The sequence below is a fragment of the Lolium perenne genome, chromosome 4, assembly GCF_019359855.2.
Source record: "Lolium perenne isolate Kyuss_39 chromosome 4, Kyuss_2.0, whole genome shotgun sequence".
Taxonomy (NCBI): Eukaryota; Viridiplantae; Streptophyta; class Magnoliopsida; order Poales; family Poaceae; genus Lolium; species Lolium perenne.
The window spans coordinates 321,371,721-321,442,990 of NC_067247.2; the positions used below are offsets into that span (position 1 = coordinate 321,371,721).

The window sequence follows — 71,270 nt, forward strand, 5'->3', positions numbered from 1 at the left end:
ATTACCATCCACTACAAGAAAAGGTACAATTCTGAATACCTCCGCTACACTTGATTCACCATCTGTGATTGATAAACTTGTTTCACCGCCGCATGCTTCACATGCGGGTACTTCTGCTGAATCTGAAAACTCTCATAATATTGATAATATTTCTGCTGTGCTTGATGATAGTGGTTCATTGGGATCTTTTCTAGACGCTACGATTACTAGGTCTAGACAAATTGAAAATACTGAAACTCCTAATGCTACTACACCTGTTAATTCACCTGAACTTGATTATTTTAGTGATGATCCTGATGAAGATTATGTGGAGCTTAATGATGATTTTATTGAAAAATGCAATGCTACTACTGATGCAAGAAAAATTAAAAAGTTGCTTGCAGAACATGCTGTTAGATATAAACTGTCTCCTGATCCTAAGTTTGCCACATCTCCCATAAACATTAAGGATAAAGATTATGATTTTTCTCTTGATCTATCTCATATAGCTATTGTTGAGAAAACACCCTTTTGTGGTACTGAAAAAGAAAGTGCTGTTGAACACATGACTGAGTTATCTACTCTGAGTAGTTTGTTTTCTGATGATGTCAAGATGCGTACTTACTTTGTTGCTAAAATCTTTCCATTCTCATTAAAGGATGACGCTAAAACTTGGTATAATAATTTGCCACCTAATTCTATTAAAAGTCCGAAAGAATTGCTTGATGTTTTCTTCCGCAAATACTTTCCTGCTAGTGCTCAACATATTGCTTTGCAGAGAATTTATAATTTTGACCAGGGAGATGAAGAGAAATTGCCTGAGGCTTGGGCGAGATTTTGCTCTCTTATTAGAGCTCGGCCTGATCATGATTTGGAAAAGCATGATTTACTTGATATATTTTATAGCGGACTAACCATTGAGTCTAGGGCATACCTGGATAGTTGTGCTGGTTGTGTTTTCAGGAAAAGAACTCCAGACGACGCTGAAGAATTATTGGCTAAAATAAGCCGGAATCATGATGATTGGACTACGCCTGAACCAACTCCAACGCCAATATTGAAGAAGAGGGGTTTAATTAAATTGAATGATGAAGATATGAGGGAAGCCAAGAAGTCTCTCAAGGAGAAAGGTATTAAATCTGAAGATGTGAAGAATCTTCCTCCTATAGAAGATGTATGTGAGATAATTCCCCCTTCATCCATGATTGAGGTAAACTCCCTTCAACGCTTTACTAGGGAAGATATTCCGTATTCGAAGCCTCCTGCACAATGCTTAGATGAGTTTGATAATTATATTGTTAAACAAGAAAATTTTAATATGAGAGTAGAGAATCATTTAATGGAAAATTCTCGAGCTATTAGTGAATTGCATGATATTGTAGAGAGAACCTCTAATGATGTTAAGATGCTTGTTAAACATTTTCATATGATTCAAACTCAAATTGATCAACTTACTAAAGTGCAAAATGACTTGTTAGGGAATAATTCTAAAGAGAAACATGCTTATGAAGTAACAACTAGAGGTGGTGTCTCTACCCAGGATCCTCTATATCCTGAAGGGCATCCCAAAAGAATTGAACAAGATTCTCAACACATTGAACCCAGTGCTCATTCTAAGAAGAAAAAGAAGAAGAAGCATAAAAATGTTGTAGAATCCTCTGAACCTGCTAATGATCCTAATAGTATTTCTATTTCTGATGCTGAAACTGAAAGTGGTAATGAACATGATAAAGATAATGATAAGAATGATACTCCTGATAAAGAAGAGGTTGAAGAAGAACCTGAAAAGCATGCTAAAAATAAAAAGTATACTAAAGAAGATTTTATTGCTGAGAAACATGGTAATGAAAGAGAACCTTGGGTGCAAAAGCAAATGCCTTTTCCTGCTAAGAAACTAAAATCAAAGGAAGAAGAACACTATAATAAATTTTGTGATTGGATGAAACCTTTATTCTTGCAAATCCCTTTGGTGATGCTATTAAATTGCCTCCTTATTCAAAGTATATGAAAGATATTGTTACTAACAAAAGGAAAATCCCCAATGAGGAAATTTCCACTATGCTTGCTAATTACTCTTTCAATGGCAAAATTCCAAAGAAGTTGGGCGACCCAGGTATACCTACTATTCCTTGTTCTATTAAGAATAATTATGTTAAAACTGCTCTATGTGACTTGGGAGCCGGTGTTAGTGTTATGCCTTTTTCTCTTTATAAGAGACTTTACTTAGATAAGTTGATACCTACTGATATATCTTTGCAAATGGCTGATAAATCTACTGCTATTCCTGTTGGTATATGTGAGAATGTTCCTGTTCAAGTTACTACTAATTGCTTGATATTAACTGATTTTGTTGTGTTGGAAATGCCTGAAGATGATAATATGTCTATTATTCTTGGGAGACCTTTTCTTAACACCGCAGGGGCTGTTATTGATTGCAATAAAGGAAAGGTTACTTTCAATGTTGATGATAGGGAGCATACCGTTTATTTTCCCAAGAGGATTGAGAAAGCCTGTGGAGTTAATACTATTTCTAATGTGAGAACTATCAAAGTGGGAACTATTGATTGTCCTATATATGAGCCTAAAGAAGAATATCAAACTCTCGTGATTGGATCCATATCAATACAATTCAAGGTAACATGATTGATTTGAGGTTTATTTCTTCTTATGCTATGTAAAATTTATTTGGTGACAAGACTTGATCAACCTTGTTAACGAATACTTTTTATATGCATAGAGGAGGTAAACAACATCTCTTTCTTCCTCCACTTGCTCTAGTTGCTGTAGCATTTTTAATTTGCAAAGTCCCTTAGTTATTTGGAGATTTCAAAAAATTTCCTGTCCAGTAATAATAAACTAAATACCCAGAAATGTGCATTTTTCAAAGTTTTCAAAAATTCACAAAAATTATACCGTTGGTCCTATTTTTCGACGAGGCACCTGGGAGCACCAGAGGATGACCTGTGGGGCACCAGAGGGCGCCAAACCACAGGCCGGCGCGGCCAAGGAGGTGGCCGCGCCACCATGTGGTGTGGGCCCCTCCTTGCCCCACTTTGTCATCTCTTTCTCCCAGCACTTTCTCTCTCCCGAAAAAACTCGTACCAAGTTCCTCTCTCTCGCGTTTTTGCTCCAGAGCTCCAGATTTCTCGATCTCTTTGCTTAGCCCAGATTTCTTGCTGAAATTTGGCACATTTGCTCCTTGGTATGTGACTCCTCCACCCATCCAAGTAGAATTTTGTTTGGTTGAGTAAATCTTGAATATTTTGCTGCTGTAGGTAACATGTTTAGTGAGCTTGCATGCTTGTTCTAAGTGGTAGAAACTAGTTTTGATGCATGATTAGTACTCTAGCAAGTTCCTATGGTAGTTTCCCTTGATTATATGTCACCAAATCAAATTTTTATATTGTTTGTTGAAATTTCAGAAAATGGAGTGGAATAGATATCACTTGAACCAGCAAGAATTGGAAGTCCAACAAGTTATGAGAGTCAATCGTGAAGAGGGAGTATACCCCTCTTATTACCCGTGCGCGGATTTCATGAGAAGCGCGGGAATACTTGAAGATGTTCAAAGTCTAATTTCTCGTGCAGGGCTGAGTGACTTTGTTGAAGGAGAGCCAAGACAATATGTAAAATTAACTATGTCTTTTGTGCAGGACTTCAAGTTCAATTGGTCGCGATCTAACCCCACGGTCCAGTATAAAATTTACAATAAAGCTATCAACTTGCCATTCAGTGATTTTTGTGCAGCAATTAGAGTACCGCAATGGGGGTCATGCGAAAAGATAAGGGGATCGCCGCAAGAACTCTTGGACCTCTTCAAGATGATTTGCGATGGAAGGAGTTTCTCAGGGGATAATGGTAAAATCACTAGTATTCAGCTCCCGGCTATCCGCTACTTTGCCTATTTTATTACCAAATGCGTTCTTGCTAAAAAGATTGGTGGTAAACTTTCTATCCCGGATTTGGCTTTTCTAGCTGCGGCACTTCAAGGTAGTAAGACTTATAATTTGGGGGCATTGATAGCTTATAGACTTGCTACTAACCGTGAGAAAGGTGGAATTTGTGGAGGTCTCATCGCCTCTTGTTTACTAGCTTTTCATAATGTAGAACCTCATCATTTTGATATTCCATTCCCCATAGAAAAACTTGACATAGCCTCTATGATTAAACATGAATTTGTTTCAGATTCCTCCAACTTGGGTAACCTGTTTTACAAGATGACATTTTATAAGAAAGTCTGGAGAATAACTAAGAAAACTGAGAAACTAGTAAGATTGCCTGCGCCTGTTTTGTCTAACCTTGATTCCAGGGGAGATTGGTCGGTCACAGAAGGTGCACTGGATGCACACATAGAGGGAGGAGGTCAACATGCAAGAGACGACACGGAGGTCGAGGAGCACCTCGACTCATCATCCGATGCAGCAAGTTCCTCGCATCAACATGGTGGATATGCGGAGCCTCCATGCTTTTCTTCTGCACAGGAACTTTACTATGACTACTCCATGAATTACCCACCGGCAAGGAACAACGATCCTCGTTGGGGTTGAGCTCCACTTAGGCCAAAAGCCTAAGCTTGGGGGGAGGTATACCGGCATCACTCATTCTTTGCATATTATGGTTGCTGGATACTTGTACATATTTGTTTTGTTCGTTTGAGTGGTTTTCTAATGAGAGGAAGATGATATTTGGGGAAGTGCTGCCTGAAAACAGATTCTGGACTGTTACTAGAAAAATTCGTGCGCACAGCCAGAGCGTTATTTTGAGCTGCCAATTTTTGTGCAGGTTCCCCAGGTTGTTATCTAACTTTCATTAGTTTAACACTTTTCGAGCTGAGCAACGTAAGATTTTTGTAAAAATCGATTTCTGTACTGCTGTCAGGTTTTGGCAGATTTCTGCCATCTCGCTTTTCTGTGTTTCTTCTAGTTTGCTATTTCTTGTTTTTGCTTTGTTTCCTTCCCAAAACACAAAAGGACCAAAAATATTTCTGTTGTTTCTCTTCACCATTTGTTTGCTTTGGTTTCTTGCATTTGTTTCACTTTATTTGCTATTGCTAGTTTGCTATAAGAAAACCCAAAAAGATTTTGCTTTGTTTGTTTGTTTCCTTTTGTTCTTGTTTCTAATTCGAAAACACCAAAAATATTTGCTGTTCTTCTTTGGTTTGTAAAGTTCTTTATGAGTTCAATGGTCTTCGGTGGCTGGAGCGTGGTTTTCATTTCATATTATCCAAGCTGCACAAGTGAAAAGGCAATAATGACGATCTACGACAATTGGATTGTGGTGAGAGGCTGGTATGAACTCTATTTGTTTTCATTTTTGTACATATACTCATCCATGTGAGCATGCTAAGTTGGTTCATGTGAGGTATATGTTATGTGAGAAAGTCTAGTAGTTTATGATCTCTCATGATTAGCTCCAATCTATTAATATGAGTAGCATGTCATGGATGTTTGCTTGCATCGTTTTATTCATAAGTAAGTATGGCATTGTGGTATCCTCCTCTGAATAATTCATTTATATCGACTTGGCACATGCTCACGCTTGCATATGACTGAACAAAAAGTCAATTAAGCCTCGATGATTTATATTGCTTCAGAGTTCTTGTATCACTTTTATGCCTCCGTTAATTTATTTTGCCGCAAGCATGATTATGACAGTTACTGCTCTCTTGATTTGTCGCTCCCTAGTCTATTGCTAGCCTTCACTTGTACTGAGCGGGAACGCTGCTCGTGCTTCCAAACACCTGAAAACCAAGTTGTTCCAAAAGTGTCCACCATAAATACCTATGCATGGCATTTCAAACTATTCCAAGTAAATTCTCATGCGCTACCTTTAAAACCTTCAAAATGCTTCTCAATTTGTGTTTATGTTTCATAGCTCATGAGGAAGTATGTGGTGTTTAGCTTTCAACCTTCTCATTTACTTTTGACGGACTCTCATATGGACTAGTGGCACATCCGCTTATCCAATAACTTTGCAAAAAGAGCTGGCAATGGGATTCCCAGTCCCAAATTAATTAACTTAAATAGACACTCCTCCATGGTTTGTGATTGTTGGACGGCACCCGAAGGATTCGGTTAGCCATGGCTTGTGTAAGCAAAGGTTGGGGGGAGTGTCATCATCATAATAAAAATAAAATAAAAAGGCACTCCTTCATGGTATGAGATTGTTGGCAGGCACCCGAGGATTCGGTTAGCCATGGTTTGTGTAAGAAAGGTTGGAAGGAGTGCCACATAAATATGCAAATAATTCATGGGAGCCGCTCTTGAAAGTCCGGTTGGCGAGGTAGTTAGTGTACCCATTACCATTCGTTGACAACAACAAACACCTCTCAAAATAATTTTACTCCTGTCTTTATAAAAATGAAAAGCTCTAGCGCATGTTAATCCCTGCTTCCCTCTGCGAAGGGTCAATCTTTTACTTTTATGTTGTGTCTCCATTATTTCTTTGAGCACTATCTTGAGAGCACAACTGTCATTCTTAGTATAATATGCTTGTCTTAAAATATGATTGATTGTGGTATAACTTTGATGCTTTTATCTTTTGACAATCACTACTTCTAGTCTTTCTATGAACTCCAGAGGTGCCCGGGCATTTATGTTTTGCCAATCAAACACAGGCAAGCGAGATACCACTTTATCATACTCTCTTATGAACATTGCAATCCTGCTTATATACATGATTCATGATGCTTATTATTAATTGTTGGTACCTCTTCATGATTGACATAGCTTTTAGATGATCTTATTTGCATGTATCTCATTATGAACTGCTTAAGTATTAGCCATAGCATGAGAATATATACATCATATGAGCAAATGTGTTCGTGAAAGTTCTTTTATCGCTCAGTTGTTAACTGAATTGCTTGAGGACAAGCAATAAGCTAAGCTTGGGGGGAGTTGATACGTCCAAAACGTATCTACTTTCCCGAACACTTTTGCTATTGTTTTGCCTCTAATTTGTGCACTTTGGATGCAACTAACACAGACTAACGCTGTTTTCAGTGAAGCTGCTCGGTGTCTCGTTTTTGTGCAGAAATCCAACTTTCGGGAAAATCCTCGGAATTTATGCAGAAGGCCCTATTTTCCCAGAATAATGACGGAGCCAGAAGGACAATTAAGGTGGAGGCCCGAGGGCCCCACACCATAGGGCGGCGCGGCCCAGGGGGGGCCCGCGCGGCCCTGTGGTGTGGCCCCCTCGGCCGGCCTCCGACGCCCTCCTTCGGACTATTTATCGGCCTCGACCTAAAAACGCACGGGGAGAAGTCGAAGTCACCAGAAACCCTCCAGAACGCCGCCACATCGCCAAACTCCGTCGCGGGAGCCAGAAGTCTCCGTTCTGGCACTCCGCCGGGACGGGGAATTGGAGGAGATCATCGCCGCCATCACCGCCAACGCCTCTACATCAACCAGCCATGTTTCCCCCATCCATGTGTGAGTAATTCCCCCGCTGTAGGCCGAAGGGGATGGTAGGGATTGGATGAGATTGGTCATGTAATAGCATAAGATTGTTAGGGCATAGTGCCTAGTGTCCGTAATTGGTACTTTGATGATATTGTTGCAACTTGTTATGCTTAATGCTTGTCACTAGGGCCCGAGTGCCATGATCTCAGATCTGAACATGTTATTGTTTCATCAAGATAATCATTGTTATGGTCTTACCTATAAGTTGTATACACATGTCTCTGTCCGGAACCAATGGCCCCGAAGTGACAAGAATTGGGACAACCGGAGGGGATGGTAGCGATGTGAGGATCACATGTGTTCACGGAGTGTTAATGCTTTGCTCCGGTACTCTATTAAAAGGAGTACCTTAATATCCAGTAGTTTCCCTTGAGGCCCGGCTGCCACCGACTGGTAGGACAAAAGATGTTGTGCAAGTTTCTCATTGCGAGCACGCACGACTATATATGGAACACATGCCTATTGATTGCTTTGTACTTGGACACCGTTTTATTATTATCTGCAAATGCCCTGCTATGATTGTTACATGAGTTTCTCTCATCCATGCAACGCCCGTTCATCCGTCCCCGTGCCTACAGTATTTTAATCCTGCTGTTTACTAAAATCACTACTGCTGTCTTTGTTACTCTGCTGCTGTTATTTCACTCATCTCTTGCTATAAAGCTGTTACCTCTTGATAAACTCTTGCGAGCAAGTCTGTTTCCAGGTGCAGCTGAATTGACAACTCCGCTGTTAAGGCTTCCAAGTGTTCTTTGTCTCCCCTTGTGTCGAATCAATAAATTGGGTTTTACTTCCCTCGAAGACTGTTGCGATCCCCTATACTTGTGGGTCATCAATCGTCTACCGCAGCAACGAGAGCCTCCTCTTGTAGGCTTTGGAATTCTTCAAGGGTTAGTCTCGTTCATCCCCTCGTTGCTCCCATCTTCTAGATTGCATCTTGGCTTGGATTGCGTTCTCGCGGTAGGAAATTTTTTGTTTTCTATGCTACGAATCCCTACAGGCGCGCCTTCGGCTCGCGCTAATATCTTTAGTCATTGGTAGGAGGTTCAAGTACATATTTGTGTAAATTTACCTTAATTGCTAGTTGTACTATTGTTGATGATTATTACTATATCAAGAAATTTCACAAAAAAGTCTACATTGTTGACAAACCATAATAACGAGTGAAGACTCAACAAAGCACTCGTCGAGGGATTGACGTATGTAGGTGAGGACGGTGGCGCGCCTTTGGCTGGCGCTAGTGTCATTAGTCTTTGGTAGATGGTCCAAGTACATATTTATAAAAATTTACCTTTTATGCTATGTGTATTGTTGTTGATTTATTTGAAACGGAGGCAAAAGCTTTGCCTCATTCGATTAATTAAGAAGAAGTTTAACAAGTTACAACAATGACACTTTAAAAGTGTACAAAATGGATTACTATCCATGTATTATTTCACTCAAATATTTTGCCCCCACGGTCAGCGGACACCCATAGCTTCACCTCTTTCTCGATTTTATCAAATAGAACCCTCGGAGATACGTAGTACTTGTTTGTTGTAGAATAATCTTCCATTTATTTCCTTCCATATCTCCCATGTTGCTAGCAAAGTGAGATATCACATTGCTTTTTTATTGGAGGGCTATGCCACCAATCTTCAAGAGATAGAGTTGGCCAATCTTGAACATCAAGGAAATAGATCCTGAGCAACTCCTTGATGAGGCCCCATAGTCTAATAGTATAGCGACAATGTGTGAACAAGTGAGTCGCCGACTACGTGGTTCTTTTGCACAAAGGGCATAAGCCACAATTTTGCCAACCTCTGTTTTCTAACATATCCACCATCCAAAGCCTATTTGGAGGACAAGCCACGCAAAGAACTTGGTCTTAAGAGGTTCCCAAATCTCTCAAACCATTTCGTTCATGTTGGTGGAGATTGAACCAAAGAATTGATCCTTGTAAGAGGAAGCCGTCGAATATTGACCACTTGACGAGAAAATCCAAATGATGGTGTATTCGATGTCTTCAATGAGTTGAATTGTTCGAAGTTGGGTCCAAATTTTGGTGAATTGCTCAATGTGTGCCACGGTAAGCTCTTCCATCTTTATTTTTGAGACCCACCCATTTTCATGGAAGGCCCTTTTGATGCTCCATTTCTTCCTTGATGAGCTCATAAATAAGAGGGGCATGATATCTTTTGGAGGGCATCAATAATTTGTTGTAGGGTGCTTGTGACGGTAAAGCACACGTCCGTTGGGAACCCCAAGAGGAAGGTATGATGAGTACAGCAGCGAGTTTTCCCTCAGTAAGAAACCAAGGTTATCGAACCAGTAGGAGATGAAGATCACGTGAAGGTTGTTGGTGAAGGAGTGTAGTGCGGCGCAACACCAGGGATTCTGGTGCCAACGTGGAACCTGCACAACACAATCAAACTACTTTGCCCCAACTTAACAGTGAGGTTTTCAATCTCACCGGCTTGCTGAAAACAAAGGATTAAACGTATGGTGTGGAAAATGATGTTTGCTTGCAGAAAACAAAAGAGAACAATGATTGCAGTAGGTTGTATTTCAGATGTAAAAGAATGGACCGGGGTCCACAGTTCACTAGTGGTGTCTCTCCAATAAGATAAATAACATGTTGGGTAAACAAATTACAGTTGGGCAATTGACAAATAGAGAGGGCATAACAATGCACATGCATATCATGATGACTACTATGAGATTTACTTAGGGCATTACGACAAAGAACATAGACCGCCATCCAGCATGCATCTATGCCTAAAAAGTCCACCTTCAGGTTAGCATCCGCACCCCTTCCAGTATTAAGTTGCAAGCAACAGACAATTACATTAAGTACTGTGCGTAATGTAAACAATATAAATATTCTTAGACAAAGCATTGATGTTTTATCCCTAGTGGCAACAGCACATCCACAACCTTAGGGGTTGTTGTCACTCCCCCAGATTCAATGGAGACATGAACCCACTATCTAGCATAAATACCCCCTCTTGGAGTTACAAGTATCAACTTGGCAGAGCCTCTACTAGCAACGGAGAGCATGCAAGATCATAAACAACACATATAAGATAGATCTATAATCAACTTGACATAGTATTCCATATTCATCGGATCCCAACAAACACAACATGTAGCATTACAAATAGATGATCTTGATCATGATAGGCAGCTCACAAGATCTAAACATGATGGCACAGTACGAGAAGACAACCATCTAGCTACTGCTATGGACCCGTAGTCCAAGGATGAACTACTCACGCATCAGTCCGGAGGCGGGCATGGTGATGTAGAGCCCTGCGGTGATGATTCCTCTCTCCGGCAGGGTGCCGGAGGAGATCTTCTGAACCCCCCCCCCCCCCCCGAGTTAGGGTTGACGGCGGCGGCGTCTCTGGAACTGTCCTGGTATTTTGGCTCTCGGTACTAGGGTTTTCGGGGATGAAGGAATAAATAGGCGAAGGGGCAGCGTCGGGGGAGCCAGGGGCTCCCTCCCCACGTCACGGCGCGGCTATGCCCCCCCCCCCCTCGCGTCGCCATATGGGGAGACCCCCCTGCTGGCCTTCCTAGACTCCTCTTCGGTCTTCTGGAATGCTCCGTGGAAAATAGGGCCGTGGGCTTTTGTTTCATCCAATTCCGAGAATATTTGTAAAACAACTTTTCTGAAATAAAAAACAGCAGAAAACAGGAACTGGCACTGTGGCATCTTGTTAATAGGTTAGTCCCAGAAAATGCATAAAAGTATTATAAAGTGTGAATAAAACATGTAGGTATTGTCATAAAACTAGCATGGAACATAAGAAATTATAGATACGTTGGAGACGTATCATAGGGTCAATTCCAATGTCAAAAAGGAGGGGTAAAAATGGGTCACCTTGTCGGAGGCCCCGGCCATGAGGAATGGGAGACCCGACCACCCCATTGAGGAGGATCCGCGAAGTTGAGGTGTTAAAGATGGCGACAATCCAATCACGAAATCTACTAGGGAACCCTCTTGTTTGGAGGAGATCAAATATACGTTCCATCTAATGGAGTCGAATTCCTTACGGATGACAATCTGAAAAGAAGGCAAGGTTTTTGCTCTTATGTAACTTCTTTGCCATATTCTTCACATAAAGGAAATTATCATGGATGCTCCTCCTATTGATGAAAGCACGTTGAGCCTTAGAAATAAGCTCGTCCATAAGGAGGGTTAGACGAAGCGCGAGCATCTTGGCCACAATCTTGGCAATGGAATGGATTATGCTTATGGGCCTAAAATCTATAATTTCTTCGCCCCCTCCTTTTTTGGCAAGAGATCTATATTCGCAGAGTTAAGCCAATGAAAGTTCGTGGAGTGGAGGCTCTTAAACGAGTGCATCACTCTTGTTGTATTGTGATCCAAATTCATATACTAAAGGGAGGCTAACTTCTGACGAGCGGAGCGAGGCCCGTCGCCGGCTAGGGTTTATCAGATTATTGGCACCGTCGCCCGTCGCCGGATCGTTGGCACCGCCTATATATACATCTTGTAAGCCGCCGGCTAGGGTTTATCAGATTATAAGATAACCCACGGCGTTTGTAAACACCTCCCGATATAGTGAAGTTTTGCTGGCTGGCTCCCGTGGTTTTTCCCTTTCTGTGTTGGAAGGGGTTTTCCACGTTAAATCTTGTGTCCCCTGCGTGTGTTCTTGTTTCGTTCTTCGTTATTTGCTTGTCGCTTTTATAACAAGTGGTATCAGAGCTCGTGTTTCAATCTAGGGTTTTGCGACATGTCTTCCTTGAAGTTCGATCTACCTTGCTGGATTACACCACGAGATTTTCTCTGTGGCAAGTGAAGATGAGGGCGATACTTACCCAATCTTCTGATCTGGATGAAGCTCTTGATGGTTTTGGCAAGAAAGATGCCAAGACCTGGACCGACGATGAAAAGAGGAAAGACCGTAAGGCTTTTTCATTAATTCAGCTTCATCTATCCAACAATATCTTGCAGGAAGTGCTGGCTGAGAAACGGCACGGCGGCCACGTGGTTGAAACTGGAATCGATCTGCATGTCCAAAGATCTAACCAGTAAGATGCACGTGAAGATGAAGTTGTTCTCGCACAAGCTGCAAGAAGGTGCGTCAGTGATGAATCACCTATCGATCTTTAAAGAGATCGTTTCTGATTTGCTATCCATGGAGGTAAAATATGATGATGAGGATCTAGCTCTTATACTGTTAGTCTCGTTGCCTAATTCTTTTGCGAATTTTCGAGACACCTTGTTATACAGTCGTGATGAACTAACCCTTGCCGAAGTTTATGAGGCCCTCCAGCAGAGGGAAAAGATGAAATCTATGGTGCAGGCGGAAGGGTTCGTCATCTAAGGCGAAGCACCGCAGGTCCGAGGCAGGACCGAAGCAGAAACAACAACTACACAACTACACAACTACAACGAGAGATAAGAGCAAGACCGACAGAGGTCGCTCAAAGTCCAAGGGACGAGATGGTAAGTTCTGCAAATGCGTAAGAAAACTAGCCACAATATTGATGATTGTTGGAAGTTGCGTAACAAAGAGAAAAGAAACGGTACTTACCAACCGAAAAACAAATCCGAGGGTGATGGTAAGGCTGCTATTGTTTCCGGTGATAATTACGATGGCGATTGTCTAGTTGTGTTTGCTGGTTGTGTTTCGGTAATGATGAGTGGATCCTTGATTCGCATGTTCGTTTCATATTTGCCTTAACAAAGACTGGTTCAGTTCTTATGAGTTTGTGCAGAGTGGAGATGTTGTGCGTATGGGAGATAATAACCCACGTGAGATCGTGGGCATTGGCTCCGTTCGGATCAAGATGCATGATGGCATGACACGCACTCGACGGATGTGAGACACATACACGGCATGGCCGTAAATTTGATCTCTCTCGCACTTTGATGTTGACGGGTACAAACACTCCGGTTCTCGCGGAGTTCTGAAGGTATCAAAAGGTTCTCTCGTTCACATGATTGGTGATATGAATTCTGCAAAGTTATATGTTCTTAGAGGTAGCACTTTATGCGGTATTGCTGCTGCCGTTATTCTGATGAACCTGGTAAAACTAATCCGTGGCATATGCGTCTTGGACATATGAGTGAACATGGCATGACAGAATTGCACAGGAGAGACCTGCTAGATGGCTGCAATTTGAGTAAGTTTGAGTTCTGTGAGCACTGCATTTTTGGTAAGCATAAAAGAGTTAAATTCAATGCTTCCGTTCATACCACTAAAGGGATTTTAGATTATGTACATGCTGATGTGTGGGGACCTTCCCGCAAGACTTCTCTTGGTGGTGCAAATTACATGCTTACTATCATAGATGATTACTCCAGAAAAGTGTGGCCTTTCTTTCTGAAACATAAATCTGATGTGTTTGATGCTTTTAGAAAGTGGAAAGTTATGGTAGAGAAGCAAACAGAAAAGAAAGTTAAATTGCTTCGTACTGACAATGGCATGGAGTTTTGTTCTACTGTTTTCAATGATTATTGCAGCGACGAAGGCATTGTCAGGCACCACACCATCCCATATACTCCTCAGCAGAATGGTGTGGCGGAGAGGATGAACAGAACCATCATCTCCAAGGCTCGCTGCATGTTGTCTAATGCTGGTATGCATAGACATTTCTGGGCTGAAGCAGCCTCCACCGCCTGTTACTTGATAAACAGGTCACCTTGTATTCCGCTTGATAAGAAAACTCCTATTGAGGTATGGTCTGGTTCACCTGCTGATTATTCACAGTTGAGAGTTTTCGGTTGCACTGCTTATGCTCATGTTGATAATGGAAAGCTAGAGCCTAGGGCTGTTAAGTGTGTGTTTCTTGGTTATGGTTCAGGAGTTAAGGCATACAAGTTATGGAATCCTGAAACTAAGAAAGTTTTGCATAGCAGGAATGTTGTCTTTAATGAGGCTGTTATGTTTTATAAGAGTTCATCTACAGATGTTACTGATGCTGTTGATTTTTACGATAATTACGATGATGAACAACAGAGGATTAGCGTGCAGGTGGAGCACGTGGAGGAGAAAGAAAATGATGTTGCTGAAATTGATAACATTGTTGTTCAGCACTCACCACCTGTTTTGCAGCAAACAAATAGTTCCATTGCTGCTGATAGACCGAGGCGTAACAAAGGTCCACGTCCTCGTTTAATTGAAGAATGTAATCTTGTTCATCATGCTTTGAGTTGTCTTTGAGCAATTGGAGCATGATACTGAACCTGCTACATATACTGAGGCCGTTGCATCCGTTGATCGCGTGAAGTGGATTTCTGCTATGCAAGAGGAGATGCAATCGCTTGACAAGAATGGCACATGTGATGTTGTGCCCTTGCCTAAACAAAAGAAGGATGTCCGCTGTAAGTGCATATTTAAAAGAAAGGAAGGTTTGTCTCCTAATGAGCCTCCGAGGTATAAGGCAAGGTTAGTAGCAAAAGGTTTTAGCCAAATTCCAGGTATTGATTATAATGATGTATTCTCTCCGGTTGTGAAGCATAGTTCCATTCGTGCATTCTTTGATATTGTGGCTATGCGTGATCTTGAGCTTGAGCAGCTAGATGTAAAGACTGCTTTTCTGCATGGTGAGCTTGAGGAGGAGATATACATGGACCAGCCTGAAGGTTTTGTTGTGCCTGGTAAGGAGGATCTTGTTTGCAAGTTGAAGAGGTCCCTTTATGGTTTGAAACAGTCTCCAAGACAGTGGTATAAAAGGTTTGATTCGTTTATGCTTGCACATGAGTTTAAGAGATCTAAGTATGATAGTTGTGTTTATATCAAGTTTGTTAATGGATCACCAATATACTTGCTGTTATATGTTGATGATATGTTGATTGCTGCCAAGAGCAAGAAAGAGATCACTACTTTAAAGTCACAATTAAGTAGTGAGTTTGAGATGAAGGATCTTGGTGCTGCTAAGAAAATACTAGGTATGGAAATTACAAGAGACAGAAAATCTAGTGTGTTATTTCTTAGTCAGCAAAATTACATTCAGAAAGTTCTTCATCGTTTTAATATGCATGATGCAAAGCCTGTTAGTACACCAATTGCTTCTCACTTCAAATTGTTAGCATTGCAATGTCCTAGTACTGATGAAGATATTGAGTACATGTCTCGAGTTCCATATTCTAGTGCTGTTGGTTCCTTGATGTATGCCATGGTTTGTTCTCGTCCTGATTTGTCATATGCTATGAGTTTGGCCAGTCGATACCTAGCTGATCCTGGTAAAGAACATTGGAGAGCTGTTCAGTGGATTTTCAGGTACCTTCGTGGCACATCTAAAGCTTGCTTGAAGTTTGGCAAGACCGGTGAGGGACTCGTAGGCTATGTGGATTCAGATTTTGCTGCCGATTTGGATAAGAGAAGATCCCTCACAGGTTATGTGTTCACTGTTGGTGGATGTGCTGTGAGTTGGAAGGCAACGTAACAATCTGTTGTTGCCCAATCTACGACCGAAGCAGAATATATAGCAATTAATGAAGCTGGTAAAGAGTCTGTTTGGTCGAAAGGTTTGTATGCTGAGCTTTGTGGAGATGATTCTTGCATTAACTTGTTTTCTGACAGTCAAAGTGCAATATACCTTACTAAAGATCAAATGTTCCATGAGAGGACAAAGCACATTGATATCAAGTACAATTATATTCGCGACATTGTTGCTCAAGGTAAACTGAAGGTATGCAAGATAAGTACTCATGATAATCCTGCTGATATGATGACAAAGCCAGTTCCTGTTTCCAAGTTTGAGCTTTGCTCAAGCTTGGTTGGTATAACTGTTTAGCCCAAGTGGCTATTGGCGCCAGCAAGTGTTTTTCCTTTATTGTTCAGGAGATTGTTGAAGTTCATGCTACAAGATGGAATTTGTCTCAAGGTGGAGTTTGTTGTATTGTGATCCAAATTCATATACTAAAGGGAGGCTAACTTCTGACGAGCGGAGCGAGGCCCGTCGTTAGCCCATATGTCGTGCCTTGCAGGGACGCCTGCGAAGGGGGGTGCGGGGGGCGGTAGCCCCCGCGGTACGGTACAGATCGTTGGCACCGCCTATATATACATCTTGTAAGCCGCCGGCTAGGGTTTATCAGATTATAAGATAACCCACGGCGTTTGTAAACACTTCCCGATATAGTGAAGTTTTGCTGGCTGGCGCCCGTGGTTTTCCCCCTTCTGTGTTGGAAGGGGTTTTCCACGTTAAATCTCGCGTCTCTGCTGCGTTTTCCTTTATCGTTCTTCGTTATTTGCTTTTCGTGTTTATAACACCGCCAAACCGATCACTTTTCTCATTAGGCTTGCTTGGAGCTCATTCGCTTCAAAGGAGAGGGTTTCAGACTCTTGTGCAATGTCGAAGTGTAGAATGACAAGAAGGGTTGCATGAAGGAGAACTTAGGTGTTGGAGAAAAAGCCACGACTCCACGCGGAGAGGCGTTTGCCCGTAACCTTTAGTTGTGGAACAACATGTGCCACTCGTTGATGAAGATCGGAGAAATTTTGCAAAAAAAAAAAAAAAAAAAACTACATCGTTGACAAGCCATAATCCACCACCCGAGTGAAGACTCAACACAACACTCGTCACGAGGGAACGTCTGTAGCATCTAGTACCTCCGTTCGAAAAATAAGTGTCGCAAATTTGTCTAGATTCGTGTCTATCTAAGCATATTTTAGTGCGTAGATAAATGTAAGTCTAGACAAACCTATGAATGTAAGAAAAGTAAGTATTTGACAGCTCACTGAGGACTACTCCTGAAGTTCAGAATGTCCATACATGCCCCGCCATGCAATTAACCCTAACGAGTATATAGGTGACACGCTCTTTTCAGTTGCCATCACGCTGCCTACGGAGGAGCCTTGACCTTACGGAACGCTCAATGATCCAAGTAATCGTGTCCTGCCGATTAATTGCCACGATAACCACCCGTGTGGATGGTCGCGTGCCACAGCGCCCGTTGCCCAAATTCGCCACTGATTCTGCTTAAGTCACGCATATACCACGACATGATTGAGTAACAAGGAGAAGATTTTGAGCAAAATCACATGACCAGACTGTCGCAGCAGGGTCGACGGCACCCACAGAACACCAAGTCGTAACGGACGATGACAGGGTGGGCCAAATCAAATGATGGATTCCAGAAATCGACATAAATTCTGTGAAACTGAAGTACAACCGCTGCCAAGCCATCGCGACCTGATCCACCATTCCAAAGAACATTACGGGTGAAGCTGCCCCCGCTGATCCATCGATCGTCAGGCTGGCGCCCCGAGAGACACGCGGGAGCGTGCAGCCAGGTACAGATACGCACAAAAAGTTGACGAGAGTACGAGACGACGAACGGCGACCAGCATCTACTGCACAGAGCCGAGCCCACACGGTGTCGTCTCGCCTTCTTTTATGCAGGAGAACGGGGCAGGGGAAGAGACAACCCACAAGTAACGCCTCGCCTCCTTCGTCCTTCGTCTTCTTCTAGCCCGAGCTTGCACTTCCATAGCCACCTGAGTCGGAAACGACACCATCAAGAGGTTGCAGCCAGTGGGCAGTAGCGGTAGCATGGTGCTCAGGAGGTGGTGGGAGATGGATGCTGCTGTGATCTTGAGGCTCCTGCACGTCGCCTTCCTCTTCCACTTGGCAAGTAAGTGCTCCAGTCCAGTTTGCTTCCCTACCGATGCACTCCTTCAGAGTTCTCCTCACTTCAGTTGTATAACCAAACATGTTTAGCTAGCATGCTTCCTCTTCTAATTGAGGTGTATACCGAATTGCGTCATGTTCCAAGCTAGATTTCAAACTAGCCTAGATATATTGCAGGATAGAACCGTAGTGTAGTTAGGATCGACCTTATCCTTCAGGATTGTAATGCTACTATACTTCTATTTGATTAACACAATCCCTAAACCCCGCCAACAAAATAGAATTGCGTCATGTTAGTAACTTCGTATATGGAACTACACTAAGCCATAACTCTTATAACAGTATAAGTCATGGCTTAGTTTAGTTCTGTTTGGGCGGTGACTTCAGCGTTATTCTTGGGATTGAACATGATTTCTCGAACTAGCGCACAGATGGGTTGCCTTGATACGCCTTAGGACAAGCTCTACTTGGATGGATACTATTTAGCTAGCCGTAGCCCGTAGGATACTAACACTTACACGTGGTGATTTACTCAACTTTCATTTCAAATTACCAGAACGGTAGGTAAAGTCGATGTCGATTTGATGGCACACCTGTGCTGTGCTAATACAAAGTTAACACAGACTTCATTCGGTCTTACTCTTTCCATGTGTTTTCTTGTGCTCATGCGGGTCGAGATCAGTAAGGTCGTGATCATATTCCCAACGCATAGACAGAGAAAGGAATCATTTTTGGATTTGCTGTCAAAGGCGATGCTCTAACTACCAAAAAGAAGACGTGATTTTAACTGACGACTATCATGCCTTAAGCACTGTATTGGAAGCATGATGCTCGTAGTAAGGAGATTATGAGTAGCTACTAAGCAACCTCACATGCACGATGTGTTCCCTTGATTGGTATGAAGGTGACTTTGACCACTGTCTGGAACTTTTTCAGTCCAACAAATCTGGTTGGTCATGGAATCTAGTGGTAGGAGCATCAAACTATCAATGCGTACAAAACTACAAATCATCGAAAGAAAAAGGAATAGCACCTAACAACTGACTGAGTATTTAACAGATCAATGGTGTCCCAGAAAGACCAAGACTGTACAGCGCCGTGTACGATTGCTGCCCAGGTACATTTGCGTGTGGTCGAACACGTTGTGCCCCGATATGATGGGCTATGCCTCGGGGGTCAGGGTGTATCCAGAAATTCTGATGCGTAACACTCCCTCAGTCGTATTCAGAATACTTGCATCTACAATTCGTATATTTGCTTCTTTGCATCTACCCGTTAAAAAAAAAGCTTATCTTCATCTGCTTCACGACTAATTTAGGTTAAGTAGTGCCAATTTTATATGTATGATTTTCAGAAAATTTGCAGGCCACCCAGACTTAGCAAAAATAAGGAAATTAGACTGCAGTGTAAGCGTTCTAACTTCGACTTGTTCATGCAGCATCGCAGTCGTTCATCGGAGTCAACTATGGGACCATCGCCGACAACCTCCCGCCAGCGGCGTCGACGGCCAGCCTCCTGACGTCGACGTCCATCGGAAAGCTCCGACTGTACGAGCCCCAGCCGGACCTCGTGGCCGCGCTGGCGGGCTCCGACATCTCCATCCTGCTGGGCGTCCCAAACTCCGACGTCCCGAGCCTCGCCTCCTCCCCGGCCGCCGCTGCGTCATGGGCCGCCGCCAACATCCCCACCACTGTGTCCGTATCCGCCATCTCCGTCGGCAACGAGCTCCTCAACTCCGGCGACCCGACGCTCGGCCCCCAGCTTCTCCCCGCCATGCAGAACCTCCTCGCCGCGCTCCCAGCAGGCTCAACCACCAAGATCTCCACGGTGCACTCGATGGCGGTGCTGGCGTCGTCGGACCCGCCGTCCTCCGGCGCGTTCCACGTGGACCTTGCCGGCAGCCTGGACCCGGTGCTGGAGTTCCTCCACCAGAACGGCGGGCCGTTCATGATCAACCCATACCCGTACTTCGCATACGCCTCTGACACGCGGGACGAGACGCTGGCTTTCTGCCTGTTCCAGCCCAACCCGGGCCGCGCCGACGCCGCCTCCGGGCTCACCTACACCAACATGTTCGACGCGCAGCTCGACGCCATTCGCGCCGCGCTCGACGCCAAGGGGTACCCAGACGTGGACATCGTAATCGCCGAGACCGGCTGGCCGTACAAGGGGGACGCCAGCGAGGCCGGCGCCACGCCGGACAACGCCAGGGCCTACAATGCCAACCTCGTCGCGCACCTCAAGTCGCAGGTCGGCACGCCGCGGACGCCCGGCAAGTCCGTGGACACCTACATCTTCGCGCTCTACGACGAGGACCTCAAGCCCGGGCCGGCGTCCGAGCGGTCCTTCGGGCTGTACCAGGCCGACCTCACGCCCAACTACGACATCGGGCTCGCCAAAGGCAGCGGCGCCGCTCCCACCACGTCGGGCCAGATCGGTGTCACTCCAGCTCCGGCACAGGTGCAACCAGGGAGGGGGGTGACGCCGACGGGATTCTGTGTGACCACGGGCGGCGCACCGGGGGGCACGCAGCAGGCGCAACAGAGCAGCTCTTGCTATGAGCCGGCAGGGGCAACGTCGAGGAGAGGTCAGACCGGCATGCACCAGTTTGCATGGTTTTGTATTTTGCTCGGTCTGGCAATGTTGGTGCAAAGTGGACGACTGTAGAGATATTTTTCATCGGCCACAAGAAAATCAATAGACTTTTGATTTTGAAATGCACCTGTATAGAATGAGTAAATTACATAGGGAAATGCTCGCGATCCCCCGGACGATCGCGTCCTCGCGATCCCCCGCCTCCTCCGCACGCCACGCGTCCCCGCGGGACGGACGAAACGAGCAGCACATGGGTTTCACATCCTGCCACGCGAGATGCAACGTGGGTTCTCTCACGCACGCACATGGGTGGGACCCATTAAACTGGGCGGTAGAAAATTCTGCACCTTATCCATCTTCTACCTCCGTGACGCCGTCCATCATTTTTCCCCTTCACAGGCAGCTCCATTGCTGATGTTGGGGCTGTTTGGATGCCGGCCACAAATAGCCAAGCCAAATTTTGGCTCGCCACACCATATTTGGCCAGCGTTTGGTTCACCAAAAAATATTGGCTCGCCACAACCTCAGTGCCCTCCCGCCACAGGCTTTTGCCAGAAAACTTTGGCGGTCTTTTTCCAGCCACGCCGCTTTGTGGCCGCCAAAACCGCCAATCTGCCACAAAAAATCGCCCAGCGTACCTTTCTCTCCCGATAAAAAAATTTCCCCTCTCCAGCCAGACCTCACTCCACGGAGGCTCCCCTTCCCGACGTTGGTGAGCTCGCCGTCGCACGTCTCCCATACCAGAGCTGAGCATGTCGCCGTCGCCGCCCCTTCTCCCATCTCATCCACTCACCTCCACCACTTCGTTGACCTCTCCTTCCCACTCATGTGCAGATCTGAAGCAGAGAAAAGTTGAAGGAGAGTAAGAGCGGATCGGAAGCAGTAAGAGCGGATCGGAAGCAGGGCAGCAGAAGCAGCGCATTCAAGTAGAAGCAGATTCAGGACCAGTCCGTGCGGCCGGAGAAGGTATTCCTGTTCTCATGCCTTGTAATCGATCCTTTTAGGTCCTGTACGATTCAACAGATGCATGTCCTGCCTTGCGGTTTTTAATCTGCTACCAATACTTGTTTGTACATGGATATGTGCCTACGTGCGTGATTAGTTCCTGTGAAAATCTGTACTAGATGATCTATCCATTTTGTGCACGTATATTCTTTCTCTATCTTTTCATCAGGTAAAGTTCAGTTCTGATGTCTTGTGATTATTTTTCTGCTAGCATAATCTACTTCTGCAATTCATCTGAACTCAAAAAGATTCAGTGCGTAATTCCAAACTGAGCGTTGTAAGTAGTGTATCATATTATCCCCCTGGATTGTTTCATAGAACATTGATATCTGAATCGGATTTAGACAGTACAAGTGCAGTATAGATAAAAATAATTTTTTGGTTGACAAATTTTCGTTTTACTGATTGAATCTTATTTTTGAAAATCTGTTTTAGATGTATTTAAAGTATTACCTGGACCATTGCCATTACATGTGGAAAAGAAGAATGCTTGCTGGTATTCTGGTGTGTCTAACAGTCTATTGGTATAGGATCAATACAAGGAAAAGAAAAAGAATAACATATGCTCCCATGGTTGATAGGGATGTTGAGAGATTGAGACGTCTAAATCGCTTGTACAATGGAAATGATGCCCACTGCATAAGTGAGCTGCGTATGAGCAAAGTTGTCTTTCATAAGTTGTGTGCTGAACTTAGATCACGTGCCCTGCTAGAAGAGACATGCCATGTCACAATAGAGGAACAAGTCGCCATGTTTATGCATGCAGTGGGTTTAAACTGGACATTCAGATCAATTGCTTTTGAGTTCATGAGATCAAGTGAGACTGTTAGTAGGTATTTCCATCTTGTTTTAGACGCTCTCTGTATCCTTGCCGGTGACCTCATATGCATCAAATCAGTTGAGACACACTCGAAGATCACAACTTCCCCTGGCAGATTTCACCCGTATTTTGAGGTACACTGAAATTGCTAATAGATTTTTCAAGTATTGGTGTCATGTTCATTTAATTGAAAGCAATCAAATTTCTATTTTCTTAGGGATGCATAGGAGCCCTGGATGGTACACATATACCAGCGTGTGTACCTATCCACATGCAAGATCGGTTTAGGGGTAGAAAGTCCTTTACCAGCCAAAATGTGCTAGCAGCGGTCGATTTTGACCTAAGATTCATCTATGTTCTTGCTGGATGGGAGGGCTCTGCCCATGATTCTTATGTGCTTCAAGATGCTCTATCACGTCCTAATGGGCTAAAAATACCTGAAGGTAGGATTCCAAACCCATAGCTTTATTCTGAAACCTCAGTTTAGTCCTTAGCTAATAAATTTGCACAAATAAATAATGTAGGTAAATATTTCCTAGCCGACGCTGGATATGCAGCAAGACCTGGTGTATTACCCCCATTCCGTTCTACTCGCTATCACCTTAAAGAGTACAGGGGCACTAGGGAACCAGAGAACCCAAAGGAATTATTCAACCTTCGCCATTCACAACTCAGAACAACTGTTGAACGTGCATTTGGTACCCTGAAGAACCGTTTCAAAATATTTGCAAGCCAGCCATTCTTCCCTTTGAAAACACAAGTGAAAATTGTGATGGCATGTTGTGCGCTGCACAACTGGATTTTAGAAGATGGACCTGATGAGTACGTGTATGATGACCTTGCGTGGTATGCAGCCCTGCCAAGGAGTATAAGAAACCGTAGTGACCAGTACCAGGAAAATGTGGCATGGGCAAACAAAAGAGAAGAGATGGCAAGAACGATGTGGGAAGATAAAGTAGGACCACCTCTGTGATGATTTCTTGTTTGTATGCAACACATGCATGTGATGCTTTTATAATTTCTTTTGTATGAAACACATGAGTGTGATGCTTTAATTATTATGATAATGTACTTGAAGTTTATAATTTCTTTTTTTATGAAATATATGAGTTTTTATCCCGTCGAACAAATCAAAATAATTACTTTATGATCATCTACTTTCATGAGAAGCAACAATGACCAAGAAAAAGCTAAAGGTTGATGCTGCTGTGTCCTCTCGCGAGAGGACCGTGACTTGGGCTGATGATCAGAAGAAATACATGCTTGATTGGTACATCGACTACTTGAAAGACGCCTACTCACTAAACCCATCAAATTCTATGAAGAGATGCAGGAGCTGTTCACTGGATCTAGTGCTGATGGTTCATTAGCTATGGATCAGAATACATGCATGGATGTTAGTGATGATTCCGATAGTGATTCAAGGGAGATGCATGACCTCAATGGCTATACACCACCTGAAGATCCACTTGGTGATGATTCAGACACAATACCAACTCCTATCACAAATGCAACCGGTGAGAACAACTACCCTTCCAACTATACTCGATCTGGTATAAAGCGTTCACGAGGAAATCCTATGTGTACTGTATCAACTAAGAAGGCATCAAAGTACAAGAGTCGTCTTGTAGAGTCCAATGATGAAATCACAGCTACAATGAAATCACTTCGGGACACACTTGTTGCCACTGCTCCTCCTCATATATCACAACTTGTTGATCCACATGCAACGTTGTGGCAGCGACTAGAGACTATCCCATTGACACCTGATCAAAGAATTATCGTTGGTGAGCATTTGTCTTCTAAGGAGAATGAAGTTAAACGTAGCTGGTTGTGCAATGCAAGTGATGGTACTTTGCATGCTTGGGTCTTCAAGTTCTTATGTGAGAAGGAAGGGTTAAATCTGTGAACTCTACAAGTTGGTTGCAAGCTCATTTTGTCTATGTGTGCTACTCACATAACGGCTAGAATATGTTTAGTGAGAATGCTACTTTTGTTGCTTATCAATGTTAGCTGAATAGAGCCTGATAAGTTGTTGTTAGTCATCTGGTTCGACATACATTTTGTCATCAATGTTATGCACTACCTAAACTGAATGGTCTAAGTAATGTATTGACTTTGAACTACTGGTAAGTTGTTTAACATATTTTTGGTTCAACTATTATCTGTGATGGTTGTGTACCTTATTATTTATCAAACTTTGGCGGCAATCCAAACAACTGCCACAAATTTTTGCCAAACGTTTGTGGCAGCAAACCAAACAACTGCCGCTAGATTTTTGCCAAAACTTCGGTTACCAACCAAACGGAGTATTTTTGCCACAAAATATGGCTTGCCACAAGTGTGGCTACTACCAAATTTTGGCTTGGCAAACTATGGCCGGGAACCAAATTTTGGCTTGGCAAACTATGGCCACAAGTGTCGTGTGCCGCCGCCTCCCCCGACTTCATCCATCTCGTAGCCGCCGCACTCTCGTCCGCCCCCACATCCGCCCCGACGCCAAGCTCCGCCCGTCGGGCATCTGGCCGTCGTACGCGCGACGGCCTCGACGCCGACTCCGCCTCCCCATCGGCCGCGCGGATTCCGTCGACGGCACTGGGCGGGCTGCTACTCTTGTGGGGGCGCGGTGAGTAGCAGCAGAGGCTGCCGTTCGTAGCAACGGCGGCGGCCGTGGGTAGCACCGGAGGCGGCCGTTCGCAGCAGCGGCAGAGGCCATGGGGAGCGACGGCGGCGGCCGTGGGTAGCACCGGAGGCGGCCGTTCGCAGCAGCGGCGGCGGTCCCGCGGCGGCTGTTCGCAGCAGCTGCGAAGGCCGTGGGTAGCAGCGGCGGAGGCTGTGGGTAGTGGCGGCCAGGCATTGCTACCATCGACGGCCGGCCTTGCTACAATTGGCGACCGGGCGTCGCTACACAAGGCAGTCTCTGATGCTACAATGGCGCGGCGGCGCTGCTACAAATGGCGGATGACCTTGCTACAAGGGTCGGCCAACCTTGCTGCAAGGGGAGACCGGCGGCGCTACCTTGGTGTGGCGGCGTTGCTACAAGAGGAGGAAGGTGGTGCTGCTAGAGGGGTGCGGTGGTGCTATAGGGGCTAACGCCGTTGCTGCTTCGGTGGGTGGCGAAGCTACTTCACCGGCGATGTGGTGTCGGTTTTCTCCACGACTGCGTGTCTGACGGAGGGGATGCGAGGCGCGGAGAGAAGATTCTGCTTCTCAGGCGAACCCTTGACGGGTTCTGCGGCGGCGCTAGCGACGGGGTCCGCCGGCGAAACCTGTGGCGGCCCTCGCGACGGGGTTCTCCGGCGACACCTGCGGCAAGTAATTCAGCGACGGTTGTTACTGACGGGAGGAGCGGGGACGGTGAAGAGACAGGCTGCTTGGCAAGGCCATGTGCGGGAGTTGCATGATGCGGAACGGACGGATCAGATTTGGCTATCGGACGGCTGGGGACCCGGGGGATCGGGAATTTGATCCCCCGGGGGACGCTCAGCACGTCCCAATTACATAAGGTCAGTGCCGATTTTACTATTTTTTATTTTAAAAAATAAGTATAAGATAGAGCGTTAAAATTTACAAATCGCACTAGTAGTTGGTTGATGCAACCCTGACTGCAAATCTGACCAGTGAAGCTCATTTGTAAGTGATGAGTTGGCAGTACATGTGGAATATGAGTTGACGTGGGTGTGGGGCCCACCTATCATCTCGCCATCTTATTTTCCCCTCTTCTTCTTCCTCCTCCTATATATCTTCCTTTTCACCGTCGTAGCCCTCCTCCTATATGTCTTCCTTTTCACCGCCGTAGCTCTTTTCCAGTGACCAACGGTCGATAGGGTCACCCTGTAACATCAACCTAGCTCTGCTCTAATGCTCCATCGCATCCCCTCGCTCCTGCCTATCACTCCTCAAGGGATCCCGAGACTGCCACCGAAAACGCCGCTGCTCGATGGAGTTTTCGATGCAGGCCGCACCGCGCCTCTCCAACATCTGCATCGACTCTGACGCGTCGTCTGCATCCTCCCTATCAAACAAGTCGGGCCAAGCCACCATAAATAGACCGTCCAAACCATCTTCTTCATTCGCTTTGGCCAAGCTCATTGTTGACCTTCACATCCTCCCCGACCTTCACCCCCCCCCCCCCTAGAAGCACCAGGGTGAGTTCTCCTCATCACTATGATCTATGTAGGGCCCGTTCGCTGCTCATTCGATGGGGAATATCGTGCTTTCCCAGATCCGCATGCTAATGTTCTCCAACGCGTGCCATAGGGATGCCCCCGTGTGGTTTTCGGTGGCGGGAGCTATGACTCAGACTTGTGGCGGTGGTGGAGACTTGAGGTCGCTCTGGGAGGAGAGGGGCAACAACGTCCAAGCTCGGTGAACGGCAGTGGAGGCCATGGTCGTGACATAATGCTCTAGTTCGGCGGATTTTGGCTAGAGAGAAACATGCGGAGGAAGAAGAGGGATGGGAAAGAAGAGAGTGGCTGATAGGTGGTGTCCCCATCCACATAAGCACGTTCTCCACATGTGTTGCCAACTCAACACTTACAAATTGGCCCCACTAGTTAGATATGCAATCAGCTGTGTCAAACGCTTATTAGTATGATTTGTAACTTTGTGCCTCAAACTTGGTAGTTTTATGAAAAAATGGCAAAATCAACACTAACATGTTAACCTAGCTCTAATTGTGATAGTTTTATGTAATTTGCTCATATAGAGCTTATGATAGAATATGACATTCTACACATCGAAGCTGAATCTGAAGCGCTTTCTAATTCAGAGATAACTAGGATGAAAGAGATGCACCTAGAAATGCAAAACCTTTGGCTTAAAGAAGTCAAAGCAAAGCAACATTCTCAACATAACTTTTGTAGGAAGAACTGGAAGACAAAAAATTCTACATATTTTCATGTTGTTGCAAATGAGAGGAAGGAGGAAAACTTTGATCCACACTTTACATGGACCAAACGGACCTACCAGTAATTTGGAAGAGATGCTGAAAATTGCAACCGCCTTCTACAAAAATCTCTTTGGCGCTGAGCCCGGGAGTGGTTTTCCTTTATCAGATGATTTCTTCTCTCCTGAGAAAAAAAATCTATATGAGGAGAATAATGTCATGCTTGATGATCATTTACCGAAGAGGAGGTTAAATTAGCTGTTTTCGGCTCATACTCCGATGGAGCGCATAGGCCAGATGAGATATCCTTCAAGCTGGTCATAGTGCATAGTAACTTCAACTAGTAACATGCACGTGACACTAGTTTATGTTACTACCCTCATAGTGCATAGTAACATCAAGTTAGTATCATAGATGGCTCCATTAATTAGCTTGTAGACTCATTGTGTCTTGAAAAGTGTGATGTTATAACTAGCTATGTTACTCTATTCTCATCTCTTCTTATTAACTCGGTGCCACATAAGCAAATTTGCTGAGTTGGCTTCTAAGTTACTACTGAAGTTACTTGCACTATGAATAATCTCATGTTAGTGAAGCACCATATTCTAGCGCTCTTTCATGGTTTCCAAAAAGGAGAACCTGCCATGTATTGACTCAATTTTGCTATACTTTCTCTGATCCCGAAGAAAAAAAAATGACAATTTTGAAATTCGTCCCAGGAATCGAACTCCGGTCGTTGGGGTGTGCCACTACGACCCCAACCACTAGGCTAAGCCCACGTCATCTCTATGATCCTGAAGGAACCTGATGCAACATCCATGAAAAAAATTCAGACCCATCATCCTCCTTAAGTTTTTTTTTTTTTTACAAAAATAGTTACCAATGGGCTTACTAAGGGTAGGCTTATTTTGGAGAGTGCGGTGACTGCAATACTGCACATGAAGTGATACATTCTGTTTCACATAGTAAATGTAAAGGAGCCATGCTTAAGTTAGGTTATGAAAAAAGCTTTTGAAAAGTCAATCTAGATTTCCTAGATGAACTTTTCGTCAAAAGGAATGTTAATCTCATGTTCTGGACTCTTACATCATGTTTGGTTGGGGGTAGTGGTTCTAAGATATGAAATTGTCTTTCCAGGCCAACCTCACCGCCAACTACGACATCGGCGCGAAAAAGGCAGTGGCACTGCTCCCAGCACGCCTTGCCTAGCCTGCAGCTTCTATTCGACAGTACAAATGCCCTTGGATCGATTATTTTGCAGGGCATGCCACAGCCGGGGAGGAGAATGACACCGGTGGGGTTCTGCGTGACCACGGGTGGCACACCGGGAAGCACACAGCATAGCAACTCGTGCAAGGAACATCACACAGAGGTCGTGCCGGGATGCAGCATGTTTTGTGGTTTGGTATTTTGCTGGGTCAGGCAATATTGGCGGAAAGTAGACGACTGTACATATATTGTCATCGGCTTACGAAACTCAACAGACTTTTGAATTTTGAAACGTGCCCGTTAGCCCTGCATAAGAGTTCGCTAATTCACAAAAAAAAACACATAATTGAATGATGAATTAATCAACCTCCTTCCCTCTTCCCATCCCCCTTAATCAGAAATAGAAAAAACTCATTTTGTTCGACATATTCCATTGCCCATGATAGTTTATCTACAAAGCTAACTAGGTTAGTTTCGCAATATCAGTGTGTAAACAGGCACCACTGTATCTTCCTTGCGCGCTGACGTGGGGACCAAAATGTAGCAGACAGCAACAAAATGTATTTCATTTTGGATATGGCCAGGTGCTCCCTAGGCAGAAGCAAGGCAATGGCATTGTTTCGACACCAGGTCTCCTGTCTTCTCGTGCAATTACGCAAGCATTCTTGCCGGACCCCACTCAAAACATCTGACATTATCATGATTCAAGTTTATTCCAAAGATACAATGCTCTTCTGATGATTTGATCTGCTGACGATCCTTCTGCATACGCTTCCAAAGCTCGCAAGAGATTTATGAATTTGGCTCCGTCATCCTGGAGCAGAATAGCAGCATAAGCAGGAAGCAGAAGAACAAAATGAGAATAATATAGTGGTATATGATGTTGCAGCTTCAGACACCTTTGGCTTCTGAAATACAAGGTCAGGCGTCTTGAAAGGAACCATATACGACGGAAGGTCGCAGCGTAATATGGCCTACAACAATAGTAACTTCAATCAAAATAATTCTGCTGTGGGATGAAAGAAGCTACTCAAAGATGGCAACTCATGAAACAAGACAGTTGGAAAAGAAATTACCAGGCTTTTGCAAAGTAATGCCTGTTCCGATTGAGATATCAAAGCCTGTAAAGGACCACAATCAACAGAACTCAATCTTTCCTTTATGGGAAAAGTAGGGGAGAACTCTACTAGAACAAATTACTCAACCATTTGAGAAACAATAACATAATATACTTTACAGAGAAAAATGCAATCAGTAATCAAGACGACGGTGACATATTTAAAGATTAAGGTGCTATTTTAACATTTTTACAATCTGCAAGATTTAGAATGGTCTGCTCTACCTGTTTGATTCGCTCGTCTTCAACTTCATTCACAGATCTCAATAAATTCTCCAAGGAACCTATACAAGTTCCAGTGAAAGGACAATTTCCAATCAGGGTTGCTGTTAAAGCAATTTCACACTTCCAGAAACTCAGCAAAGTAAATCAATCAAGAATGGTGAACTAGTAATGGAACATCAGTATTTTTCAACTCTTTATGTATGCACACCCTCCTTTATTGCATCAGAATGCATTCTTAGCTGGATTAGTTTGCGACAAGCTAAAACTTAAATGAAAGCAAATAACACATGCTACGGTTCTCAAGTGATTCATAAAGATCTAGTACGACTTCCCGGACAAAAAAAAGGTTGAGATAATTAACATACCGAACTTAATTATCAGTTTTACTGCATTAACATCTCCAATCCCATCAACTCCTGAAAAAGAAAATGACCAGCCATACAACAGTCAATAGTCTCCCATAGTGAAAATTAGTCTATAACTTGAATTGCATGAATGGATAGTCAACTTCACATGATAACATATTTGAGCATGATATCTCTCATGTCTCAGATAAAAATTGTGATATGCCTAAAAGATTATTAAACCCTTTTTGGGGGGTGCGAGGGAGGAATCAAGAGGTTAATAAGACTTAGTAGGGTTCAGAACTCATATGGTCCGTAAATAAACGGTTTGCCCAAATGAAACAGTAATAAATAAAAAGAAACCGTAACTTCAAGTAGCAACTAGCATTTCTTCCATGTTGAGGCTGGGTGCTTCAGTTTAGGGTTTACCTAATTATGCGTCTGAAAATATTCTCAAATTTATAGATGTGCATCATTACAAAAGATTGTAAAAATAAAATATGATCAATATGCCCTGCACAAAAAAGACAAAATGTATGACTTCTTTTTTTGGACAGTTTAAGAACAACCACTTTCCTTTTCTGTACAGGAAACATTTGATCATATAATTGTGAAACTTTGCAGGTGCACAAGTTTAAACATGAAGTAGATCTCTGTTTTTTTTTTGTACTCACTGGAGTTGTTGAAGACTTGGGGGCAAGAAATGGTGAGTTAGAATTAAGGCATGAGAACAGGGCAGAGTTTGGAGGCAAATGGTGTGGCTGCAAGATGGAGGCGGAGCTAAATAGGAGTGGAGGCAGTAGATTGCATTTGGAGATCAGTCGCAACCATGGGCTCCATAGAGGTGGCGCTACTTGCTTTCTTTGTTTCAATGAAGCAGAAGGGTGGCAGCATCACAACAGCTTGTCTCGAGCTAGCTTAGCTACCAAAAGCTGCCCGCCTCACCCACAGGTCACACAGGCCAAACAGCCCAAAAACCATCTAACCCGTTCAACCCAAACTGCCTAAATAAGAAAGTTTCTGCCTGTTTTCCTCATGTACTCGAGTTTTTTAATGCATTTGTAAGGTAAAGAAAGATATACCTTTCACATACAAAAATGCATGCGTAACTCACTCCAACACAGTTGGGCTGGGTTATAATGCTATAACTACTAGGAACGGCTTTATTTACCCTAGCTAGAATGGCATCAAAAGGCACAACGGTACAGAAAATACCTGGTATATTATCAGCTTTGTCACCCGAAAGTGCAACAACATCAACAAACTGTGATGGTTTTAGTGCTCCAAATCTCTTCACAAAGTCTTCAACTCCAAATGAAACCATCCTGTTTGTTCAGAAAAAATGAAACCATGTCAAAATAATGAAAATTATTTGTTTAACATTTCCAGCAGCACTTAAGAGAGGTAGAAACCAATTACACTAACCCAGAACCACGTGGAGAAATCCTCAGCAAACGTAAAGAAGGTGACAAAATTTGGAAGAAGTCTTTATCAGGAGAGACAACCCGTACCTTCAGAAGAGGACCAGGCATATTGAGACATAAAAGACATTAGCCATAGATAAGACACCAAATCCAACAGACTTCAATGAAATCAAGTTTTATCAGCTAAGTTTCTTGCACATTTGGTGAAAAAAATAAAGAAATGCTGAGACATCATTTAATTCCAGGTGTTGCCTAGTCGTTTCATTCTCCAAGTAAGAATGGTAAACTGTTTTATCGAATTGAATACCAGAACTACAATAAATTTTGCAAAATAAAAAGAATCCAGTGGAGCCTTTACTTAAACATCATCATTCGATAGCTAACAGGATATGAGACTATGAACTAGGGATGCAGAGCGGCGCCCTGATCCAGCCCGCTTTGTAGTCAAAATGAGCTAAATTAGTTGTAGCACCTTTTTAGCAAATTAGTTTAGTTTGAACTAACTCATGCTTTAGCAGGCTTATGCGGGACGTCCGCTTGCAACCGTACTATGAACGGTCCATAACAGTAGTAGGGGAGAAATATTCATGAAGAGCAATATATTGACAATACATACATGACAAAAGTATTTGAGGAATAGATCGTGACAGAAGTGTTTTTACCTTGTAGCCCGCAGACACACTGTTGACAGCTAGTGTACCAATAGCATCATCAGCTTCAACACCTGGAACCTACATTAATATTTTTGTCAATCCCAGATATCAATAGATAACAAATAATATCTTCAAAGCCGTATGTACAGCTGCTTTTTTTACCTCAATTACTTTAATTGACATTGCTTTGATAGATGCCTTCAAGTATTGCATGCCCTGAACAATGGTGTCTGGTGTTGAGGTGCGGTTGCTCTTGTAAGCAGGGTATAACATATGCCGAAAAGTCATTCCTAGGAAAATGCACAGAAAATAGCATCAGGTTTCTATAAATCTAAATCCATAGAGGGTATAGGAGATAACTGTTACTATTTAGAAGTTATTATTCGCAGACCTATATTCATACAGTTAGTGTTGATAAATGCTGACCAACAAAGAAGACAGCAAAAAGAAAAATATAATGGATTGAAAATGAATTGTTTCAGCCCAGCAAGCTAGAGAAAACAACGCATGTCCAGACTTCAGAAGGACAACATCAGAAACAGATGAGCCCGAGTCTCCTGTTACGCACACACGAGTACAGAATGAGGTTCTGTCCTATGTTACATACTTACATTGCTCTCGATATGCTATTTACCTATTAGGACCTCTATGGAATTCAGGATTTGAAACAAGCAGAATAGGATGTCATGACATGTTAGAAGCCTACAGTGTTTGAGTGCATGTCATTTTCATAGACATTGGATTTTTTTCAAGCGATCTAACCACTTGCTATGAATCCAATGGGAATGGTGTCTAGGAAAGCAATCCATAGAAATTTTGGAGGGGTCATAATTTTGAACCCAATGGTCTCCGCAGGCAAAATTTTATCTTGGATTGGAATCCTACATTACTGCCTTTTCAATGCAATGAAACACAATAGTCATGTGTCTTCTCTAACAAAACACTACTCCTTTGAGATTATTTGATTCAAGCAGCCCTAGGCCAAAGAAAAGGAGAATTTGAACGAGAACTAGAAGAAGCACTATTAATTTCTTATAGATGAAAAGGCTAGCATTCGTAAGATGGAGTCCTCAACACTATTCTACAACTCATATTTTATAGCTCCTACCATTGTACATTTTTCCAGGCCATCCATTGCATAAGAATTTGGATCAGCCTAAACTTTCCGATGCATCAAGACAAGAAAGCCTCAGATTACCATCTCCCATGACCCCATTAAGTTACTTGAGTTTATATCTACTCTTACCTTTTGCCATGTGACATTCTTTGGATGGCATGGCCTTATATTTACCATATGGGACTCCTGAAAAGAAAAGTTCGGCCACTTGTTTATGAATTTAAGAACTATAATGAGATGTATTACTTTGAATTTGCATAGCAAGGGCATTTTGTTTCATTTCACATACTACTAAACAAGGGGATATCCACATTTAAGAAGAAACCCAAACATATAAACTAACCCTGCAAGGCCACACAATAAAAGATATTAATTTCAAATTATGCCAAACATGTTGGCTTGAGTTACATTGACTCATATGATAACAGTAAGTCGGTAATATTTGTTTGGATTTGCACCATCGCAACGACGCATAAATATCATAGAATCTCCCACCTTGTGCAGAACAAACCATTCATAGTAAATTTCAACCGAGCAGAGATAGATCGTAAATGTGAAAAGAAAATGAGCAATACACCACTTTGTTTGGCTGAACAACTAAGAGAGCGAAACAGAGAAGAGGATTAAACCATGAGCAGGAAAGATGAACTTCGAAAGAAAGTTACATGTCAGGAAAGATGAACTTGTGGAGCATGCTACATGTCCAAATATAAATAGTAACATAAGACAATGGCTTGGAGAGAACAGTAATTGGAGTTAATATTTTGACTGTTGAAAACTATGCAAATTGCCATTATATGAAGTGGACGTACATTCAATTATGACAGCAAGAAACTGAGTAAAGGAATTAGTGCAAGAGCAGACATTAAAAATAATGAGTTCACTCAATAAATATGGGGATAATCCCAGGAAGACAGGCAGACAAGCTCACCATCATGGTCAAACACCACCTGCAAATGAGTTTAAAGCAACATAAGGGATCAAGGGCTAAGAGGAACAAACAAGGGAACACACACAGAAACACACTGTAGTTTTCGTAATGCTGTAATCACCTCTCAGTATTTACAGCTTAGTTTGGAAAGTGCCAAATGATGCTTAAAGCCAAAATGTTGAAATAATGAGTATACTACAAATGTACAGGTTACCTACAGTTGATCCCTAAATATTATATTCCAGTGAGAACTAGACTAAGGATATTATACATGTGCACATAAATTGACAAGCAGTTACCAACAAGAAAAGCTCAGGCATCGACCGCTAGAATGTAGATTTGTCAGTGAAAATACAAAATTAAATAATAAATCCTAATAGAATCCATGCTAGAATAAAATGACATACCGCAACATGAGATGGAATGAACTCCAACATGTCAAGAAGCTGCAGAGAAAACTCGGTAGATTTAAAAACCACAGCAAAGGATCACAAATGTTACAAATTACACAGCTATGCAAAGGTAACAGTTCTAAAATGTCAATATAAAGTTTGATACTTAAAATAGTGGCGAAAGGTTAATTCATTAATGATTAAACCACAGAAGTATTGATCTTTTTCTTCAAACCCACAGTAACATCATATGCTCCCTATGGACCCAGACGGGGCTTAACTGAGGATAAACTTTTATGGTTGATGACGAAATATACAGATATGTACTAGAAATTGTGTTTCCCCCAAAGGTAACCCTAACGGCTCATCTTGGTGATAACCTATGCTATTGTCTGTCAAATGTCAATTAGAATTTATTAGTGAAATGTCACTGAAGACAAGCATGGTGGAGCAAATTTTGCACTAATCGTCCAAGTATAACGTTCCACTGACCAAAAACATATCTTAACTCTAAAGGTTTCTAAACTTTTCTCACCTTCCATATTCTTTCACTTCTCTCCAATTCCTACTTGTCGAGTTAGTAGTCTCTAGTGGATAGTGAGAAAAGTTTACAAAGAGAATAAAGTACAATCATGTACCTTGTTCACTACATAAGTAAAGTTAACGAAGAAACAGAATTGCTCTAGCAGATTGTGTTTCTGACAAACTTTACATGAAGCAACACATAAATGCAACATCAATTGCGAACAAATTTGAGTTTATTAACATCTAGGATGTCATTTAAAAGCTACAAACAAGTCCTACTCACCAGTGACAGAGCTTTGAATATAGTTAAAACCCAATCCCCATTTCCATCAGCATGCTCCAACTGACCATGTTGCAGCTGCGCTATATCCATAGAAAAAGAATATATGAGTTGTATATTACAACACTGAAAAAGAGCAACAGGAAAGAGTACATTTCAAACAGGACTAATGTACTTCAAACTTGGCCAAAACAACAAATGTGAGAACCGATTTCACATATGTACAGACTATTCTGCGGTTTTATATTACAATTGGTCTCTATATCTGTACTGCAAAATTGGTCTTGAAGTCTGTAGTACTATCATTTTGTGATAGTTTGTAAATGAGCATGTAGATTCATACTCTAATAAAAATGGGGCTGAAAGACGTGACATATTGTGCTACTGGAAACCTACTTAGAAATCAGCAGCACTTTTGGTGCCTTTTCTTTTGTTAACATCAATTGTGCCCGGAGAAAAAATTCAGGTGGTTTTGCAGTAAGTTTTTTTGGGATGTATTTGACCAATTGGCATGGCTATCTGATAGGATTGCAGAATAAAAAAAGCTGCTGGCATCAGTTATCAAATGTTCTGATGTAGTGCTCTTTAAGATATATGTCCAAGCATAGCACAGAGTTCAACTCCACCACATCACCAAGAGTGATTCTCAAGACATAATGACAAGAAATAAATATACCAATACATCACTGCATAAGGGAAACACTGACCTAATATCTTGTAGTAGGATCTGTACATCACTGATGTCCCATCAACAAGCATTATTCTACTCTTTGAAGGATCAGCAGGAGCAACATTCTCGCCAGGATTCGTTAATATGGTCGAGACACCTGAGGGCATGCCATCATCATACAGTGGAATCGGTGGGGCATGATCCACGGATGGTCCTTGAAAACTCTCAGTCGAATCGGCGGTTGGCAAGATGGACTGCTTCGAAAAAGCCTAATATATTGAAGAAAAAATAGGAGCGGTTAATCAATTGATACTCACAATGTTGAAAAGTGAAAACATTAAGGTTATAAACCAGTTGGATTTACTACTACTCTCATTTCAAATCGAAAATGGGCTGAGCAGTCCAATCTGCAACACAACTACATATTACAATGGAATCAGTGGGGCATGCTCCACGGATGGGCCTTGGAAACTCCCGATCAAATTAGTAGTTGGCAAGAGTGACTGCTTCAGAAAAAAAAAAACTAATATATCGAAGGAGACATAGGAACAGTAGTAAAATTATACACACATTACTGAAAGCATTAAGGTTACAACTCGCTTGAATTACTATCATTCCGAATTGAAAAAAGGGTTGAGCAATCCAACTTGCAACGCAACTAGATGAATGTGCTCCAGCGAACACCACTAAACTTTATCCAGAGGCAATGTAGTACAGGTAGCAATGAAACGGCCACCGAAGCTTCACCCAATGTTATTAGGGCTAGTTAATGTTGGCATTCCGGTGATTTTCTCCCTCCCGGGCACTCTCCAAGCCCAAACCTTCAAAATGTGAGATGGGGAGGGGATGAGGTACCCAGAACCAGAACACGTACCCTTCGGGAAACGGCGAGCGGCAACGGGAGGCGCCGCGCGCCGGCGCGGAAGAGGAGGCGGGGCGCCGCCGCGGCGCGGAAGCAGCAGCAAGCCATTGCCGGATCGGACGCTACCTCTTCCGCATCGCCCGCGTGGATGGGGAGGAGGACTAGGGTTTAGGGATAGCGATTGCGGAGGTGCACGGCGTGGTGGAGGAGCAGGTGTGGTGTTCGGCAAAATGTGCGAGGGGCGGAGGCCTGTGGTTGTGAGAAGGGGGATTTTGCATAAAGTGATCAAAATCCTTTATGTGCTGGTAAACAAATGTTGATGTTGATTTTCCGAGTTGTTATTTCCAGCGTCTCTCATGGGTCATGGCTGTGTAATGTGACGATGGCAGAGTTCCTTGGAGTTATCACGTCAGAATTATGCTTAGTTGGAAGAAAAGGGATTTAAAAAAAATGTTTTACTCCTTCCGTCCTAAAATGTAAGGCGTCTAAGGATTAGTCAAAAGTCAACGTTTTTTTAAGTTTGACCAAGTTTATACACAAAAATATAAACATTTACAGTACTGAATCAGCATGAATAGATTCACCACAAAATATATTTTCTTAATATGTCCATTCGATATTGTAGATGTAAATATATTTTTCTAAATATTTGGTCAAAGTTAGTAAAGTTTGATTTTTGACCAGTCCTTAGATGCCTTACATTTTGGGACGGAGGGAGTATGTCTTTAATTAAGAGACGTCTCTTTAAATTTGAAATTTAAGATAACTGTATTTTTCATAATTGTATCATATTTCTTTCCTTAGTAACACAAATCTTATTGATTTTTATAAATTGTTAGAGATGATAACAATAAAATAATGCATTGCAGTGCCTATATATCTTGATGATAAGGAAATACTTGCATTCTCTACCATTTTTTATATGCCTCTAGCAAAGTGTGCATGCACGTTTAACGCGAGCACGCCTACAGCGTGATGGCTTCACTTTGACGACACGGTCGTTCATTAAAGATCATAAATCTCAAGAATGTTACTAGGAAGGATTGAGCAGTCAAAGTTAGAGTTATAAGAAAAGTGCAACATTACCCCATCCTAGAGAGAAAACGCCACGCAGGTGCATTCAAAATGTGGCTTAGTTGGTTGAGTGGGGCACCAGCACGTTCTCTCACCAACATATGTGACATATCAGAAGCAGAAGAACAAGATCTACAGCCTCGTCATCGATGTCACGGTGGTTTGGACCATGTAGCCATGCCATAGGTGTCGTTCGCTTGTTGTTTCTCTATGAACCTTGGCATCCTGGATTATCGTCCGACGACCTGGTGGACCTTGATGGGCGGTTTTCATATGATGGCCACGTGGCAAGGCCACTTCCTCGGTGGATTCACATCGAAGTTCCTTACTTGTTGATACACATGAAGTCCAATGTCATGGTGGAGCTTGCCAAGCTCCACTCCCTCGGTAGTCGTGGTTTTTGAAGGGTTTGACCGGGTGTGTTGATCTTGCTTAAGTGATTGGATGCATGTTCTATGAAGGACTATCATCCTATTAGACTCATCCATATTTTCACCATGGCTAAACCTTGGCTGGAACATTGTCACCGAGATTGGGTACTTGGTTGGGGAGAACCAATATGCGCATATAAAAACATTGCATCCATGGTAACTTTATGTTGGTCCAGCACATGTCACGCTATCTTAACCTGCTCAAGGAACCTCATGTCATTCTTACGCTGGAGATAGTTCATGTCTTTGGTTTTCTTTTTCATGAACACTTATTGTGAAGGTAATTTTGTCTCCTCATTCCATCTCCAACATTCCATTGCACTAAGAGTCTAAGACTAAGTTTAGGTTATGGACGAAGGCGGGGGAGAAGGGTCTAGCAACGCTACTTCCGACCTAGCCTAGCTCATAGGGTCTAGCATTGTAATCCTGGGGTGTGATCAATCTTAGACAACCATTTTTCCTCCAGCAAATAACTGATGACAAATATTTTACCTACCACAACTCCATTGTCGTCTAGCTCGGTTAGGATATCTGGCTTTCACCCAGACGACCCGGGTTCAAATCCCGGCAATGGAACTTTTTTTTCATTTTTGAAATAGGAAACCCTCTTTCCTTACTTGCATCCTCTACGAAGAGTCAGTCGTCAATTATTACTGACAAAAATACCGAGTGTAACTTTTGACGGACCCCAGCAGTAGCTAAGATTAGCCAACAGTAGTCTACAATTTACAGCCACAACTCGTAAGCATGCGTACCATATTGGAGTGTGGCATTTTGTAGCTCGAGCTACATGTAGCCTTTTTTTTTTTTACATTCAAAAATGACATTTCATCATTTCAAAAAAATATGAACAAAAATTCTTGAGATAGATAATGTTGCACTCTACCACTGTGGGAAAAAAAAGCAATACGAAAGACTGAGTATTTTGGGCTGTGCAAAATTCTTGAGATAGATAATGTTGTACTATATCATTGGCTTTATATTAGAGTGAGACAAAGCATCTTCAGAAGTTAACTGTGGAGTGAACGCATGGGGTACAAGATACACTTTCTGGGAAGCAACACAAAGGAAGTGAAGTAAGAGCATTTTGTAAACACCAAAGCATCAACAGGTACAATACTCTATATTCTTACAAGACTGGAGACTATTTTCTTTCTGACATGAAACTGAAGACTATTTACCAGCTCTACACAAGTTTTGTTTGGTAGGGGTTGGGTGATCCGCTTTAGCCGCTGGCAACAATTTCGTGGATCTTGTCACTGACTTCAGGGTCGTCTGACCTGACCGCCAGCTTCATCGCCACTTCCTTGGGCCCGCTTAGTCCAAATGATAACCTGACAAGAACCTTCACGTCCCCGATAAATACGCCAGATAGCAAGCAAATGTGCGATCTTGCATTGCTTGGTACCACCTCAGTGCCCTGCCAAACATGAGTAAACTGCTTAGCAGCCTTTCAATCAAAAATGTTGGTTGCGTTTGGTTTAAACCATACATAGTGCATCCTAGAAAAAAAATTGGGCAATCTAAAATTTTCAGAAAGGTTTCGCCTGCCCATGAGTTGGTAAATGATAGCAAGAAAAACAAAACGAGTGGGCAAAGAGGCATTGACACGACCAACCATCCAAACCATGTTCCAAGAAACAACAGAGGATGAACATAAGCATGGGCAACCATCTTAACAATGTTAGTGTAGAGAAGTGGTAGCTCACCTCACACGGTTGCATGCCAAGGATGCCAGTGACAGCACTCACAGCCTCAGCCAAGCTCTCTCTAGCACCAAGTCCATACTCATCGACACGTTCACTTTCAGGGTCCATATTTTCCCAGGCATTTCTAAAATTGGAGACTGCAACCCTCAACATATAATCAGCTGGAACAATGTCAAGGTCTTCTATTTGGTATTCATCCTCCACACCATCTTCGTCGACTTCCCCTGAAGATGTGTCAACCTGACAATGGGAAATAAAATTAATTCAAATAACATAAAAGTTAGTGCGTACGCCAGTTGAGGTTACATGTTATTCCCATGTCTCATGGGTAATGGCATATAATCGTTTGAAGAACATGACTGTATTATATTCCTATCTTTTTTAGGACTTCCAGTTGTATGAACAGATGAAGCAGGTTTCGCATGAAAGGGCTACTTGGTTTGATGCCAACATTTGGCATACCAATGTATTCAATTGGGAAGACCAATACTCCCTCCGTTCCGATTTAATTAACGCGGGGGAGACAAAACAAATGAGCAAACCATTGTGACAATTTAAGTCAATTAAATCGGAATGAAGGAAATACTTGCTAAAATTTGACAACTTTTTAGAGGCTGGCAAGGGAACTTGGTAGCCAACTTTTTTCCCTGCCTAAACATTGGCAATGCCAAATGTTGGAATCAAACCAACCAGCCCCGAAGAATCCAAAAGGTGAAACCACAGTTTTACACATTGATCAAAGTGAAAAATAGTTTTAGATAAAAGATTTTCCATATGGCCTAGACAGCAAGTCCCAAAGGTAGCATCAATTCATATTATATAGAATGTTTGAGTTAGAGTCCAATACTACGAGGAACATTTTTACACTTACCTCCTTAACAGTGAACTTCAGCACATTTGAAAATTTCCCAGTAGCAGGAACATGATCTGGCTTTTCGAAAGCAACAAAAATTTGACCAGGTGAATCATATGGCAAGCTTTTAAGAGGCTTTGAACAAACTTCTGAAAAATCTTCAGCATCCGTAGCATCAACATAGACGGTAACCTGAAAGAAGAAACGGATATTAATCAAATCTTATGCAGGAGTTGACAATTTTTCTCCAATAAAATGCTTAAAGGCCATCGCTTACATCTTCTAGCACTTGTTCGGGTATAGTGTTGGTACAGTTGTATTGCAATACAACATGTCTTTCGTAAATGTGCTTAACCACGTTAACAGCATATTCAGTCTCTGCCTCGGTCAGCTCCACAGGTTCAGACGACTGGGGGAACAAAGAGAAATTTAGCATGTGCACTTGTCCAAAAGTACTTAAATGTATTTACTCTGCAAACCTTGAAGAGCCTTCCGAACCCAGAGAACTCAGCAATGGATGAGAGCACCTTCTGATAAGCGTCAACAGCTGAAACAGGTGCAAGGGCAGGAGCACCAGCAGGTGCCTTCTTTCCATGGGCCTTTTTATCCTGAAGTGGTTGTGACTTAGCTTCTCTTGACACTAAGGATATATCAAAAGGCTCCTCGGATGGTTCCTGCCATGTTCTTTAAGATGTGAGCATAGCATAGGGTATGATTCCGTTGAAACATGCAAAATGTAATGCTACGCTGTAAACATACATAGGTTCTTAGACTTGCTGCCAAGTTGGCAAGCGGCACATCAAAGGATCCAAATAGAAATTCTTTCACATCCTTCTCAGAGTTACCTACAGCAACTTCACCACTCAGAGTTTCGAGATAAAGTGTAGCACGATCTCGGACCTACAACAGGGAAGACCAATTAGTGATTAATAATTTATTATTGCCCAGATACATCATGCAACTACTGTGTTTTAATGCTGCAGTAGAATCCACACTACTGTGTTTTAAACTTTTAATGCTGCAGTACAATCCAACGAGAGGTCATCTGTTAATTAAGTATTGCAAACATAATGGGAAATTGTTCTATTGTGGTTTGCATTGCACAAAAGGGAAATAATTAAGATCATGTGGAATTCCAAATTTACCTCGTCATCAGTGTCAAAAAGGCACCGTCGCAGAAGAACAAATATCCGAGGCTACAAACGAAAATCATAAATAATATAAGTTAAATATGCAGAAAACAAAGTGGTGTAAGAACAGGAAGAACGGATGTATGATTTTATCATACCTTCAATTCATCGACTAAGGCACCAAACTTTGCCAATGTACTAACAGCACTAGCACGAACGGTGGAATTTTCCAATATCACACGGTTGTAAATGTAGCGTATGAATCTACTTGGATCTGATGTTCTTGGACCTTCATTTCCCAGAAAGTGCAATATCTGCCAACAAGAGAAGATGCTATCAGGACATCTTTTTTTTTACAACTCCAAATTCTGTGGTTAATCAGAAAATCATCAAACAGTTCCTCATAACATCATGATTGATGAGGAAGTATAATAGAAAGAATGGTTAAGCAATTGAGCACGTTAAACACCGACGCGATGTTCAGTCCCATATGGCTGTATGACTAATGACCATATGTACAAATCAAGACAAAATATAGGAATATATTCGACACCGTTCATAGTTTCATTGAATGGAATATAGAATATACCATAAACAGATCATCCAAGCACATTTCAACATTGTTTAAGTAAGGTGGCATAGAACAGTTGACATCAACGAGTAAAAATCCCTAATATGAACAGAACCTTTCCTAGGCAAACTTATGATTACAAACATATTGTCCGGTCCACCAGAACTTTCACTTAATGTTCTCTATAGTATAACGGGTATGTTGCATGGTTCAAAGTGAAATCGCCTTTCTAGACTCTTTAGCTGATTTGCTGGAGACATGATGTTTTTACATGGCCAGCTTAATTTCGTGACAATGTAACTTTTACAGTTCTAGCTACAGATGTTGAGAACATGTGTTGTTTAGTATTTCGGGGAAGGATCAAACAATAAGTACACTGAACTCCGATAACATGGGAGTAACAAACCTCTCATGAGACACAATCTTCTGACTACTGTTAGAGATACCAAAATATCACCAATACTGTCCCAGATATCACCATAGTAATAATTAATAAGGTTTACTATCCACGGCATTTTAAAACAATATCAAGTAATCACTACATGAAATATGTACGGAAGCTATAAAAGGACTTACTGGGCACAGGCCTTAAATATCAAACAAGTACAACAGAAAAGTCAATTCATAGGTAGCTGAATCTTGGGAGTTAATGACCATTGCTTAATCAACAGTACAAGCATAACAAATGTAAGTACCTGAGTAGAAAGATACGTGAATTCACAGTCTTCGATGAATTCGCAGAGATGCAAAAGACCCATTTCTTTGGCGTCTGGTATCGCACTGATCAGTGTAACTATAGAATCAACTATGGCCTTCTTATACTCAAAGCCCCCTTCTTCTCTCAAACTGTTACTCAAGAAAATCATCCTACAGAAGAAATGATAGTCAAAACATGGACCATGGCAACTTCAAATAGTCAAAAGATAAGGCACTACTAAAAGAAATAAATGTTATATGAAAGTATCAACACCCATTAGTTGCTCACATACATCGAACGGTGCTTCAGTGGGAACTTCAGGCACAGAGATCGTATAGCTTCAACAACAACTATCTTGAATTCATCTGCTATGTCAGACATGAAACTGGTAATCTGTTTCATGAGGCGATCAACACTTGATTCATTGCCAGTTTTAAGAAGTGTAGTGATTGCCAGGGTTGCTATACTCCTGTTCTGGTCTGACATTAGACTTTCTAGGTCAACATTGCAGTTTGTGACAGCCAAAGGGCGTGTTAAAGCAACCTGCAATACAAAAGGTGTATCAAGATATGGACACAACAAACTCTTAAAAATAGGATATGAACACAGGACAATATTTTTGTACATCAAAGCTTTATCAACATGCATGGTTTACCTTATTGAGTGTACGGACAGCAGCAAACCGAAGGACAGGCTTGGATGAGCTCAGAAATAACTGTAACACAGTAATCGCTGGTGCTAATTCACGACTTGTGACGTCCATCTCTGTTATTTTCCGTGCAGCCTCTAAAATCACCATTTCTGATTTATGTCTGAGGCATGATTCCAGATAGTCAAAAAATGGGCGATCACCATTTTGTGTGTTCATGCTCTCACGTATTACCTACAAAATGACAACTCACGTTTTTAGCAATTTACTCATTTTCAAGGTTCCAGTAGAAGTAAATATATGTTACCTGGCTCGTGTAACGAATCAGAAGACATTGTGCAAGGGGCGAGCGGACAGACCCCTTTGTCAAACTAGAAACCAGCTTGCTAATGGCCAAACGGTCATTCTGTCTGGTCTGCAAGTTTGAGACAAATTTAACTGAACATCAAGTGTCTGAGGTTAACAGAAACTTCTACATAGCACTACTTTACTCTCTCGTAACAAATGCAGCTCACTAAAACATCTCCATTCTCATGTGCCATTATACATATTTGGACATACTATAACCAAAGCGAAATTATAGGTGTAACATGAATAGGCCATTTAAATTTTAGTTCAGCAAAAGCCAAAAGCAGCATATATAGATCTGCATTTAAAGCCACTAGCCCCTCGAGCTCGTTTAAGTAGAAGTTTCCAATATAAAAGGTTCATTACAACAGCACTGATATAATGGTGCTGGCATCAGCTTGTGCACAAGTTAGTGCTCCATAACGTATTTCAGCTCACAACGGCCCAGAATATGACCTGACCAGTCCATTCACTACACTGAATCTATAAGCTATCAGGTCAACCAGGATGCAGCCATGCAAGGATCAATTCAAGGACACTGTTCTCCTAGAACAGCATTAGAAGACGTGCAGCTCTATAGCTTTCTCTTCTATTCTTGAACAAAATTTATACCTGGTGAAGAAGAGCAAGGCCATGAAATTGCACAAGTGCAGCTCTTGATTGCACAGCTTCCTGCACTTCGTTGCTCCATCTTTTCACAATTTCTGGATTTGCCTATACATTAAGCATACTTTTTTAAGTATCTGCAAACAAGGTATAAAAATTTGTGTACAGAACTATGTCAATACCTGAAACAGGTGAATACCACTAACAAGAGCAGCACTAGCAACCACAGGATTTCTGTCTACAATAGCTTGCTTCAAGTATCTCTCGATTTGAGTAAGGAGGTTGCCATCAATTATCCTACAGAGAACTCGAATAGCATTGGCACGGTACATATCTGTCTTACTGTTCATGTCTTTCATCAATGAGCTTGTGACTATGAAAACCTGTTGCAGACACAAAACTCGATCGACTTAGAATGAAAACATGAAACAAATTACTGCATCTGAAACAACATTCACCTCATCTGAAGATGGAGAAAGCTCTTTGATCATTAAATAGACCAGCCTCCTAAGACCAGCATCATTGGACTGGAATAACTTTGTTACTGCAAAGAAAACTCCAGTGGCCTCAACCTGCAACAGAACATACCCATCAGGGATAAAACAAGCTCAATATCACAATTGCTCTTTTGAAAAAACTACATTGCAATAGGATCAATATTTTAATCTTCAGCTTTAATACTTGACACCGTGGCTTGAATCAGTACATATTACAAGATCAAGCAGATATTCACTATCATACCTTTGTGAATGTCTCTCCTTGATTAAGTAAATACAATAACTTGGTGATGACCTGCAAAATTCCAGGGCATATATCAAGCAAACGGCAAAGCCCATGAGAATAATAGGGAACAAATATACAGCTAACTGCATTATCATAGAGGATGAGAGAAACACCGTTGTTGTAAGCAATGCTTACCTGCGAGCATTTTCTGGCATCAAGCTGAGGATCATTGAACACGCGTGCCTCCTGCAGAACAGCCCCCTTCTCAATCCCGAAAAATGGCGAGTACTCAACTGCAACAGCTTCCACACAGTTAATAAACATGCCATATTGTAGAAGCATTTATTCATACTGACCATGATCTAAGAGCATAGGAGATAGAAACCTTTCAATAGCAGATCAAAACTCAAACTCAGTGCAAAAACCACTATCAATGTCAGAACCCAGTTGTTCAAAAAGAAGCTAAGTTTTTCAAAGTAACTGACCCAACTTCAACATCTAGACACCTTCAATTCAAATATGGACCCATAGAATCTAATCAAAGCCCGTCCGAAACGTACAGTTCACTCATCAATCAAGATTAATCTTGGGCTTTACGAGAAATGGGTTCGGAACATTGGACCAGTCTCAAAGCCCGACACCAGGAAGATCAGAAGAGCGCTGTTTAGAAGGTTTAGGCTGGCTTGCTTGCAAAATGCAGAACGACATTTTGCTCGAATCATTATCATCAGAAGGCAAATTTTATGGGCTAAAAACAGAGATATCTGAAAAAAAGGTAATTGGTTTTCCAGCCATAAATAAAACCATATTGTACTATACGGTTCACATAACAAATCATAATGCTCCAGCCCAAAACATTTGTAACAATGCAAAATAAATAAATAAATTTCATTGAGCAGCGTGGGCTTTTGTCATGGACATGCCGTGCTAAAGTTGTAAGGCAACTTTCTATCGAATTCATGTCACACAGAAAGGACTGCAGCACATCCGAGAGAGATAACACTAAGTCCCAATTACTTAACACAGTCCATGCAACGAATATATGAACAGAGAGAGAAGCAATCTATTGTTTTCACATCATGTCAGCTATAAAATTTGTTTGCCGCCCAGGTGTCCTTAAACATACCAGCCAGTAATCTGATGTAAGCTCTAGTTGCGCCATCAATCGACTGATTCATGCAGGAAACATAGAAACGAATTGTGCAGAAGATGGTATACTGTTAAGCCAGTGAAAACAAACACCACATCTATAACCAGCAGTGAGAATCTACCGCCAAAAGCATGAATATCCTGACAATCTAAAGGGGGCAAACAAAGAGATAGGCTGAAGAACGAGCGCGCGCGTCCATAGTAAACGTTTTCGCGCAAACACAGTGGTACGTGGGCCAGAGGAACTCGCTGGTCGACGAACCCAAAAGCAGGGGACGCCATAACCGACAGCCCGATCAGGTGCAGTCGGTGCAGATCCGCCTAAATCCGAGCTCTCCAGCCCCGATTTTGCACCAAATCAACTACCAGCAACACCGCGCGAGGGGCACACTTACGTGAGATCCGCCGCGGGATCGCGCCAGATCCGGCATTCCCGTCGGGTTGCATCGTGGTACCCGAGGCAGAGGTAGAGGGATCGCGAGGAGGGGAACTCGGCAGGGGGGTTTAGCGGAGGGGGGGAGGGAAGGAAACTAACTGTCGGAGTCGTCGTCGTCCTTCTTCATGTAGGGCTGCGCCATCTCCGGGTCCGTGAGGTCGCCGGCGAGCGAGCGAGGCATGCGATGCGACGATCTGACCGCGGAACGGACTGCCCGCACCTTGTTGGTGGAGTGGTGGGTGGATTCTGTGTCCTTGGAGCGGAGGTAGGTTCTCTGTGTCGCCCGGATCCTACGCAAACTCGGCCGTGCGGCGGTGGGGGATCCGGGAGTTCGGACGAGTCTCCCTCGAGCTCTGGTTTGTTACGCGCCCTTTTTGCACTTCAGTCCTTCGAGAGTCGAGTTAAGTCTGCGTGTGGTTCCACAACTTGTCTTGTGGGTTGTGTTGTGTCTAGGCAGACTTTTTTTTTTCGAAAATTTCCGCGGATCTATTAATAATCATCAATAGTAGTACAAATCAACAGTAATACAAATAGATCTAAAAGTAATAAAAATTACAAACAGGTCTTCGGACAACCTAGCGACGACTACAAAAACTGACGCGAGCCGAAGGCGCGCCGCCGTCCTCGACTCTCCATCACCGGAGCCAGGCAAAGCTTGTCGTAGTAGAGCTTGTTATAGTAGACAAACGGGAAGTCGTCGTGCTAAGGCCCCAAAGGACCAAAGCAACAACCGTCGCCAAAGATGACAACCATAGATCGGAAGAAACTGACCTAAAACCACACCAACGAACATGAAAACCGACCGGATCCCATGAGATCCGTCGAACACACGACTCCACTCGCTCTCCACCGATGCAAGACGCACCACCGGAGCGAGGATAGGGCGGGGAGGACCTTATTCTGACTTCAGGATGTAGCCTTGATACGTCTCCGACGTATCGATAATTTCTTATGTTCCATGCCACATTATTGATGATATCTACATGTTTTATGCATACTTTATGTCATATTTATGCATTTTCCGGCACTAACCTATTAACGAGATGCCGAAGAGCCGATTCTTTGTCGTCATTGCTTTTTGGTTTCAGAAATCCTAGTAAGGAAATATTCTCGGAATTGGACGAAATCAACGCCCAGGGGCCTATTTTGCCACGAAGCTTCCAGAAGACCGAAGAGGAGACGAAGTGGGGCCACGAGGTGGCCAGACAACAGGGCGGCGCGGCCCAGGTCTTGGCCGCGCGGCCCTGGCGTCTGGGCCCCTCGTGTGGCCCCCTGACCTGCCCTTCCGCCTACATATAGTCTTCGTCGCGAAACCCCCAGTACCGAGAGCCACGATACGAAAAACCTTCCAGAGACGTCGCCGCCGCCAATCCCATCTCGGGGGATTCAGGAGATCGCCTCCGGCACCCTGCCGGAGAGGGGATTCATCTCCCGGAGGACTCTACACCGCCATGGTCGCCTCCGGAGTGATGAGTGAGTAGTTCACCCCTGGACTATGGGTCCATAGCAGTAGCTAGATGGTTGTCTTCTCCTTATGTGCTTCATTGTCGGATCTTGTGAGCTGCCTAACATGATCAAGATCATCTATCTGTAATACTATATGTTGTGTTTGTTGGGATCCGATGGATAGAGAATATTATGTTATGTTGATTATCAATCTATGTGTTGTTTATGATCTTGCATGCTCTCCGTTACTAGTAGATGCTTTGGCCAAGTTGATGCTTGTAACTCCAAGAGGGAGTATTTATGCTCGATAGTGGGTTCATGTCTCCGTGAACTGGGGAGTGAGAGAAACCTCTAAGGTTATGGATGTCTTTGTTGCCACTAGGGATAAAACATTGATGCTATGTCAGGGATGTAGTTATTGATTACATTACGCACCATACTTAATGCAATTGTCTGTTGTTTGCAACTTAATACTGAAGGGGTTCGGATGATAACCTGAAGGTGGACTTTTTAGGCATAGATGCATGCTGGATAGCGGTCTATGTACTTTGTCGTAATGCCCAATTAAATTTCACAATACTCATCATATCATGTATGTGCATGGTCATGCCCTCTCTATTTGTCAATTGCCCAACTGTAATTTGTTCACCCAACATGCTATTTATCTTATGGGAGAGACACCACTAGTGAACTATGGACCCCGGTCCATTCTTTTAAACGAATACAATCTACTGCAATCTTTGTTCTCGTTTTTCGCAAACAATCATCATCCACACTATACATCTAATCCTTTGTTATAGCAAGCCGGTGAGATTGACAACCTCGCTGTTACGTTGGGGCAAAGTACTTGGTTTGTGTTGTGCAGGTTCCACGTTGGCGCCGGAATCCCTGGTGTTGCGCCGCACTACATCTCGCCGCCATCAACCTTCAACGTGCTTCTTGGCTCGTACTGGTTCGATAAACCTTGGTTTCTTACTGAGGGAAAACTTGCCGCTTTACGCATCACACCTTCCTCTTGGGGTTCCCAACGGACGCGTGTTGTACGCGTATCAAGCAGATTTTCTGGCGCCGTTGTTTGTGGAGATCAAGACACGCTGCAAGGGGAGTCTCCACATTCCAATCTCTTTACTTTGTTTTTGTCTTGCTTTATTTTATTTAGTACTTTGTTTGCTGCATTATATCAAAACACAAAAAAATTAGTTGCTAGTTTTACTTTATTTGCTATCTTGTTTGCTATATTAAAAACACAAAAAAATTAGTTACTTGCATTTACTTATTTCAACATGTTTCCTTTTAATTTCACTGTAAAAGATATACCTGTGGGACAAGGGTCTATAATTGGGAGAGATAATATAGAAGAATTTTTCACCCATGTTAGTATGCATGAAGATCTTAAAGATATACCCCTTGCAAAAGCTGACCCTACTTATGAAGATGCCTCTGTTTGTTTGGTATGCATGATGGAAGCTAGATTTATTAGTCTCAACCCCATGATACAACACATGTTTCTTACACTTTCGGATATGGAGAGGGGAGAGAAGAGAGATTTTGTTCTAAAAGTCTTAGTGCGAGAATTTGCGGATATAGCTAAAGAAGCTAGAAAAGTTTTTAGTAAGCATGATAGGCTTGGCATGATCACCGATTTTAAAAGAACACTTGAAAATATGGATATGGATAGAATTAAGTATACTAATAATGTTAATAATGGTGGGGAGATTAAAGCACCAATACCATGTAAGCTCCTAGCAATGCATGAGGCACTAGAAAATAACTATGCTTGGCTTGTCCCTGAAAATTTGTTTGATGAGATGTCAACACCCGGGTTTTTAAATCCGGATGCCTATTATGTCATACATCGCAATCCCAGGAATATTGTTGTTGCGAGGCATAATAGTTAAGTATCACAGTCATCATTTATTACAAACCATAAGGTCTTACAATTGGAATCACATCATCCATATTACACGAATAGTTGATCTATTGATCAACGAACAAACACAAGTTCATAGCGGAAGCGTAAGATACAAGGACTCTCTAGTCCACAGGCCAACGCTTGACGTCGGAAGACTCCTAGTTGTCGTAGACGTCCTGCTGGTCTTCACCTTGATAGTTCTGCTCGTCTTCATACTCTGGCCATTTGAATAGCCAGGGACAAAGCCGTGAGTACGTTGAGTACTCGCAAACTAATACTATTGTAAGTGCTATTCAGTTCTAGTAAGGGTGCTAAGCTCTAGTTTAATTTGCATAAAGCCAATTTTAGTTCATAAGCAGTTTAGTAAAAGACTCAAACTTTGCTAACTAACTCAAGTGGGAACATTAGTGTCATTCCCACAACTCTGTTGTGATTCAAGTCAAGTCACCCTTCACCATTCAACCTTTTCAAGATATTTTGATACCGGAAACTGTATGGCCTTTCCAACCGTCCGTAACCGTGGACACGGCTATTCGAATAGGTTTACACTCTGCAGAGGTTGCACACTTGTGCCACAACATTTGATTACATCCGTCGGGAATAATCCCGAATCATCGTAACTCAGTACGCGGATCATCAACCTTAACCTTTCACTTATATATCCTAGTATAGGCACCTCTCCCCATGAGCTTGGCCTCCCAGTGAAGACAAACCATCAGCCTGGGAACTGCACAGGGCTTGGCCGTACAATTCACCTCAATTCACATCATTTCTCAACAACGGAGGCAGCCTCGGCGTAACCCCTATGATGCTTGTTCAGAGGGAACCCATACTAAGACACACAAACTTCCAGCTAAGCCCTACCCATAATCAGGTATTGTGGGGGTACTTGTAAATTGGAAAGGTATCGCATCCAAACCAATATCAGTTTTAATCAAAAATCACCATCTTCTCTTGGTCATATCACCTTTCAAAAATCATTCAAAAACAACTTCACTTCACCAAGTTCCCATCTAGAGTAGTCAAGTTTTATTTGTTAGCAATAGCACTAATCATGAGGGGTGCTAACTTAGCATTGCTTGTTCTAGATTTAAGCTTGGTGCTCATATGCTACTCTAGACCAAGTGAAACATAAATCGAAAAGTACTTTGAAAATAAAGCAGTAAAACTTGTATAGTAAAAATTGGGATAGGACCACTAAGCATAAGGTAAAAAGGGGGTGATGCATTGCTCTTGAGAGCTTTGCACTTAGCAAGTGTATTAGCTTGCCTTGGTGGTGGTATTGATCAAATTGGTCTTCTTCTCCTTGGGAGTAGGCCTCCTCCTCCTCTTGATACTCTTCCGTACTAGCGTCTAAAATATGAATACGAAGTACAATCACCACACAAGCTTAATTAACTAGGCTAATGCACACCTCATGGGTCACACAATCTAAGCTAACATCACAACATGCTTATTATATAAGTTGGCTTTGGTGTATTCTTAAGAAAAAATGATTTCCTCTCCTTACCAACATTACTTAGTGTTTCTATTCCATTCTTGAGAGAAATAATTTCCTCTCATTGAATCTTGTTAAGATTTAATCTCCTCAAATAATATTATATGACCTAGGTTGACCAAGGTCAACCTCTTCATAAGTATTACTTGGGAAAATAATTTAAATGAGGTGGATCACCTCATACTATTTAAGTAACACTACATTTGATTTAAATCTCAAGTAATTCATATAAGAGAGTTTGGGAACAGGGGTCCAAGCATCCCATGAATTTATGTGAGACAAGTTTAAATGAAGTGTAAGACTCCACAATATTTACTTTAATAGTTTTGGACAATATCAACTAGTTAAACTAGTCAAATGATCCATTAATTAAACTAGGGCATGATCATGCAAAGTGACCACACCATTTTATTGCATAAATAATTAGTGTAAGTCAAAAGTGAGCTATTGGAGTTGGAATTAACTTAATATCTATTTTGGTTGATTTTTAAGAATTATTTGAATAGGGAAAAGTCCCTATTTTGTTATTTTTATCACATTTATTCTATAACAAAACTAGAGTTGGGGCCAGTGTAGTTTTGTAGATAATTTGACAAGGTTTCCAAATATATAAAATTTGTCAAATTTGGTTTGGTAGATTTTCCCCTATTTAATTTTGAAAACAGCATCTGAGAATAATTAACCAAATTCGAAAATTCAGATTCAAATGATGGGCTTAGGCGGGAAACTAAATGGGCTGCACAGGGGAAGAGGAAGGTGGGCCGGCCCAGTAGCGCGTCCACGCAACGGGCCGCCTGACAGCATGGGGTCCACGCGTCAGCGTCTATTTAACAGCGAAACGGTATGGTGAAATGTGAGCGGTTGGATTAGAGAAGGATCGGACGGACGACGAGCGTCGTCGTCTCCGACGAGAGGGGCGAGCTCCGGCGGCTCAGGTAGGGGGTCGACGGCTCACCGGCGGCGCGGCGAGGGTCGGCGAGGCGCGGAGAAGACGTTGTCGAGGTAGAGGAAGCAGCCTGTAGCAGTCTCGTCTCCAGGGGTGGCCTCCTTCGCCGGCGGGCTCCGTGTACTGGCGGCGGCGTTGATCTTGCAATTGGGCGGCGCTACGGGGTAATGTGGAGGGGCTAGGTGGCTGGGCGTCTCAGAAGGAAGAGGGGAAGCGAATGGTGTGGTGGAATTGGAGCGAGGAGCACTCCTTTTATAGTGGCGAGGCAGTGCTGCGGGGCCGTGATGAAGTCACCGTCGCCGACGAGGCTACAGCGGAGCTGGTGGCCTGGTGATGACGCTGCGGGGTTGGCGACGCACTGGTGAAAGGATCGTATGCCGCACCTAGAGGGGGGGTGAATAGGTGCTAACCAATTTTTAGTTCTTTTTCAATTTAGGCTTGACACAAATGGTAAATTCTCTAGATATGCAACTAAGTGAATTTACCTATATGACAAGGCTACCAACTAAGCAAGATATATCTAAGCAATAGAGAGAAAAGGGTAGAGGTAACCGAGAGTGGAGCACGCGATGACACGGAGATGATTCCCGTAGTTCCCTTCCTTTGCAAGAAGGTACGTCTACGTTTGGAGGAGTGTGGTTGCTACGAAAGCCAAACCAACAGCCACGAAGGCTTCACTCAGATCTCCGGTGAGCAACGCCACGAAGGCCTAGCCCACTTCCACTAAGGGATTTCCTCGAGGCGGAAACCGGGCCTTTACAAGGTTCTTGGGGCACACATCCACAACCAAATTGGAGGCTCCCAAATCTGTTTCAACACAACAATCAACAACAATACATCAACACAAATCAACTAGGGAACCAAATAGGAACACTAGCATGAGATCCCTCAAACAAGAGAGGGGGAAATGAAGAATGCTTCGGTGAGGATGTAGATCGGTGTCTTCTCCTTCGAATCTCCAAAGATCAAGAGATTTGGTTGGGGGAGGAAGGAGATCTTGCAAATCTTGACTTTCTTTGAGTTGGCTCTAATGGAGATGGCTTGGCAGAATTCTTGTGCAATGATTGAGCAAACAGCCAAGGAGGAAGAAGGGGGGTATTTATACCCCCACTCAAAATGGAGCCGTTGCAGTTTCCGGGGGGCCGGATAATCCGGCCTAAGTAAGGGCCGGATAATCCGCCCCCCCCGGATAATCCGGTCTTCGGGGCAAAAGAGTGACATTGTCCGGCCAAATGTCCGGCCCAGAGCCAGAGTCGATTTTCTTCCAGTCCTTAGCGAAAAATGGGGGGGCCGGATATTTCCAAAATATCCGGCCCGGATAATCCGGCCCTGGTACAATACCGGGACATTATCCGGCCAAATGTCCGGCCCCCTTCCAGAGCCACATTTCCTGAAATACTTAGCCAAAAATAGGGGGGGCCGGATATTTCAACAATATCCGGCCCGGATTATCCGGCCTGGCCAACCTTTTTCTGAAACCTTTTTGACACACGATCAAATCCAAACACACATGAATAAATATCTATGTAATCCCTGTACCACTTAACTAAACATTAGTGTATCATATATATTGACATCAAACACACAAAACATAATGTGAGAGATGTTCTTTCAATCTCCCCCTTTTTGGTGTTTGATGACAATATACGGATTTGCAATAGAATCATTATAGAGACAAGCATGATGGCAAAACATAGAGGCACTCCCCCTACATGTGTGCATATAAGTAATTTGCATTTGAATACAAATACACAACACATAGGGGTAAGGTGCCTCAACACAAGAGATATCCAACATGAGCTCTAACAAAAGACATTGACACATAAGAAGTTGAGATAGGATGAAAGAAGTCATACCCATGTGTAGATATATAATACGGAGATATAGCATCACACATAATGAAATATCCTTGATCTCAACAAATAGAAATCTGAAAGCCATAACAATGTCTCACACCACATAGCACATAGTTTTGAACGGCACACAAACAAACCAAATAGTTCAAATAAGCGGGAACACAAGCAATATAAGAATGGTAAACGCATATGCTTGTGCCCAAACCATGCAAATCCCCGAGAATCCTAATAGAACACTTCTCCCCCTTTGGCATCGAGACGCCAAAAAGGGAACAAGCGCGATGCTACACGTCCCATGGGAATCACTCGGAGGCATAATCATCATCGGACTCTTGCACCTCTTCTTCTTCTTCTTCTTCCTCTTCATCGCTGTCGAGCATCCGGAGAGCGACGAGAGGTGTTGGACCTTTGAAGGCAATCATCAAGATCACTCCATGGAACCTGTGCAGAGTGCCACCTAGTGTAACTCGGGTGAGCTGGAGGCTGAGGCGGGGGACCTTGATCACCACTGAGCTTGTGTAGAAGAACCGCCTGAGTATGCTTAATCTCAGAACGCTCACGGCTGGCTGCATAGTTCTCCTTATGGATCTCAATGTTCATGCAAAGGATGTGACGCTGAAACCAACTAAGCCGGGTCACTTGCTTCCTCATAGCCGGGACATCGGGATGACGACCAGGAGCAACACCACTAGAACGAGCATCACCCATGAAAGAGTCAGGAGCAGGAACAGCAGAAGAGACTGGCTTGAGCTTGTAGGCCTTCTTGACATGGTGCTTCACCAACGGATACCCACTCAAATCTTCACTCACGCATACGTAGTTGTTGATGAGAAGCTGGATGTAGGGTGCATAAGGTATTGTGGTCCGGGAGACCATGGCATCACGGATCTCATGGAAGATAAAGTCCATGATATCAAGAGTGTAGTCCCGCACTTCATCACCATCACGAGCACACTTATAGCTGAGGTGCATAAGATCGACAAGGACTCCCCGGATAGCATCATTGTTACCACCACTTGGGCAAATGGTTGCCCGAAAGAACCGAAGCAACTGACTGTATATGAGGAGCAGCCCCTTTGTATAACCAATCCTTCCTCTCGAGGTATAGAGATTTGCAAGAGCATTCTTGTCACTGTTGTGGTCCATGAAGACGACGACCCTCATCAATAGAAACTCCAAGGATACCAAAGAAAGCGGCGCAGAGTGGCAGTGCAATGTGTGGAGCCAGACATCCATTCCATAGTGCGTTCCTCATCGGTCTTGATTGCCAAAGTGGCAAAGAATTGCTTCACCAACTCTGGGCTGTAGTCACATTGAATCTTCATGATATCTTTCAAGCCCATTCTTCCAACAACCCAGATAGCATCTTCAAAGTGATTGTTTTCAGCTAGAATGTCCACATCAATGGCTTGCATGGGTCTCAGATTCTTCATAGGCTCATAGATGTCCTTGTAGATGTACATTTGCTCCATGCACCAATATCTCCCGCCTCTATCTCTTCATCCCTTGGAACATCTTCATACCAGTTCTTCAAGCGGATAGCGGAATAAGAAACTGGATCCATGGCCTTGTAGTTCTCCCTCACTTCCTTGTTCTTCCTCCTTGAAGTGACCGACTTGCGAGGAGCATTGGGTGCAAACTCGTCACTAGATCGATCATGCCTCTGGCGTCTCCGACCACCCCGAGAAGCACCACCTGAGAGAAGCAAAGGCGGGTAGCAAAGAGAAGGTAATGCTCATAAGTCATGTAAGATATAGTAAAATACTCGAGAAGCATGCTATAAGTTGGTACAAGTCTAGACATGATAGATTGAAGCAAACCGCTGCGGCGATGAAGCTCCGTGCCGGATAATCCGGTGTCCCCCGGGCGGATAATCCGGCCCGGCCGGATAATCCGGCCTGCTCGGGGGGCGGATAATCCGGCCCTGCGAGATGTGCAGATTTTCAATCAAAAACTCGTCTAAGACTAGATCGGCCTCATAGCATGCAAGAGGAGTACTCTACTCATGATTTGGAACAACTAGACACCAATTCCACCAAGAAAATAGCACATATAAAACACAACATCTAGGGTTAGAGATTGTGAATCATACCCACATCCATTGTGGAAACCGCTTGGAGGAGAAGGTAGCTAGGGAGGAGATGCACCCGATCCACCCAAGAACTCCGAGAGGGGGCGGATGGAGCGTCTCCGGCGAGGAGGAGGAGATCCGGCGGCCTTGAGAGGAGAAAGAGGAGAGAGGCGCGTGGGGGGGAAGGTTTGAACCGTTTTACCCCCTGCGCCCTCGACTCAACCCTTTCAAGATCTGCCCAGGCCGGATAATCCGGCCCTAGCTTAGGGCGGATAATCCGGCCGGGCCGGATATTCCGGTGGCTCGGGGCCTGATTATCCGGGGTTCTGGAAAATTCCAGAATCACCGGGAATCCGGCCCATCTTTCGTTGGTTATTTGCAAGTCCCATATATGATGTAATAAAGTATCACATCACATATAAGGTACAAATCTACCAATAAGATGGAGCACCCTAGATCATCCGACCGAAAAACCTCAAACTCCAAGTTTTTTACCAAACATGACAAATGAGCAAGATGGAAATGGCTTATAGGAAAGAGTAGGCTTAGGTTTTAGAAGAAACAAACTGTTAATGGTACATGGTCACTCAAGTTTGCAAGATATGAGCAAATAAGGCCAAACTAGAGTGATTTCCCATAAGAACATGGAGATGTCAATAAAATCCAAAGAAAAAACCAAACAACTCCAGCTCTTCACGAAGAAGAGTGTGGTGGCCTAGGCCACCATATATGAGTGTTATGGTATGGCACCGCGAAGATATATCTTGGGTCCAAACCAATACTCATCATTTAAGCTCACATATCAACATATGATATAACGAGAATGAAATCTTTAATGTTGGCATTATGGGGGAGGGATAGCTCAATAATTTAAACCGCACTCCCTATTTCCATGCCCACATCTAAACCAAATAAAGTTTTGAGACGAAGGTGTGTTTGCAAGATGGTCAAGCTATACTCCTTGAATCGATGATATTTAGCTCATTCCTCAAATAAGTGAACCTTGCTTCATCAAGAGGCTTCGTGAATATATCGGCAAGTTGATCTTTGGTAGGAACATAGATAAGCTCAATATCACCCCGGGCAACATGATCCCTAATGAAATGATTCCGGATCTCAATATGCTTCGTTCTTGAATGTTGCACCTGGATTATAGGCGATCTTGATAGCACTTTCATTGTCACATAATAGAGGCACTTTGTCACAAATGACACCGTATTCCTTTAAAGTTTGCCTCATCCATAACAATTGAGTGCATCCACTTGCGGCGGCAACATATTCGGCTTCGGCGGTGGAGAGAGATATGCAATTTTGCTTCTTAGAAGACCAACACACCAAGGACCTACCAAGGAATTGGCAGGCCCCGGAAGTTGATTTCCTATCATCCTTGTCACCCGCCCAATCCGCATCGGTATATCCATTGAGAATAAAACTTGAGCCTTTGGGGTACCAAATACCATATCTTGGGGTATCAACCAAATATCGAAAGATTCTTTTGAGAGCCATCATGTGGCTCTCCTTAGGAGAAGCTTGATACCTTGCACACACACCAACACTCAACACTATGTCCGGTCTAGATGCGCAAAGGTAAAGCAAGGATCCAATCATGGAGCGATATACCTTTTGATCCACTTCTTTACCATTGGGATCTAGTGCAAGATGACATTTGGTAACCATAGGAGTGGCAACACCCTTCATCTCGGTCATCTTGAACCTCTTGAGCATGTCTTGGAGATATTTTGCTTGATTGATGAAGGTTCCTTCTCTTAATTGCTTGATCTCAAAACCAAGGAAAAACTTCATCTCTCCCATCATAGACATCTCAAACCTATCGGTCATAAGCTTTGAGAATTCATCATTGAAAGCTTTGTTAGTAGAGCCAAATATAATATCATCAACATATAATTGGCACACGAAAAGCTCCCCATTGACCCTCTTAGTAAAAAGAGTGGGGTCGATTAGCCCAACATCAAACCCACGGTCTACCAACAATTCCTTAAGGTGCTCATACCAAGCTCTAGGAGCTTGTTTGAGACCATAAAGTGCTTTATCAAGCTTGTAGACCTGGTTAGGACAGTTGAGATCCTCGAACCGGGGTTGCTTAACATAAACCTCTTCATGTAAAGGACCATTAAGAAATGCACTTTTCACATCCATTTGTTGTAACTTAAAGTTATGATGCGATGCATAAGCAAGAAGGATACGGATGGACTCAAGACGAGCCACGGAGCATAGGTCTCTCCAAAGTCAATCCCTTCAACTTGAGAGAAACCTTGAGCCACCAATCTTGCCTTGTTCCTCACAATATTTCCAAACTCATCTTGCTTGTTCTTGAATATCCATTTAGTGCCTATAACATTGCGGCACTCTTTTGGCTTCTCTACTAAGGTCCACACTTTGTTGCGCTTGAAGTTGTTGAGTTCCTCATGCATAGCTTCCACCCAATCCGAATCTTCAAGAGCTTCAAACACTTTCTTGGGTTCCACAACGGAGATATAGGCATGATGATTGCTAAAGTTAGCCAATTGCCTTCTTGTGGAGACTTTTGCTCGAACATCACCGAGGACCTTATCATGAGTGTGTCCACGAATTTCAAGGGTCCTATCTCTTCTTGCTAAACGACGGGCCTCGATCTCCTCCTTGGTTCTTCTTGGCCTTGGAGGTGTCACTTGATCATCTTGACCATTTGGGTCCCCGTCTTGACCTTCAACTTGAGCAACTACAATCTCTTGTGGGTGCTCAACATCATGTGCTTGATCTTGGACATCATTTGGTGCGGAGCAAATATCAAATGGATACTCGTCGGAACCATCATGAATTCTTGGTTGATCATGACCTTGATCTTGTTCTTGATCTTGTCCTTGATCTTGTCCTTGATCTTGTCCTTGATCTTGCACACTAGAGGAAGGGTTTTGTTCTTGTTCTTGGGTTGGTGCATCATTTGCTTCACTTGATGGGGTTTGTTGATGTTGAGAAGATGAGGGCTCCACCGTGGTAGAGCATAGTCCTTCCCGAGACGCCACACCGTGTCCCTCAATGGGGCGGAAAAATCCCACACCCATTCTTACTATGGCATCTTGAGGTATTTCATCACCTGCACAAACATCAACTTGCCCCACTTGGGAGCCATCATTTTCTTCGAACTTCACACTACAAGATTCAATGATAATCCCGGAGGATACATCAAAGATTCTATAAGTGTGAGATTCGGCACCGTAACCAACAAATATACCCTCCAAAGCTTTAGGAGCAAATTTAGACAAACGAACTCCTTTGATTTTGTAGAAACACTTACAACCGAACACCTTGAAGTATGAGATGTTGGGCTTGTTGCCGGTGAGTATTTCATATGGAGTCTTGTTCAAGCCCTTGCGGAGATAGAGCGGTTGGAGGAGTGACATGCGGTGGAGATGGCTTCGGCCCAAAAGTTATAGCGGGATTTATACTCCGCCATCATAGACCTTGCCATATCCATAAGAGTCCGGTTCTTCCTCTCCGCAACACCATTTTGTTGAGGGGTGTAAGCAGCGGAATATTGATGACGAATCCCCTCATCACTAAGAAAATCATTGAGTGTGTAGTTCTTGAACTTTGAGCCGTTGTCACTTCTTATTGCCATAATGAGGAGGTTGTGTTGGCGTTGCACTTCGGTAGCAAAGTCAATGAATATTTGTTGAGTCTCATCTTTCGTCTTGAGAAAGTAGACCCAAGTGTATCTTGAGTAATCATCAACAATCACCAAGCAATGTTTCTTCGCACCAAGACTTGCATGAGTAACGGGACCAAAGAGATCCACATGAAGGAGCTCCAAGATCCTCTTGGAAGAGATGATGGTCTTGCTTGGATGCGGAGAGTCATGCATTTTGCCTTCAACACAAGCCCTACAAACACGATCTTTGGCAAAAGACACATTTTCCATTAGTCCCACAATATGGTTCCCCTTGTGAAGACTTTGCAAAGTTCTCATGTTGACATGGGCTAGGCGGCGATGCCACAACCAACCCACGTCCGCCTTTCCGAATAGGCACATCGCACTTGACGTGGTGGTCCCCGAAAAGTCCACCACATACAAGTTGTGTTCGCGATACCCAACGAATGCGACTTTTAGAGTCTTGCTCCACAAGAGGACCACAATATCATTATCAATAAAGACGGCGAAACCCATCTTGCCAAGGGCGGAAACGGAAAGCAAATTGTAACCAAGGGTTTTGACAAGCATGACATCCACAAGAGTAATGTTGTGTGCAACCACAACCTTGCCAAAACCCAATACCTCGGATGTAGAATTATCGCCAAAGGAGACGGTGATATCATTTACATTAGGCCTCAACTCCTTGACGAGGTTCTTGCCGCCGGTCATATGACTTGTACATCCACTATCAAGTACCCATTTTGAACCTCCGTGCATAGTCCTACATGAGATCAATTCTTGGATTTAGGTACCCATTTTTCAATGGGTCCTCTTTTGTTAGCAACAAGGGTCTTTGGGACCCAAATAGACCAAGCAACATAACCATCATATGGACCAACATACTTAGCATAAACATCACCATAATAATCTTTAAAGAGAACATAGTGAGGATTATCTATTCCCGCACCATCATCATTAATGGTGTTGCCCTTTCGGGGTTCACCATTAGCTTTCTCATGTGCGGGCTTGGTCTTTTTCTTGTTTGCCTTTTTAGCCTTGGAATTAAAACCAAGTCCCTCCTTCCCATTGTTTGATCTTTGCTTACTCAAAAGATCATCCAACGAAAGTTTACTTTGGGGAGAGGAGGTCCTAGCAAGTTCATCTTTCAACCTAGCATTTTCCTCAATAACATTTGCATGATCACATGAAGGAGTAGAGGAGCTAGGCACATCATAAGAGGCAAGCCTAATTTGAAGTTGCTCATAAGACTTGGATAAGAGAGTGTATTCACTCTTCAAAGCTTTGTGAGCTTTGTCTAGTTCATCTAGATCTTTCACAAGTTTCTCATGATCAACCTCAAATTGGGCCTTTTCCTTTTTAAGCACTTTAAACTTAGCCCTAGCAAGATCTCTAGCTTTAGTGAGCTTGTTAATTTTATCTTGAGGCTCTTCAAGAGTTTCTAGCCTCTCCTCAAGAGAAGCTATAGTTTCTTGACTTTCCTCAAGAGCATTTTTAAGAGCATGGATTTCAAGAGAGTCTTCTCTCTCTATTTGACCCTTTTTCTCAAGCATATCACTTTGTTGAGCTAAACGAACCATGAGGCTAGAAACATGCTTCTTAGTGTTACCTTGTAGGTTAAGAATGAAATCATCAAAATCTAGCATTTCTTGTTTCACTTTTAGACTAGCATCATCAACCCCTAGATCGCTAGATAAGTTAGGCATAGAGGGGTTAGGGGATGATACCTCGGAGGATTTAGCCATAAGGCAACTTTCTTCCTCCACATGAATGACCTCATTGGGGGATTCACTTGGTGATGAAGAGTTGGTGGAAAGGGAGGCAAGAGCGACCAATCCATTAGAGGTGGCATCTTCTTCATCATCAACATCATCATCTCCGGAGGTATACTCTTCTTGAGTTGATAGCACAATAGGTGTGTCCAAGGAGGACCTTGCCATGAAGCAATGTGCATTCTTGATTTGAGGGTTCTCATTGGGAGATTCAAAGAGAGATGAAGAGGGTGTGTTGGTGGTGGCGATGGCGGCCAATTCCTTTGAGCTTTCTTCATCTTCATCGCCACTAGAACTTTCAACTTCATCGGTAGAATATTCTTCCCTTGTTACTAGCACAACTCTTGAGGGCCTCTTGCCCTTCTTGGTCTTGTTGTTGTAGAACTTCTTGTTGGGTGGCTTTGAATATTTGCCCTTTGAGTCTTTGCTCTTGTCCTTGGGAATGAGCCTCCCATTATGAAGCTCTCTATTCTCATAGGGGCATTCGGCAATGAAGTGGCGCTTGTCATCACAATTGTAGCATGATCTTGTCTTTGGACCAAAGCTTGTGAACCCATTTTTGTTGTTCCTCTTGATGTTGTCTTCCTTGGCCTTGGAGGGATCAACCCAAAAGGATTTTGCATGGAAGGCCATGTGATCATGGTAGTGGCATTGCAAATCTTCCGGATAAGTCATACTCCAAGATGCTCTATAAGATTCTTGAGGAACCACTTCTTCAACGGAGTTGACCACCAAGGCAAGGTTGGAACCTTTTGCCATCCCAATAGCACGATTGCGAGAATCATGAGAGGTTTCCTCAAGCACCTTGAGAGCTTGCAACTCGTGCACAACTTGTTGAGAGGTGAGAGAGGAATAGCATTCCCTTCCCACAAGAGTCTTGACATCAATGGGTACAAATGGCATCATGCATTCAATGTATTTCTCCTTGATCCAAGAATCATTGATGTGGGTGGCACCAACGAGCCGGAAGGCATCGGCAACGGTGAGAAGTCTTCCATACATATCTTCATGATCTTCATCCGGAAGCCTCATGAACCCTTCGGCTTTATTCTTGAGAGCATTATACTTGTTCCTCCTTGTGCTCTCACTTCCAATGCAACTCGCGGTCAAACCCTCCCAAGCTTCCTTGGCGGTGGTGTAGTTCCGGACACGATGCAATTCCTTTGTCCCTACACTTGATTGAATCATGTGCAAGGCGGTGTTGTTGAGTTGACTCTCAATGGCTTCTCTTCTAGTCAAATTGTCGGGGTTGTATGGCTTGAAGCCCACCTTGATGATTCTCCATAATTCATTGGAGGCACTACAAACATGAGAGCGGAACTCAAATTGCCAAGTATCGAAATCCTCAATAGAAAACTTAGGTGGGTCGCCCCTAATGTTCAAATGAGGCATGGGAACCGGTATATCGGGTGATTGGAAAGGTGGAGGTACTCGATTGTAGCTCTCCCTTTCACTAGTTCCCTTGGGAGATGCAATGGGGGATTTGATAGTGTTTAAGTTATCACCTTCCACGGGTTTGGTAGATGAGGGTAAGTCCGAAGCCTCTCCCTCATGTAACACACCCGTGTCTTTAACCTCTACACTAGGAGCCTTGGGAAGGGCCGGAGCCAAAAGCTCGGCAATCATCTTTTTCATGCTTTCCATTTGGGCTTCCACGGAGGACTTCAACGAATTGAAGTCTTCCACGGAGACCATCTTGGCGGCCCCTTCCGAGGACTCCTCGTCCGGCATACTCTTAGGCGGTTAAGCCCGAAATAAGAGCCGAGGCTCTGATACCAATTGAAAGGATCGTATGCCGCACCTAGAGGGGGGGTGAATAGGTGCTAACCAATTTTTAGTTCTTTTTCAATTTAGGCTTGACACAAATGGTAAATTCTCTAGATATGCAACTAAGTGAATTTACCTATATGACAAGGCTACCAACTAAGCAAGATATATCTAAGCAATAGAGAGAAAAGGGTAGAGGTAACCGAGAGTGGAGCACGCGATGACACGGAGATGATTCCCGTAGTTCCCTTCCTTTGCAAGAAGGTACGTCTACGTTTGGAGGAGTGTGGTTGCTACGAAAGCCAAACCAACAGCCACGAAGGCTTCACTCAGATCTCCGGTGAGCAACGCCACGAAGGCCTAGCCCACTTCCACTAAGGGATTTCCTCGAGGCGGAAACCGGGCCTTTACAAGGTTCTTGGGGCACACATCCACAACCAAATTGGAGGCTCCCAAATCTGTTTCAACACAACAATCAACAACAATACATCAACACAAATCAACTAGGGAACCAAATAGGAACACTAGCATGAGATCCCTCAAACAAGAGAGGGGGAAATGAAGAACGCTTCGGTGAGGATGTAGATCGGTGTCTTCTCCTTCGAATCTCCAAAGATCAAGAGATTTGGTTGGGGGAGGAAGGAGATCTTGCAAATCTTGACTTTCTTTGAGTTGGCTCTAATGGAGATGGCTTGGCAGAATTCTTGTGCAATGATTGAGCAAACAGCCAAGGAGGAAGAAGGGGGGTATTTATACCCCCACTCAAAATGGAGCCGTTGCAGTTTCCGGGGGGCCGGATAATCCGGCCTAAGTAAGGGCCGGATAATCCGCCCCCCCCGGATAATCCGGTCTTCGGGGCAAAAGAGTGACATTGTCCGGCCAAATGTCCGGCCCAGAGCCAGAGTCGATTTTCTTCCAGTCCTTAGCGAAAAACGGGGGGGCCGGATATTTCCAAAATATCCGGCCCGGATAATCCGGCCCTGGTACAATACCGGGACATTATCCGGCCAAATGTCCGGCCCCCTTCCAGAGCCACATTTCCTGAAATACTTAGCCAAAAACAGGGGGGGCCGGATATTTCAACAATATCCGGCCCGGATTATCCGGCCTGGCCAACCTTTTTCTGAAACCTTTTTGACACACGATCAAATCCAAACACACATGAATAAATATCTATGTAATCCCTGTACCACTTAACTAAACATTAGTGTATCATATATATTGACATCAAACACACAAAACATAATGTGAGAGATGTTCTTTCAACTGGTGATGACGCCGCGCGTGATTGCGGTGAAAACGAGGGCTGGTGGCGCTCGTCATCGTCCTCGCGCCCTGGCGTCCGTGGCAGATGGTGTCGGCCATGGCGTCGTGCACAGGGTTCCCGCGGGCAGGTGAGAGTGTCTGGTCGCCTCCTGGTGTCGTGGCGCCGCGACTGGCGAAGGGAGAGGGCTAGGGGTGGCGTGAGGCGTTGGGGCGACGTGGTGCCCGCGCGTGTCTGCGACGCTCGACGTGCGCGCTCTGGCGTGGCATGGCACGTCTGGGCGTCGCGTGTTCTGGCGCTTGCGGTGCACCAACGCGTCGACCACCGTGTCTGGCACGCTCAGGAGGTGAAGAGGAGTCGTGGTGACAAGGTTTGGCATGCTGGCATGGTCCAGAGAGAGAGGGAGCAAGTTTGGGTGCATGCCATGCCACGACATGACATGGTTTGGTCAAATGGTGACGATGGCCTGCTCCAGACCTTGTCTATGGCGTTTGGCAGGGTGCCAGGGGTACAGAGGAGTACCAATGATGACCTAGGTTGGATGGTTCATGCAAAGACCTGCTGGGTTTTGCAATGTATTGAGTTGGCAAACTGGTGCACACAAGGTGTTTGTAGAAATGGCCGCAAGAACAAAACTTTGGAATTTTTGAGTGAAATTTGGAGGGTTTGATTTGAATAATATTTGCAGTAGATTGGTGGTGGTGGTGGTCAAAATGGAGTTGAAATGCAAAAAAACCAAAATGCATATGATCTTCACTTTGATCTCTGGTCCCAACTTTGCTTGATGCTATCTCTGAATCCAGAAGGAGTTTGTATAGGGTTGCTTGAGCAAAGTTGTTCACTTTTATGTTGTCTTGGATGAGGTGCAAAGGTTGGGCAAAGTTTAGTTGAGAAAACTTGAAATAACAGGGCTCAAAGTAGGCATCAGGTTATAATTGTCACATGTGACCATATTGCATGTAACTTGGAAATTGAATTTGATTTTGGTTTGATTTGAGTTTCTTCACTTCCAAAAGTGTTTAAAAGTGTTTAGTAACCATTTACAACCAATGGTGCAAGCCAAAGTGGTCTAGGTTAAGTATTTGCAAAATTGGCATAAGCCATGTGTGTGTGTGTGGAGATGAATTTTATCTTTTCTTTTCTTATTTCTTTTCCCTTGTATTTGGGTGATCTAAAGTTCAAAGTTAGGGTTTAGGTATGAGTGTAATCACATAAGCACATAACATGGTCAATTGCACACTCAAGTAAACAAGCAAGTGATCTATATGCATAGCACTATATGATGAGAAAAAGTTTTTGTTGGTTCTAAATTTTGGTATTTGGGAATCTCTCTCTTTGTCTCTTTATTGAAAATTTGGGATGTTACAAACCCTTCCCCCTTACAAAAGATCTCTTCCCGAGATCTAAAGAAAACTTAGGTACTAAAGAGATCTGGGTATTCCTTCTTCATGTCTTCTTCGCGCTCCCAGGTGGCTTCATCTTCAGTGTGATTGCTCCACTGGATCTTCAGGAACTTGATACTCCTGGTGCGGGTGGTCCTGAAAGCTTCTTCAAGGATGCGAATAGGCACTTCACGGTAGGTCAAATCTGTGTTGATATCCACCGAGCGGTGATCGATATTCTTGAACACTTCAGTCTTCTCGGGGACTTCAAGGCACTTCCGGAGTAGCGAGATGTGAAACACATTGTGCACCGCCGACATTTCCTCCGGTAGTTCAAGTTGATATGAAACTTCTCCTCGGCGGCTCAGAACTTTGAATGGTCCGACATATCTGGGGGCGAGCTTTCCTTTCAGCTGGAATCTCTGCATTCCTTTGAGGGGTGACACTTTGAGATAGACAAAGTCTCCAATCTCGAAGGTCATCTCTCGACGTCTCTTGTCGGCGTAGCTCTTCTGTCTTGACTGAGCGGTCTTGAGGTACTCGCGGATCCTGTGCACCTTCTCTCCGGCTTCTCCCCGGTGGTCTAAGCTTGGGGATGCCCCGGTGGTTCACCCCTGCATATATCAAGAAGACTCAAGCGTCTAAGCTTGGGGATGCCCAAGGCATCCCCTTCTTCATCGACAACATTATCAGGTTCCTCCCCTGAAACTATATTTTTATTCCATCACATCTTATGTACTTTGCTTGGAGCGTCTGTTTGTTTTCGTTTTTTGTTTTGTTTGAATAAAATGGATCCTAGCATTCATTGTGTGGGAGAGAGACACGCTCCGCTGTTGCATATGGACAAATATATCCTTAGGCTTTACTCATAGTATTCATGGCGAAGTTTCTTCTTCGTTAAATTGTTATATGGTTGGAATTGGAAAATGATACATGTAGTAATTGCTATAATGTCTTGGATAATGTGATACTTGGCAATTGTTGTGCTCATGTTTAAGCTCTTGCATCATATACTTTGCACCCATTAATGAAGAAATACATAGAGCATGCTAAAATTGGGTTTGCATAATTGGTCTCTCTAAGGTCTAGATAATTTCTAGTATCGAGTTTGAACAACAAGGAAGACGGTGTAGAGTCTTATAATGTTTACAATATGTCTTTTATGTGAGTTTTGCTGCACCGCTTCATCCTTGTGTTTGTTTCAAATAACCTTGCTAGCCTAAACCTTGTATCGAGAGGGAATACTTCTCATGCATCCAAAATCCTTGAGCCAACCACTATGCCATTTGTGTCCACCATACCTACCTACTACATGGTATTTCTCCGCCATTCCAAAGTAAATTGCTTGAGTGCTACCTTTAAAATTTCTATCCTCTACCTTTACAATATATAGCTCATGGGACAAATAGCCTAAAAACTATTGTGGTATTGAATATGTAATTATGCACTTTATCTCTTATTAAGTTGCTTGTTGTGCAATAACCATGTTCCTGGGGACGCCATCAACTACTCTTTGTTGAATATCATGTAAGTTGCTATGCATGTTCGTCTTGTCTGAAGTAAGGGAGATTTACCACTAAAATGGTTAGAGCATTGCATAATGTTAGAGAAGAACATTGGGCCGCTAACTAAAGCCATGATCCATGGTGGAAGTTTCAGTTTTGGACAAATATCCTCAATCTCATATGAGAAAATTAATTGTTGCTACATGCTTATGCATATAAGAGGAGTCCATTATCTGTTGTCTATGTTGTCCCGGTATGGATGTCTAAGTTGAGAATAATCAATAGCGAGAAATCTGATGCGAGCTTTCTCCTTAGACCTTTGTACAGGCGGCATAGAGGTACCCCTTTGTGACACTTGGTTAAAACATGTGCATTGCAATGATAATCCAGGTAATCCGAGCTAATTAGGACAAGGTGCGGGCACTATTAGTATACTATGCATGAGGCTTGCAACTTGTAAGATATAATTTACATGACACATATGCTTTATTACTACCGTTGACAAAATTGTTTCTTGTTTTCAAAATCAAAGCTCTAGCACAAATATAGCAATCGATGCTTTCCTCTTTGAAGGACCTTTCTTTTACTTTTATTGTTGAGTCAGTTCACCTATTTCTCTCCACCTCAAGAAGCAAACACTTGTGTGAACTGTGCATTGATTCCTACATACTTGCATATTGCACTTGTTATATTACTTTATGTTGACAATATCCATGAGATATACATGTTATAAGTTGAAAGCAGCCGCTGAAACTTAATCTTCCTTTGTGTTGCTTCAATGCCTCTACTATGAATTATTGATTTATGAGTTAACTCTTATGCAAGACTTATTGATGCTTGTCTTGAAGTACTATTCATGAAAAGTCTTTGCTATATGATTCATTTGTTTACTCATGTCATTTACATTGTTTGGATCGCTGCATTCATTACATATGCTTACAATAGTATGATCAAGGTTATGATGGCATGTCACTCCAGAAATTATCTTTGTTATCGTTACCGCTCGGACGAGCAAAACTAAGCTTGGGGATGCTGATACGTCTCCGACGTATCGATAATTTCTTATGTTCCATGCCACATTATTGATGATATCTACATGTTTTATGCATACTTTATGTCATATTTATGCATTTTCCGGCACTAACCTATTAACGAGATGCCGAAGAGCCAGTTGCTGTTTTCTGCTGTTTTTGGTTTCAGAAATCCTAGTAAGGAAATATTCTCGAAATTGGACGAAATCAACGCCCAGGGGCCTATTTTGCCACGAAGCTTCCAGAAGACCGAAGAGGAGACGAAGTGGGGCCACGAGGTGGCCAGACAACAGGGCGGCGCGGCCCAGGTCTTGGCCGCGCGGCCCTGGCGTCTGGGCCCCTCGTGTGGCCCCCTGACCTGCCCTTCCGCCTACATATAGTCTTCGTCGCGAAACCCCCAGTACCGAGAGCCACGATACGAAAAATCTTCCAGAGACGCCGCCGCCGCCAATCCCATCTCGGGGGATTCAGGAGAACGCCTCCGGCACCCTGCCGGAGAGGGGATTCATCTCCCGGAGGACTCTACACCGCCATGGTCGCCTCCGGAGTGATGAGTGAGTAGTTCACCCCTGGACTATGGGTCCATAGCAGTAGCTAGATGGTTGTCTTCTCCTTATGTGCTTCATTGTCGGATCTTGTGAGCTGCCTAACATGATCAAGATCATCTATCTGTAATACTATATGTTGTGTTTGTTGGGATCCGATGGATAAAGAATACTATGTTATGTTGATTATCAATCTATGTGTTGTTTATGATCTTGCATGCTCTCCGTTACTAGTAGATGCTTTGGCCAAGTTGATGCTTGTAACTCCAAGAGGGAGTATTTATGCTCGATAGTGGGTTCATGTCTCCATGAATCTGGGGGAGTGAGAGAAACCTCTAAGGTTATGGATGTGCTGTTGCCACTAGGGATAAAACATTGATGCTATGTCCGAGGATGTAGTTATTGATTACATTACACACCATACTTAATGCAATTGTCTGTTGTTTGCAACTTAATACTGGAAGGGGTTCGGATGATAACCTAAAGGTGGACTTTTTAGGAATAGATGCATGTTGGATAGCGGTCTATGTACTTTGTCGTAATGCCCAATTAAATTTCACAATACTCATCATATCATGTATGTGCATGGTCATGCCCTCTCTATTTGTCAATTGCCCAACTGTAATTTGTTCACCCAACATGTTATTTATCTTATGGGAGAGACACCACTAGTGAACTGTGGACCCCGGTCCATTCTTTTAATCGAATACAATCTACTGCAATACTTGTTCTACTGTTCTCTGCAAACAATCATCATCCACACTATACATCTAATCCTTTGTTACAGCAAGCCGGTGAGATTGACAACCTCACTGTTTCGTTGGGGCAAAGTACTTTGGTTGTGTTGTGCAGGTTCCACGTTGGCGCCGGAATCCCTGGTGTTGCGCCGCACTACATCTCGCCGCCATCAACCTTCAACGTGCTTCTTGGCTCCTACTGGTTCGATAAACCTTGGTTTCTTACTGAGGGAAAACTTGCCGCTGTACGCATCACACCTTCCTCTTGGGGTTCCCAACGGACGCGTGCTGTACGCGTATCAAGCCTCCGCCTCATCATCCTGAAGAAGACACTGAAAATGATCTAACAAAGAACGGAAACCCTTCGAAGACGAGAGGCCGTGGTCCGCCACACCTCCAAGGCCCCAATGCCACCGGAGGCGGAGCG

The 71,270-nt window shown here is 43.3% G+C and overlaps 4 protein-coding genes and 1 non-coding gene across 8 annotated transcripts; 3 read left to right on the forward strand and 2 right to left on the reverse strand.

The window, feature by feature from the left end:
* Nucleotides 1-17,596: 17,596 nt before the first annotated feature.
* Nucleotides 17,597-20,746, forward strand: LOC127296292 (glucan endo-1,3-beta-glucosidase 7). Its single transcript, XM_051326334.2, has 2 exons — nt 17,597-18,033; nt 19,468-20,746. The coding sequence occupies exons 1-2, from the start codon at nt 17,952-17,954 to the stop codon at nt 20,694-20,696; spliced, it is 1,311 nt and encodes a 436-aa protein (XP_051182294.1). The 5' UTR covers nt 17,597-17,951; the 3' UTR covers nt 20,697-20,746.
* A 468-nt stretch (nt 20,747-21,214) lies between these two features.
* Nucleotides 21,215-23,568, forward strand: LOC127296293 (protein ALP1-like). 3 transcript variants are annotated; one of them, XM_071819353.1, is made up of 5 exons: nt 21,215-21,378; nt 21,459-21,590; nt 22,065-22,583; nt 22,667-22,892; nt 22,974-23,568. In XM_071819353.1, exons 3-5 carry the CDS (start codon nt 22,065-22,067, stop codon nt 23,420-23,422), a joined length of 1,194 nt encoding a protein of 397 aa, XP_071675454.1. In that variant the 5' UTR covers nt 21,215-21,378; nt 21,459-21,590; the 3' UTR covers nt 23,423-23,568. The 3 variants fall into 3 exon arrangements, with proteins under 3 accessions (XP_071675454.1, XP_051182295.2, XP_071675455.1); XM_051326335.2 differs by having other exon boundaries at nt 22,160-22,583; XM_071819354.1 differs by having other exon boundaries at nt 21,217-21,336.
* Nucleotides 23,569-28,897: 5,329 nt separating this feature from the next.
* On the reverse strand, nt 28,898-37,337 carry LOC127296290 (uncharacterized). 2 transcript variants are annotated; one of them, XM_051326331.2, is made up of 15 exons: nt 37,099-37,337; nt 36,262-36,493; nt 35,558-35,637; nt 34,765-34,803; nt 34,358-34,376; nt 33,556-33,612; nt 32,472-32,599; nt 32,319-32,387; nt 31,658-31,743; nt 31,448-31,557; nt 30,254-30,304; nt 29,889-29,947; nt 29,623-29,667; nt 29,446-29,520; nt 28,898-29,360 (listed from the first exon to the last, which is right to left on the reverse strand). In XM_051326331.2, exons 1-15 carry the CDS (start codon nt 37,192-37,194, stop codon nt 29,244-29,246), a joined length of 1,263 nt encoding a protein of 420 aa, XP_051182291.1. In that variant the 5' UTR covers nt 37,195-37,337; the 3' UTR covers nt 28,898-29,243. The 2 variants fall into 2 exon arrangements, with proteins under 2 accessions (XP_051182291.1, XP_051182292.1); XM_051326332.1 differs by lacking the exon at nt 33,556-33,612.
* Nucleotides 37,338-39,093: 1,756 nt separating this feature from the next.
* On the forward strand, nt 39,094-39,167 carry TRNAE-UUC (transfer RNA glutamic acid (anticodon UUC)). Its single transcript has one exon. It is a non-coding gene; the product is annotated as a tRNA-Glu (tRNA).
* Nucleotides 39,168-39,663: 496 nt separating this feature from the next.
* LOC127296289 (coatomer subunit gamma-1) lies at nt 39,664-47,834 on the reverse strand. Its single transcript, XM_051326330.2, has 18 exons — nt 47,562-47,834; nt 46,073-46,170; nt 45,896-45,946; nt 45,613-45,726; nt 45,337-45,537; nt 45,161-45,262; nt 44,508-44,615; nt 44,207-44,434; nt 43,844-44,094; nt 43,550-43,721; nt 42,442-42,597; nt 42,299-42,349; nt 41,913-42,053; nt 41,633-41,827; nt 41,431-41,562; nt 41,172-41,345; nt 40,301-40,540; nt 39,664-40,011 (listed from the first exon to the last, which is right to left on the reverse strand). The coding sequence occupies exons 1-18, from the start codon at nt 47,641-47,643 to the stop codon at nt 39,817-39,819; spliced, it is 2,691 nt and encodes an 896-aa protein (XP_051182290.1). The 5' UTR covers nt 47,644-47,834; the 3' UTR covers nt 39,664-39,816.
* Nucleotides 47,835-71,270: the final 23,436 nt, after the last annotated feature.

Bases quoted from the DNA above. Each gene is read 5' to 3' on its own strand.
- LOC127296293 (XM_071819353.1), top strand. From the start codon at position 22,065: ATGTATTTAAAGTATTACCTGGACCATTGCCATTACATGTGGAAAAGA. The intron at 22,584-22,666 runs GTACACTGAAAT...CTATTTTCTTAG, and splicing joins GATTTCACCCGTATTTTGAG to GGATGCATAGGAGCCCTGGA. The intron at 22,893-22,973 runs GTAGGATTCCAA...TAAATAATGTAG, and splicing joins TGGGCTAAAAATACCTGAAG to GTAAATATTTCCTAGCCGAC.
- LOC127296290 (XM_051326331.2), bottom strand. From the start codon at position 37,194: ATGGCTTGCTGCTGCTTCCGCGCCGCGGCGGCGCCCCGCCTCCTCTTC. The intron at 29,668-29,888 runs GTAGAGCAGACC...GGTCCTTTACAG, and splicing joins AAGACGAGCGAATCAAACAG to GCTTTGATATCTCAATCGGA. The intron at 29,361-29,445 runs GTGTCTGAAGCT...ATTCTGCTCCAG, and splicing joins TTGTATTTCAGAAGCCAAAG to GATGACGGAGCCAAATTCAT.
- LOC127296292 (XM_051326334.2), top strand. From the start codon at position 17,952: ATGGTGCTCAGGAGGTGGTGGGAGATGGATGCTGCTGTGATCTTGAGG. The intron at 18,034-19,467 runs GTAAGTGCTCCA...TTGTTCATGCAG, and splicing joins CTTCCTCTTCCACTTGGCAA to CATCGCAGTCGTTCATCGGA.
- LOC127296289 (XM_051326330.2), bottom strand. From the start codon at position 47,643: ATGCCTCGCTCGCTCGCCGGCGACCTCACGGACCCGGAGATGGCGCAG. The intron at 45,727-45,895 runs GTATGATAGTGA...GTTCTGTTGCAG, and splicing joins AAGGAGAGACATTCACAAAG to GTTGAGGCCACTGGAGTTTT. The intron at 41,346-41,430 runs GTAAGCGATGGC...TTCTTCTTTCAG, and splicing joins CCGAACAAGTGCTAGAAGAT to GTTACCGTCTATGTTGATGC.